Raw genomic sequence first — 72,089 nt, 5'->3', positions numbered from 1 at the left:
TTGTTAAGATTAAATACACATTGCCGTTTGATATTTTCATAATCTGAAACGAAATAGAAAATCACCACCGATTGGGTAATATTTCTGATTGTGTACGCATTAAAACGTTGTTTAAAATCTATACAAGACTTTTTAACAGCTTAAACAACCATGCTTAATTTATAACATTAAACGTTGTTTAAGATTTTCAACACTTCTTTAAACTGGTAAACAACTAACGTAAATAACGTAAGAGAATAAAAGAGAATCCAAGATTAATACCCATCCTCCAATTATCCGCCTAAGAGTAATGCGGATAATTCAATAAAAATTGCGTTCACAAACTCCGAAAATAATCCGCACTATTTTTTACGAGCGCCCGTCTTGAAAAAAAGGTGGATAATCGTCATGGCAACTGCACACACCCCCTCCGATGGGGTTGTGTTGGAAAAGGGTGACCATGTGACCGCACCATGGCAATTATCCGCATTACTTTGGAAATGCGTTCATAACGTCAAAATATGGTCCCGATGCCGCTATTATGCGGATAATTGCAGCATCAAAATAATGCGGATAACTCTGGTCCCGCTCCGATTTTACGACCAAATTATGCGTTTGGCTACTGCACGCAGTAATTCCTTTAGGCTTTGTACAAAGCCAACAATTTCCAATAGGTACGGGTTAATAAAATTTGTTGAGGAAATTCCCAGTGCTATAGCGATCAGAAAGCATCTGCATCACCGGAAATGTTTCTTCGGGGTCATACTCTTCAATACTGTCTTCATGAAGTCCAGCTAGTTCTCGAGCTATCGTATGGAATGAACTTTGGTTTGATGTCATGTTGGTGTCTGGAACATTTACTCTAGGACTCGTCGCATGCGGTGAAACATCACAATTGTCCATGACGGGTTTCGTGGAATCCCTTGCGTTAATTCGCCGGTTTTCCGCACCGCCGCCGGCATGTCCGCGACGACTCCTTCGCGAATCCGAATTGACGTTTATTTTCGAGTCTGAAGCAGTCAAGTGATTGTTCATAGGGGCAGCTAAGTGCAAAGAGCTGTACCTGTGGTCCGTCTCGCCCCCTTCCTCTTGTTCGCTCTTCTCCAAGTTCTCGTACAGGGGTTGTTCAAAAAGCGGTTGCTCGTACAAAGGCTGCGAGCTGAGTATGTCATCACGAGGGAGTGAAGAAGGGTATTGCTTTACAGATCTCTTGCTCCTGCGAATCACAGTTTGCGCGTATATTGGATCATCCGGCTCTACGAACTGCTCATAAGTGGAGTTTTCATCTTGAGGATACTGTTCAGAGACCATTGACGTTCTTGAAAGTGTTGTGTCCGTGACGCTTGGGGGAGCGTCCCGACAAAACGCGAAAGACGTTGGTCTCCAGCTTCCACTCGCATCGCAAGTGGCGTAATCCCCACTGACAGTTCTGCATGTAGAATACATAGCGGCGATTGATTCCCGGGAAGGGGAAGCTTTGCTGTTGGTTATCGACGCAAAATTTGAAGTTGGTTTCTTCTTTCTAAAGTTTTCATAGACATTTTCAATACCACCGCTATCATCTGTCGCTCTACTCTCCACACTGAGGCTGACATCGTTGTTGTTACGTGAAGCAAGACTACGCGAATCATCTTGGTCCTTGCAGAAGTCGAAAGATATAGGTCGAATGTGTCTCCCGTGACGCTTGCCAGCGAAATCAACAACTTCGCAATAAACCTGACTATCACTATCGCCACCCGTCGTCGTGCTATCATCTTCTGGGTGTCCTAACTTAAACTTGATAGAATTATCATCATAAACTCCACTTTCAACAAGCCGCGCTGGATAGTGTTCATAGGCAAGGATACTGCATTGCTCTTCCGATTTCCTTGACGGTAAAGTGGAGGCTTTCTTTTTAGTATCAGACGAGATAGCAGCATGAACCGGCGAGGCATCGGGGCTGCTTTCGCCGCTGAAAGAAGCGTAGAAAGAGCCACTGGATTTCCTGGCGATGTGGTTCTGACCTGCTCGGACTACTGTGGAAGCATACTGTTTCAGGACTTCCTGAACACGACGCTGAGGCTTGGCAGAGTGAATGTTGTCTTTGGTCATAACTGGTTGGTGAAGGGTTGCATAGCCTTCGGATTCTGTTGAATATCGGCGAAAAGGTAGAGGAGACTTTCCCAATGCCTTGTATCTGTAAAAGAGAAAATCAATACAGTCATCGAAGTAATAAACACAAGTTTGAATGGATCTGTCTTTTGGCTATTGAGCAAGAATATCATAATAAAAATTGGAAGTTATAATCAATGTACGAAATTATTTTGTCCATCGAGCAAGTAATTGATGGCATGCCCTCATCGATGCAGGATAAACATCTGCCCATGCATGTACATCGATACTGTTTTTGAAATAATCACCGTTGGTGTCTAAAGAAAGTGTACAGCATTTCATTTCGTTACTTTTTAAAATGCCGATCAATACACATGTAAAAGTAAACATCGCTGTACCTTTTTTTTTCAAACTGCTTGGAGAATGATAAAGTTGCATTATAATAGGAACCGCAATGAGTCAAATTCTATTCAATTTTTTTTTTAATTTCACTTTGCATATCAACAATGAAAAATACAGTTAACAGTTAATATGACTTAAATCACATTACAAAAGGCATTTGAAAGCAGAGTGCAATAAATGATCCTTGATCATGTCGAATGAATAAGATGTCGCTCATTAAAATTATACATACTGCCCCCCCCCCCCCTTCATCCTCGGAAGTGTCGATTTAGGTCGCCAGATTTCGGATTGATCATGACTGCCTTTATTCAATGTATTCTTAGTGGGCAATGGTCAGTTGATATCATTGACGTGCTTATGACAAAGTTCGAATAAATTCAAATTAGGAAATACTCTTATCGAGACATCTCCACATGCTTTGATGAATCACATACAATTTATTAATATTAACCCCACCCCCGCGACGAATTATCGGAAGAACACTATCGTGAAGGGCGTACATTTTGTTCCCCTCCCCCTTTCATCACACCTCCTATTTCCTCCGTCAACAGTTGCACATCTAGGAGGAAGGGGGCGCGTACCACGGGTGTTAGGGGCGCAAAAAAGGAAAATGAAGGGGCAAACGGGGAGAGAAATATAGACTAAAAATGCGATCAGGAGAACGTTTCATTAAAGGACTTTCATGAAAGATGGTTAATTCCATCATTTAGGAACGAGCTTCTAAACCGACCACCTATAATGCCCTTGACCAAGGCTTTTAATCGACAGTGCTCTTCTATCTTGCATTCAAACATGTGGAAATGCTATATGCATTATTGGTAACTAGGTGTGTACTTGTTTTTTTATTTAAAAAAAAATCAACATCAAGGAAAGATGTCAGATCCAACAACTTATCAGAAGACAAAATTATGTCGATGAAACCATCTCCTGGGCTCCGTTGCCCCGGGGGTAATAATAATAGCAGGGCCCGTTGGGAGAACAGTTTTCGGAAGTGAAGTGGCTACCCTGGGTAAATATACCGTTATTACTATTATTATTTGCATAAAAGTGAATACCATGGTAACTTTGCCATCCAATTGTAACTACCATGGCAACGCTGATCAACAACCAATAAAAATCAAGGATTCAATGCAACCATTGCATGGCAAGTTACCGTAATGGTATTTTTTTTATGGAACGTGGCCCTGATATAAACATCCCAAGAAGTCACAGCCGTCGACACTTTAAAGGGGTGGGGGATTTCTACACTTGCCCCCGGTGTCAGATATTTAAAGGGCCGGTGAAATTGAGTGCTTGCCCTGTGCGTTGAGTGTTTCCTAGATACGCCACTCTCCCTGAATCACTCTCGTTTAATGTTAAAACCAGCCAAAGCATCGCCCATGATCTCCTAGCATTTCCGGAAAGGAAACTCATTTTTCATCCAAGAGGACCCTAGCTAGGACTTGGGATCTCGAGATTCACTCGCTTATGACACCGCCTTCATCTGTTTAATCTCCACTCTTGACAACTCATTTTTAAAAGGGTGGTTTGAGAAGGGTGCGGCAGCCGTTTCGGCGAGGATTATCCCGCTTTTCCTGTCATGTCCTGAGGGGAATTACCGTCTGCGAAATACAAGTTGATTGCAAACTGACCTGCACAGTTTAAACGATTGATATTTGTGTTATGATCTGTATGTATATTCATGATAGTGTGTTACCTTTAAACATAGCTAGGAATTAATGTAAACGGAAATATCCAAAAAATGATAATACATCAATCAGAATATAGCATTTACTACTCGGTATGTCACGTACTTTCAATTCAATTCACGTATATCCCCCAAATCCCAATATATATATATATATATATATATATAATCGGTTCATCTTGAATGACAAGATTTGTTTTCACATTCAAGTCGATTTGATAAAGATAAGTGCAATCAATTCGCAAAGAATGAAATCAAATGACAAAATATATAACATAAACCGATACTTATATCTTGCATAATCACTTAAAACTGCTCTGTAAGGAAGGATTTCTGAAAAAATAATGGCATTTTACGGGATTTGCAATGCAAGACATTCAGGGAAGCAACTCCTTTGTGAGGTTTCAAAAATGAATAAAGGATTATACGATATTACGATATGGTAACTCTGTTATCGTGGATATTTTTTGCAGGGTATTCATCCACTTTTTTATCTGTATATGCTTCTGTCACGTGTTCTGTGATTTAGAAACAACTTGATTTATGGGGCCGGTAACACGGACAAAGCTTAGAAAATGGTCGTATTTTAGATTTCTATACGTTAGTTTGCACGTCATGACTATAGTGTTATCAATCGTAAAAATCAGACCTACGTACAATTGCTAAGCTTTGCTTAACGGGGTCTAGAGTGGATTTCTCAATTCGGTCCAGTGTTACCCCCAATTATTATCATGTATTATTATATTAGCGTTGCAAAGTCTTGAATCATTAATGTATTTAACGTCACAAGTGTCCCTGAAAAGCTAAAAATGTCTGTCTGTTTTAATTATTTCTTAGAAACACAATGCCCTTGGGGTTATAATATGGGATAGGATGGGATCAAAGATAAACATGATAAAGGAAGGATGTTAGGTTGCATCAGACGCATGTTTAAATTAGTCATCAGATACATGAATACAGATGTATTGTGGTGCACAAATACACGTAATTAAGTTTCAGATCACCGTATTATAGGATATCTGTGTATAGATCTACGACTGTACAGTTTCATATTTAATAACCCGGGTTTAAAGTTACCAAGTATTGCAGGCCTTTAGATGAATATCATGATACTGTTGATGTACTCTCTGAAAACTGAAACGAAATTCCATTATTTACGGACAGTTCGATCCTTTTTTATTGCTGTCATCTTCAGAATCAGATTTGAAACACACACCGGAGCATTCATTGCTCCATTTTATCTCGCCATTGGAAGGTATTATCTGGGTAGACATTGGTTGACGACCAATTTGATGACAACATAAAAACAATTACACATTATAAACTATGGTCTGTTTATATGTCATATGGTCCAGTCTTGTGGCTGGTCGAAAGTGGGGGCCTGTATATATTATTTTAATCATACCAGCTAAATAAGGAATTTAAGTGGTGAACAAGGGCAGCGACCATGACCAGAGTTATGAAAACTTTTCGCAAAGTTGCCTCAACATTGGCAGGCAACGCATTCATCGTCAGACCAATATGACTACGTTTGTCTAACGTTGCCGGCAACAATGTTCCAACGTTGTCTAACAACATTGATTGATTGTCGATAACGACGTTACTGCAACGTTGGTGCTGGGCAACGTTGCAGCATCGGAAGAAATGCACTCGCATATATCGTCAGTCCAACAATGTTTTCAACGTTTGTCCACTAATGTGGTAATTAAGAGCAACGGCCACAGGCAGCAACGATTACAATTCTCCTCAACTATCAATCATATATTAAGTCCTCTTATTCAGTTAACATTTTACCCCCCCCCCCCCGCAATTACATTTTATTTCTGACTGGTTGGTCACAAATTCGACATATTTATTTTGATTAGGGAGCCGCTTTCGAAAAAAACGATGGAAGTTATAAAAAAACGCTTGATCTGGATTTTCTTTGGGTAAATGTTCATTCTCAGTCACTGAGAATAAAATATATGCAATCAAATACAAATTTCTGATGTCAATTCGCAATCAAGTGCAAATTTTCAATTCAATCGCAATATTTATGACTTTTTTCTACCCCGACTTGTCTTCTAATCGAATGCATTTTTAGGCTCTGTTTCAACACCTCTCATCGTCACCAGACTGTTCAATACCGCGGTTCTTGTATTCGTAATCAGGTATACCGCAAGGAAGTGTCTTGGGTCCGAGATTGTTTAATACATCTATCAGTGATAAGTTAGTGGTTGCCTATTATATACCTACCTCCAAAATAGAAAAAGTGATATGTTGATGATGATGAGAGAGAAGACGGCTAAGGTGATGCAGATGTCTTCCATGGCTTTGTGATGTTGGACCGGAGCCATGGTAGTAGAAGGTGGGGGTGGAGAAGGGACATCTGAAAAAAGATGAAATAGTAAAAAGTGATCATTAAATGTCTTATTCGGCAAATACCGGGGTGTTAACGAAAATAGTCCCACCTTAATACCTGAACTACTCATATCTGTCTAGGTTCTTTAGCCATAATGCAACTTTCTCAGCAAAGTAGTGTTGTAATATAGGCCCAATTGAATGATAATACGAATTAGAAAATGGTTATAAGCGATTGCTTTGAACGGAGTTGGTGATATAAAGAATCGAATAAAAAAAGGTAAATTGCCAAGTCGTCTACAGCCAACTCGTCCACTCACCACATGGTCTAGTTTCATTTAGTCTAATGTCATTACGTCCATCAAAATTTCGTCTAACAACCATTTGGTCCATTAACCATTTGGTTCAATCATCACTTCGTCTAATCACCATTTCGTCTATGACCGTTTCGTTCTCATAACCAGTTGTTCTAATATCCATTTCATTTTCATTCATTTTGCACAATTTAACACTTAGTCCAATTAGATCAAATGGTATATGGACTAAATTGCTATTGGACCAGCTGGTCATTAGACGGAATGGCATTAGACTAAATGAAAGTAGACCATGTGGTGAGTGGACGAACTGATGATAGTACACAAGTTGGCAATTGAACGAATTGGCATTAGAACGAATTGGAAGTAAACGGTAGGGTTCTTTGCACCATCAAGCAATCATAGGATAATGACCTAGAACCCTTTTCTGCTTCTTTGAAGAAGGCTAAAAGGTTGCAAATGGGGGCCAAAGAAAGATTCTAATCAGAATCCTTTCAGTACCTTTTCTTCTACACTTCTTGTATGATATGACTGGACATTAGACATTAATAAACTACTAGAATTAGAACATTTACAACAAAAGTCGCTTCTGTTTATTCAATTTTAGAGTGTAGCATTTGCAGCAACATATTATTGCCAACCACAACTGTGTGCCAGTTGTTAGGAAATCGTCACCTGTTCATTTATTATCAAACTTTTCTTGGACGAAGGTATACCTGTCGTTTTCTGACTTTCCATGTAGTACTACATAGTTTCACATAGACAGATTATTGGGAAAGCCCTTTGTCACTCATGATCCACTAAGGGCATGTGAACTCCGGTTGAAAGCGGCAAATTTCCGTTTAAAACGGAAGGTTATTGACAAAATAAAATCCACAATTGAAAGGACAATGTCAAACAAGGGGAATGGTTTGTTTCCAAAAGACCTTATTGTTCATCCTGAGTGTCCAACTGTGTGCTTTGATTATTATACTAGATAATACAAACAACAGAGGCATAATGAGCTAACATTTTTTATTTAGTCAGACATGGCAGTATGGGGCAAAATTTCAACTAGAAGCTGCAAGAGAGCTACGCGAACGAGCAGGAAATTTGACCTTGCAACAAAATCTAATTTTGTAATTGATTGTGCTATAATATGCAGAAAATAATATCGTGTTTCACCTTTTGCCTTTACTTTGCTTTTCTCTCCCTTTTTTTTTCTTGTGAACCCTTTTGGGGTCAATGGCCTCCACGCTCCCCCCCCCCCCCACACACCGCCCTGTATTCCCTGCGTTTTTCCATGCAGGGCTGCATCAAATTTCTTCATTTATAAGATGATTTGCCAAGTTTTCTGCGGGAGGCCCTGCTCAGGTAGCACAGCAGGTTTTTAGAACACAATCTAATCCAAAGTTCGTCAAAACGATTAACACCAATGAGAGTGCAAATCTAATTAGCAGATTTTATCTCGTGTTTCATTAGGGATTGCTCATTTCAAAACGTTATATCAATCAATGGATGTATATATAATCAGCGGGGTAACAATTGTGATTAAGTGTCTCGGGGGAAGTGGATGATTAGATAATGAATTGAGTTCACTTTGCCCTCTTCCCATACAAAGTGTATTCCCCTTATCATGAACATGGTAAAGATTCCTGACAGCTAAAAGCATGGGTTTTACGATGGGGAGGGGGTATTATGATACTTTGTATTATGTTTAAATGGAAATGAAATAAATAATCGAATTACAATTGAATATGACGCACAACTAAGCTTTTCAAAATCAATATTTTTTTCTAAATTCGTTTTGACCATCTAATCACATCTTCAAGCTTACAACAACCTATAGATATATAATTTTCAGACAGTGTTAAGGCTTGTTAAGTATGTTACATTAACTCTATGCATATTTTTATCCTTTAAAAAATGGCAAAATGGAGCTGTAAAGATAACAGAGCAAACCATCATTTGCAATTTGGATTGTAGAACGTTCTTCAATTATTAGCTGAGTACAGCATCAATGCTTGCCAACTATTTAATCACGATGTTCATCGATAACATCCGAATTTTACTGAGTCAGGCCTTTATTGTTTTATGTCGGACTTTCGTTATGATACCATACGGTCACTACAAAATGCAACATCAAACGTATAATATGCAAATTCCAACTATAGCTGTACAACGCATTTTTGTTTTAATTACTGATTGCAAAACTCACTTTCAAAACAATGCACAACCCTGATACTATATAGGTTTATTTTAAAACGGTACAACTATAAATATTCAATATTGAAAACGGAGGTAATAACTGACGAGATTATAAAGTGTGCATTGTTGCATGACAAAGTACAATCAAGGCTATGAAGTGCATTGCCCTGCTGGAAAGAACAATATCACACAGTGTGTTCACAGTGTGGACCATGTGAAAATATTATTCATACTGTTGAAATTTTCAAATTCAACACATTGTGAATATATTTTCACACTGAGGACACTTCGACAGTGTGACTGCTCACAGCGTGTTCATATATGTGAATATGTGATTCACATTGTTGAAATGCTCCAGTTTAACAGCGTGAATGTGATATCACATTGTGTTCCACACTGTGAACACACTGTGGCACACACTGTGCTCTTTCCAGTATGGATGACGATGCTTTTTTATCACTATAAGTCAAGTCTACCCCAACAAATAGTGAGTTTGATTTTTTTAAGTATCAGATAAGCTTAAAGAGGAAGTACACAATAGCAATAACTTGGATTAACATGATTAATAAGGCTTGCTAATAACAAAAACGGGAGGCCTAGTAAAAAAATCGGTGATATTATGCACACGAGATGTGATATATGAGAGATGATGACATGCACAATCATTTTTCTTTCATATAATATATAAAATTTCGATATTGTCGAACTACCAGACGGAAACATTAATGTGGTTGCCTAACCCAGGGCGGATCCAGGATTTTCCAAAGGGGGGGGGGGGGGCGCCGGGGGGCACATTTTCCCGATGAAAATTTGACAAGCAAAAAAAAAGGTATTACCGACGGGTAATACCGTACCCCTTTTCTTTTCGGTTAATGGATCGTCCTGTCGGCAAGACTGGGGTAGAAGTTAAATTAATCCGAGTACAGAACAATTTATTTAGGGTATTTTTTATGTACTTAATCAGTTTGTATCAATGTTCTGTTTCATTGAAGTGCAACGATATGTTTTGTATATTTTGATTGTTTTTATGACGAATGAAAACTGCAAAGATAAAAAAAAGGTCCTCACTTGTATTTGAACGACATGTTCCCATATGCTGTGAGTTTCAAAAGGGGGCATACTTGTGTAAAACGGCATATTTACATTAAAAACTTTGATAATGGCTCTCAAAAGGGCGGCACGGGCCGGATTTGCCCTCACCCCCCTGAATCCGCCACTTGCCTGACCACTGCCTGCGAGCGTTTCATTAAACTTACGATTAATTAAAGTTGATTGTTATTGATCGCTCTTAATCTATCACATCGAAACTTTTCCATACTAGCAATACCGTAGTCCTACAACATCCATTATGCAACTGACAATTAATATTGCTAAAAGGGTCCTAGTTGAGCTATTCTAGATTTGATATTCTTAGAATTTATGTAAAACAAACAAACATCTAGTAGCGTACAATATGAAATCTTACCTGTAATATTCAGTGACATGTTCCTAATATATCCTCACATCTAAGCTGGCTAAATCCAAAACGAAAACGAAAGTGGTCGATGTGAAAGTAAAATGCGATAAAACGATTCTGAGATGATACAAAATAAAAAGAAATTTGTAATTTCTCGAAACGATTAAAGTTTATAGAATTGGGTCCAGTGAGTTAACTCTTCCTCTGCTTGAATACCTGTGTTAGTGTGTTGTTTGGACGAATGACTGAAATAATCCTTTCTCGATGTTTGAAACAATGCAGTTCAGAGATCAATGATCATTGTTTTGATTTGGAGCTAGAAGTTTCCACGAGTAGGAAACTAGATTACAATCTGTGCGCAGACGCCAACAAGCAGAGTGGTTTCTTGGTGGTAGTCTATAAAGTGAAAGTTCTTTCGATCTATAAATTGAGACTAAAATTCAAATTAGGGAAAAGGTGACAGCGAACGACTATGATTACAAGTTAATCAGAACTCCTCAGGAAGTTTAAGATCATGTGTGGTTGAGGTACGGTTTTGTATAGCGGTTGCACTCAGGTTTACGATCTCATGAACATGATGAATAAATTTACCCGCTAGACGAAATGATCTGACCTTTATCGGAGGGCGTAGCAAGGCACTACAAACTTGCCAATTAAACATAGGCAATTAAGAAGTTGGTTATATTCCAAGAAGCAAGGCGGTGTAGTAATGACGTCTTATTTCACGATTTGTTTATTATCCACCTGTTCTAAGCTATGTTTTCCCGTTGCTATTGTTTTTCTTGTGCACGGATAACTGGTGATGTCACTGTAGGATGTACAGAAGAATGACTTTTTTTGTAGGTCGCGGAGTTATCTGACGAAACGTCCAAGGGTGAGGTACTGGGGAATTGCCAAGAAACAAAGGCGATCGTGACGTAGAATTTAAGTGAGTAATTTCAGCATGTAGATGACAAGAAGGTTTTTAACCACTGCAATAATTAAGTCTAGCTAGAAATTTGACCGTTAACTTCAAATGTCAGGTGTCAGACCGGCGTCACAATCCGAAGAGTGACAATGTATAAGTAGCTCTTCGGTAACTTCTCATCCAAAAGAAAAAAGATTAAATGGTGGGAGGGGATAGAATGTAGAAAAGCAATTTGTTACCCCCTTATGTATTCGGTATACTCGCTATATCTTCTTGTCTTCCTCTTCCTCCTTACATATGACAAAGATTGTAAATCAACACTCGTGACAACTCACTTAAAACTCCTTTGAAAGTTTGCTTTCTTCCGAAATAATCACGTTCCACTTTCATTTCGATGTGACGAGATCGGAATTCCCATTAATGATGTGCTCACAATAATTACAAACAATCTCCAAAGTTTGATGAAACGCGCCAAAAGGACGCACCAAAACCGCTTAACAAGCAAAGTTTCCCGCTCTTTCATCGACTTGCATCGCGGTTTCAAGGGAGAGAGAGAGAAAGTTCCTACCCCCTGCGATGATAATGTTCGACCAATCCGAGTGCTGGCACGGCTCACGAATGGGCGCGTGATAATGTATCCTACTCAAAGACCGGAAGTAGAGGTCAAACCAATGTGACATAGAATAGACATGGTCGTCGAAGTCGGGTGGAAATGCATTTCTAATTATCCATCATCCGACAGGGCTTATAAAGGAATGACTACGAAAAGAATGAGACTGGGGAGTGGGGGTACGGTAGCACTTTTGGAGAATCAGTACTTTGTTCATTGTTCGTAAAATCGTTTTGTTTTTGGCATGCATGTACTGCATAAAGGGATATCTTTCTTTACCTTAAAGGAGAATGAAACTCTCGGAGCAAGTTAGCTTTTGTGAAAGCAGAAAAATCAAAGAATAAAATCAACAAAAGTTTGAGTAAAATAGGACTAGCAATAGAAGAGTTATGAGCATTTGAATGTCGAGATCACTAATGCTATGGAGATCCTCCCATTGGCAATGCGACCAAGATCTATGATGTCACAGATGAACAACTCTAGCCTTGTGGACACTGAAAATATACCCCAAAACATCTCTTTTTGCTCATTCTAATCACATGACAAACGATTCATCAATGATATAATGTTGTGAAACCTCTGTACTTGTCCTCTCATAAAGAGAACACCTCACCTTGTGAGAGACTCTATAAAAGTGAGAATATATGTGAAATAAGTACTAAAGTAATGAGGGAGTTGTACGTGTGTGACATCACAGATCTTGGTCGCATTGCCAATGGGAGGATCTACATGGCATTAGTGATCTCAATATTCAAATGCTCATAACTTTCTTATTATTCATTCAATCTTCCTCAAACTTTCAACAATATGTTTCTTTGATTTTTCTCTTTGATATGGATTCAGCTGGTTTCAAGGGTTTCATTCTCCTTTAAAGTTTTATTTTTATTTGGCTAGCTTACGTGTTGTTTCATTCTTAAAAAAAATATATTTTGTCGGGGTAGGGGAGTGGGAGTAAACCATTAACCATTTCGTAAAATAAAAACAATATTTTCAACTCGCTGCTGTATATCTCTCATAATTCTTTACGAATTCGAATTGGGTACTGTCAACCAACAGCTAATTAAAACAAAATTTATAAACCCCTTGTTTAAAGGTCAAGTCCACCTCAGAAAAACGTTGATTTGAATCAACATAAAAAAAAATCAGACAAGCATAATGCTGAAAATATCAAAATCGGATGTAAATTAAGCAAGTTTTGATATTTTAAAGTTTCGCTTATTTTTCACAAAAAAGATATGCACAATTTAGTCACATGCAAATGAGAGGGTCGATGGTGTCCCTCACTCACCTTTTTTTATTTTGTGTATTGAAGTAATGGCTCATAAATTACGAAAAGATAATCTGATTGAAGGAATGGAGATAAAGAAATTAAATTAGCACTTTATGCAGATGATATGACAGTTTTTGCTCGTAATGTAAAATCTGTTGATAGACTAAAAGTTTTATTTGCAGATTTTGAAAAACTTTCTGGATTAAAAATCAATAATGACAAAACTAAAGTATTAAAATTAGGTTCATGTCAGCATTTGGATTATGACTTCTCCTTCGGCGAAATCGTTGATTTTCTTAAAGTTTTAGGAGTATTTTTCACCCTAGATGAACATAAGAAAGAAGATTTAAATTACAAAGAATTCTTAAGCAAAATTAAAACACTCTTGAACTTTTGGAAGCTAAGGGATATAACGCTTATGGGGAAGATTCAACTATCTGACTATTGAAGGTGCATATCTATTCTAAAGTCCTCTAGGCGAGCGTCTTTTATACCCCTGTTCCTAAGTGGGTTTATGAATCATTGGATGAATTAACTTTTGATTTCTTATGGAAAGTTAAGAAAGACAAAATTAATAGGAATACAATGTTTTTAGACTATAAGCAAGGGGGATTAAAGATGTTAAACTTCAATGTGCAGGTGAAGGCACAGCGAATAATGTGGATTAAAAAACTTTTAAATAAAGATGAAGATATAAAATGGAAACAGTACTTTAATTTTGCCACTAAACATTTGGGTGGAGATTTTATATTTTCATGTGACTATATACCAGGTTAATTGAAAGTAACAGCTTCCAAATTTTACATGGACTTATTAGAAGAGTGGGTAAATATAAGACATACTAGAAGTACAGAGTTTGGGAAAGTGGTGATTTTTAATAATAAGCTTATTCGATATAAAGGGAGTTGTATATTTGATAAGATTCTATACGATAAAGGGGTTTATAAATTGCATCATATTTTGGAAAATAATGGTAAACTAAAATGTGATAGACATTTTCTTAATTTGAATTTAGATGCAAATGATATTGAAAAGATCAAGCATATTCATGCCTGTTTACCCGTTAGTTGGAAGAACAATATCGAAATAAATGCAAAGCATAACTCTGGAATCGATTTCAATTTGGGTAAGAAAACAACTAATTTAATGTTTTTAAAATCGAAAGAAATATACGAACAGCTGTTGAATAAAAATGAAATTATACCTTCTATTTTTGACAGAATGAGAACGAATTATGATCTTACCAATAAGGAAATAGAAAGTATATTTTAAAGACTAAGATATTGCACACTGAATAGTCGATTAAGGGAGTTTCAGTATAAACTCTTGCATAATATTATATACACTAACCACCAACTTTTCCGTTTTGGTCTTGTTTCGACCAATTTATGCTCATTTTGTGAAAAGGAAGAAGATACGTATGAACATCTATCTTATACTTGTGAATTTTCAAAATCACCTTGGGATCTGTGTGCAAGAAGTTTAAATTTTGAAATACATGTAAATAAAATTAGTTGGCAGGGAATTTTTTTCGGGAAGCAGGAGAGAAGTAAAGGTATATATCAATTGATTAATCATGTCTTGATTTTAGTAAAATATCTTATTTACAAAAACCGAGAATTAAAAAAACCTTCGTTGAATGAAAAAAAAAATAGTATTAGGGGGATCAAAGAGAAGAAAAGAATTTAGCAACAAAGGGGGGACTCCTACAATCTATTTCTCTAAATGGGAAAACTTAAACATTAGACCATTAATTGGAGCCCAGAGCCAGTTCTCCACCGGATAGGGAATGGGGGGTTTTAGTGAGGGTCGGGGGGGGGGGGTAGGGTCCAGGGCTGAGTTTGTTGTTGAGTTTGAATTTATTTGAGTGAAGAGGCCGAGGCGATGTTTTTTTTTTTAAAATATATGCTGATGGCTTCAATTCGTTTAGGTTTTATTAATGATTTATTTTTGTGTATTTGGAAAATCTCTTTTTTATGTTTATATTTGAAACTGGAAAAAAAATTCAATATGTTGAATTTATTGTAGAAGTTTATTCTTAATGCATATATTATTATCAATGTTATTTATAATTATGTATTGGAAGATGTCTGATATTGTGTTTTATTGTAACACTCAAGAAAAAAAATGGTATAAAATTTATGAGTTGTCAAGGTATTTATCAATTTGTAAAGACATCAAACTTCTATTTGTTATATATATTTTATTTTGTATATGAATTGAAGTTGTCAATAAAAACTAATTAATAAAAAAAAACTCACTATTTCTTTTGTTTTTGTCATATGAATTATGCAATATTTCATTTACAGATTTGACAATTAGGACTGAAACATTAAATGTTGAACAATGCTGGTAATACCATATGTTCAGGGAGAAATAAAACTTTGTTTCACAGGATAATGAGGAGAAAATTAGAATATTTCATATTTCATAAAATAAAATACAAAAGAAATAGTGAGTGAGTGATGTCATCAGTTACCTCATTTGCATACTGACCGAGATGTGCATAGAACTATTTTTTTTTTATTAAGTGAAACTTAAAAATGATATAACTTTCTTATTTTACATCCGATTTTGATGAAATTTTCAGTGTTATAATCGTTGGATTTTTCTCTTTTTATTCAAATAAACTTTTTGTTGGGGTGGACTTGTCCTTTAAAGAGGGCCCTTACGTAATGATTGAGGCCGGACGGGCTCAGTGGTGAAGACTCCTTATTACTATAAATAGCCTTTATTTTTTTTCATGAAGCATTATATCGTATGAAATTTTAAAAAATCATGATTTTCATATTTGTTTTCGTTTACATCTGGTCGGTTCAAAATATTTATATCCACAATCTCATATTTTAAAGGTGATCATTATAGTGCTTAGGCTACCCTAAAATTGTAACAAAAGTTTTATTTCAAAGAAAGCCATCGCATTTGACTTATCAAGTGGTCTAAGGCCCCTGGCTATACATGGAAAGTCATGGGTTCTATCCCCGGCCGCAGCACCTATGCCCGTGAGCAAGGCATTAAATCGACAATGCTCTTTTATCCTGCTTTCAAATAAATGGAAATGCTATACGTATTCTTGTTAAAGCGGTGTGTGACTTGTTTAAAAAAAAACGACAAAAAAAAACATAACTTCCATATAATTTAGATAACAAATTGTCAATAAAATTGTCATATGAAACACCGTTGAAAACATTCAATTTTTTACGTCAACCACTTCGCTTCCTCTATAATCCTTTCAGAAATATTGGTGGCATGCAGTTCCAGCCTCTTCATTTCGTTAAACCACATTATGCTACTTTATACTAAAAAGTGGTGATTATTTGCATTTTCACCGCCCTTTACCAATATCAGCCTCACATCAGGACGTGTTGCCTAAGTTCTAATGAAAAGATAAATAATTCAATTCCAGTGACCGAATTGAATTCCTTGGGAGGTTTTATGATCTTCATAATTTTGTTTTTACTCAGTCACTTGCAACACTAACCTGAAATCAACTTAAGCATGTTAAGATGTGACTTTAAAGAACGCGATCACCATAAGCGATAGTTAAGCATGTCACATTTCACTAGGTTCAAGTTTATATCCACTTTTCCTCCCGATTACGTTTCCATGGCAACCAACAAGCAGCCGAATTACCCAGGCTGGATACTTCTTATAGTAGATCAGATTATGAAGGTACTTGTTTTCTCCAAAGAATTCATTTATCGTTGCACCTCATCGTGCAGGGGGTAGTGCCTAAATGGATACACACACACACACCCTCGCACACATACACACATATTCATTTCATTTCTATTCGAAAAATTGTACAAACTAATATTATCAAATAAATAACATTGAATGGAATGGGTAATATAATAACCGTTCTAGAACTCTCTTGATCATGATTATATTGATTATTATTATTCTATTTTAATATTTGACAAATCAAAGGGGCGCCCCCTGCCCCAGAGCCAGTAGCTCCACCAAAGCCTACAGCTCCGCATGTATCAGAACTTTTCCCCATCGATGGATTTGGGGTATGATTTCTTTTTAAGTAGCCAAATATCGTTTTCTAAGTATATCCGTCAAAAACTTCTCGTTAATCAGAGGTATATTATAGGAACAGGTTTTAAAAATTAGTGTCAGCTTATGAACTTTGAGATTTGGAACTCTGTAATACTTGCTGCGATTTAAGAGGAGTACCGTTGATTCGAAACCCTGGGCTGGGGTATCCCTGGATCATCACATCCGATAAATGCAGAAATGTGAGCGTACCTTTTTAGCAGTTCAGTAAAAGTTCAATTTTCCTTTCTCTCGAATAAAATAAATCGCACAATATTTGTTATAAAATAAAAAGACACTAATTTTATTATAATAGTTGGTGAGTTTGTTTAAATAAAAGCCCCCCCCAAAAAAAAAAAAAGAAGATAAAATAACAATAGAGCGAGAGAGAGATGTTTGATAAGAATAGGCGAATTAATCATAAAACAGAATAACTATACGAGTACTACTACTGCTACTATTACTACTAGTAACATACTACTCCTACTAATACTTCTACTACTACTACTACTACTGCTACTACTACTACTACTTCTACTACTGCTTCTGCTGCTACTGCTACTCACTGCTAGTACTACTACTACTTCTCCTACCACTACCACCACCACCACCACCACCACCACTACTACTACTACTACTACTACTACTACTACTACTACTACTACTACTACTACTACTACTACTACTACTACTATACTACTACTACTACTACTACTACTACTACTACTACTACTACTACTACTGCTACTACTACTGCTGCTGCTGCTGCTGCTGCTACGTACTACTACTATTATTACTACTATACTATAACTACTACTACTACTACTACTACTACTACTACTACTACTACTACTACTACTACTTCTACTACTACTACTAATAATAATAATTCTACTACCACCACCACACCACCACAAACTCCGATACTAGTTCTTCAGTCACTTATTATAGTAATGATAATAACAATAATGACATTTTTTGTTTTGTAGTAGTATGCATTAAAATCATTCAGTTCAAAATCATAGTAATGGTATATTGTAAAATGTTACGATATCAACAAAAACACGGTTCACAAAATACAAATAATTATCCATAATACAGATAAGTGTACAAAATATCAAAGTATTTTGACATGTTTATACAGGCGGATAATTTTCGTAACAAAAAAGTAATAACAACGATACTAATACAACAAAATTGACAGTACTATTTCATTTGAGACAGGTTAAAAAGCGATGCGCATAAAGCAACAGACAGACTCTCTAATCCCGAGTCATTCAATCATAATTACCTTATAGAGATGTGGAAATCATAGATCATCTCATAATTGGTTAAAGGCGGTCGCCTAATTCCCCCTTATTTCTAAGGAGACTGTATTTTCCTTGTCTGTGATATAGGAGAAAAGCTATCTCTAATTATTCCCAGATGAAGTCCTCATCCAATTCCCCTCTCTTAAAATGAAGCCATTAAATAATGATTACAAAAGCGATGATAATCGCGATTGCCACAATTTGAATTGAAATCAAAAGTATTCTTTCGCGGGCTTAATGTTGTTGTCAATACCATCATTATTATTTATTATTTCAAAAGGCATTTTATCGGAAAGTTTGGGATCAGTTTGTTAGTGTTGCTGTAGCGTTACAGTAATTATGATACAGGGATCCCTCTCATAAATACTTGTGATAATGAAAAATGCGAAATTTCTGTAACAAATATACTACCAGCCAATCAGATTGAAGGATTTCAGTAGCTTTTATTTAGAGTGTTATTGCAAATTTGTTATTAGGACTCGTTTTATGAAACCGGATCCAGGTATTATGTTGCTAAGTGAATCACTAGATGTCTAGCACGTTTCATCAATGCAGTGCTTTTTTGAAGAAACGTCATGGAGGCCTAGCTCACTGCTGCCCCCCCCCCCCCAAAAAAAAAAAAACAATTCTACACCTCCTTGTTTCCCCTCTACCCCAACATTGGTTTGATCATGGGCCTATAGTAGGTCCATGGTTATATATAATTATGTCGCGATGAGATCTGGTTTAGTTTGGTTTGGGTTATTTCCACATTTTCATATCAACTCTCTTAAAGGGGAAGTTAACCGAGACGAAAGGATTTGTGGTGAAAATACCATGAAAAGCAATGAAAAAATACTGGTGAAGGTTTTAGGAAAGTTAATATCAAAGTTGTTTTTAGAATTTTCACGTTTTATTTGTGACGCCATATACCGTCCCATACCTTATATACAGATAAAATGCATAAATTTCATTTTCTAATGTTTCATGGTCATGACTAAAAAAAAATTCAGGTCTGATTCTGGAGCGGATGTGAATTTTTGTTTGTTGATATACAATAAAAACCATGTTTTTTTTGCTGAGAAAATGGCATTGAATTTTTTTTACTAGACGATATATCGGGGAAATACTCGAATATGACGTCACGAATCAGAAAATCAACATTCTAATAACTTTTTTAAATCTTTGATGGATTTCCCTCAAACCTTCACCAATATATATTCTTTTTTCAGCCCCCATGCCCATCCTAATGATCGTAACCCAGGTACGCATGGAGTCGGACAATAGTGTTCATATATGTCAATCAACCCCTGGTATCACCATCGGAAACCCTTTCATAAGAAATCGGACACGTTACCTAGGTTACAGAATCTGTGTGTCAGGAAGGCGGGAAAAGGAAACGATACCTGTCGGAAATTGGTTAACAGCTCTCTATCGTTGTATGATTCTTTAAATTGAATACCAATTCGGCACATAGGTTGATGGCATGCGTGGAATCTAATTAGTAGAACTAGATTTGTCATCGATTGAACGATTTCCTCTTATTCGATGAGTAATAGCTAAACTTTAAATAAACTAGATAGCCTGTGATTAAACTTCGACAGTGCAATCGCTGTTTGCACTTGACGTCGCTCTTAAATCGATTGAATGATTATGGCAATACCGTTTTGTATTTATGATCATGAATATAATAGTTTACTTTGTTCAAATTTGTTCGAGAGAAGAGAATAAGAGATTATTGAAAAAAATACCGAAGACTTGGTTATCTAGGGCTTATAGCATGATGCTCGTTTGTTAGCTTCATTTGCCAAATACTATGTTACAATTTAATGATATTAAAGAAATTATTGTATATCAGTGGGATTCGAGAATTGATTCAATTTCAATATCAATGTATTCCTTTTTGCAGTGTTTCCAGGTTTTGCCCGTATAAGTTGGAAAAACATTGCTCATTTGCGATACACATACACTTACGTGTTCTGGAACATTTTTCCCCTCTCTCTCATATTTTGTAATGATTAGACTTCAGTTACTTGTTTGCCACTTTCCCCCTCTTCATATTCATTCTACTCCTCTTCCCCTTCCCATCCCCATCTTTCTCCATGTCCTCTTCTTATTGTTTTCCTTTATAATGCCATATATATCCTCTCTTGTTATTTCATATTTTGAACTCTTGGTATTTCCATCGTAATAGCAATAGGTAGTATGGAGTGGTGGTATGGTAGTAGTAGTAGTAGAATAGTAGTAGTATTAGTAGTAGTAGTAGTAGTAGTAGTAGTAGTAGTAGTAGAAGTAGTAGTTGTAGTAGTAGTAGTATAATTAGTAGTAGTAGTAGTAGTAGTAGTAGTAGTAGTAGTAGTAGAAGTAGTAGTAGTAGTAGTAGTAGTAAAAGTACTAGTACTAGTAGTAGTAGTAGTAGTAGTAGTAGTAGTAGTAGTAGTAGTAGTAGTATAATTAGTAGTAGCAGTAGTAGTAGTAGTAGTAGAAGTAGTAGTAGTAGTAGTAGTAGTAGTATAATTAGTAGTAGTAGTAGTAGTAGTGTTAGTAGAAGTAGTAGTAGTAGTAGTAGTAGTAGTAGTAGTAGAAGTAGTAGTAGTAGTAGTAGTAGTAGTAGTAGTAGTAGTAGTAGTAGTAGTAGTAGTAGTAGTAGTAGTAGTAGTAGTATAATTAGTAGTAGCAGTAGTAGTAATAGTAGTAGTAGTAGTAGTAGTACTTATCATCATTATTTATCCTTCTTGATATTATAACCATCACATTCAGTATGCCATTTACAAGCTTTTTAAAAAAAGCTTTCTACAGGTGTTCCATTTTCCATTTATTTCTATCACTTACAATATTAATTTACTATGCTTATGTACTTGATCTATTTTTTGTATATACATGTGTATTTTAAATGTACATATTTTGTTGTTTTTAATGAAAAAAAATAAATGAATTGAATTGAATTGAATATTTTGAGGGAGAGGCAGAAAAAAAAATTAATGTGATTATCATAACTTTGAATGACAGCTTACGGAAAACATAATCCCCCATGTCGTAGGAAGGAGGTCTTGATCTCATAATACCCACACGTCAGCGACACCCATATCGTATACTGAAAGTTTGAAATATGAATCTGTCTTCAATAAAATTCAGAGAATTAAAAGGTCTGATTATTATGCTCTAGTCTACGGTGAATCTGAAAATAATTGAGACTCTGATATGCTTTTCACACTACATTTCCTTAACATCATACTATCCTTAACCCCGGACTTTCCTTAACTATCTTTACTATCTTTTTTTATAACGCCTTAAGGACGTTCCACAGTTATGTTTGTGCGCATTATGATCTGCACATATTTTACACTCTGCGCGCTGACGTCACAATGGATGAACAGGTGATTAATTAGCTGTGGGTATGAACTGATTTTTCTCATCATCTGCACTCTAACTGCAGATCCGATGCGTTAGTTTATGAAGCTAAAAAACTTTAATTATTCCATGGACCATTTTAAAAAACATCTCTGCAGTGCTGCCAAAAATCACGAATATGACCCCGATTTTTAATAAATGGTAGAGTGGTTTTGATTTTTTCTTCTCATAGATACAAAGCATTTGGTGCATTTTTGGTGTTTTAAAAAGCACATTTGCTCTAATGAAAATGCTGATAGTTTGAAAACAAGCACATGAAGCCCTATTTTTTAATGTTTGCACCTCTTAGGCATACCTTCCTCTACAATTTTGCAAATTTTGGTGAAAATGACATGGATTTTGAATAAAGTGCAACATTTATTGTACTTTTGTAGTTTGTTATTAAAATATCACTTTTTTGAGATTGGGTTTTTGTTATGTTTTACGCCATTTTTAAGAACTGACAGTGCTGTTAGACTTAAAATTGCAAACAAATAGCACTATAAATAGATTCTCCATTCTAACGATACACTTATTAACTCTCTTGCGAAATTTGATGACTTTTTCATGTATTTTGACTGAGTAATAGAGGTTTAAACTCATTGTAGTGATCTTGCGAGGTCTAAAAATGCCAAATTCTTTTGAATGCGCAATCCGTAAGAACATTCATTCGGGTGAACTTTGAAGCTCCATTGCAAAAAATCAAGCACATGGACCTATGTTAATTTTTGCATATTTCGAATATTCAGGTTCTAAAGTATATATGTGCAAAGTTTGGTGCAAATGACATGGATTTCATTTTAACTGTGGAACGTCCTTAACCCCGGGCAATCACACAGCTCATAAATATTGATGATTTTACCATACAGAGCGCGATTAACGTGCAATTTCGACTTCTGTGATTGGCTAATGCTTAGCCCCACTTTTGCTTAGCCATGTTTCGTTTCACACTGCATCTCTTAGCACCGCAATAATTGGTGCTAGCAGCACTATAAGCCGGCTAACCCTGCTTTTTTGCAGGGCCGGATAGTACCGTACTATTTACCGTGCTAGCCCACTTTGCTAACACGTAGTGTGAAAACGAATTGGGCTAAACTTAACCCCGGGAAATTGGCGGGGCTAAGACCCCCCTTAGCCCTACCAATTTCCTGGGGTTAAGGGAAAAAAGTGCAGTGTGAAAAGCATAAGAGGGAACTGAAAAGACCAACATAATAGGCATAATGTGAGCGCGAATCGCGATTTGTTTTTATTATTCAGACCCGAAAACGGAACATTCTAAGCACTTTTTGTAATCACGAAAAAGATGCGTATATGCCTATTTAACAATAAATGTGAGTGCGAAGCTCGAGCCATAGCCAATAATATAAAGACATTAAAAAGATAAGGGGCATTTAATTATAAATCTGTTTGTAAGAATTCATTGAGAGGAGAGACATTTCCCAAAATAAAATAATACGAGCGCGCAGAGCGAACTGAAAATGTTTTATATTCACACCTGAACTCGGGACATTTTACCGAGCATAAAAAATCAAAATACCATAACAGGATGTATAAATCAAACAAAATAATAAGAGTTCGATGTGCGAGCTTTTTTTTTAAATCATTGTATATTGACTTCAAAACATGTATTTTAAAGCAGCAACGAACCAATAGCGCCATCTGGAGTTCTCAATACTCATCCTGGGCACATTTCCTGACCCATAATGCTCGTGTAGTTTAGTAATATAGACCCACTTCAATGATAACGTGCTAATTAACTACTCAATACATTTATACCGCAATAATTATGTTACCAAGTTACAAAACAATTACCTTTCCTCTCAAAACACTTTAGTTTCTCTATACAAATACAATTATGGGTCAATTTATTCTCCGTAGTATTAGTAGATATCTGAAAACGTATATTTTAAGAAAATGTATTTATAACACACAGTCAATGAGGGACCACACACAGTTCACTCTCCCTTTAAGTGCTAGATAATTCTATTGAACAAGATAAGAGTCTCATTAAGCACATGATGACGTGACAGATTTCTATTTTCCACTTATTCCCCTCTCTTTATCGTATTCACGTATCTTCCTATCAATTTTTATTATTTCATTTTAGTTTTATAGCTTTATTTTTCTTTTGCGCCGCCAGTTGGGAGCGGTCGCTCCATGCACCCCCCCCCCCATGGATCCGCTTATGTCCAGAACGTGCAATCGAATATTATTAACCGACTGTTACCTTTGTCCTGGCATAAGAGTATTTTTAGCCTGAGAAAGATGAGGAAAAAGTGACCGGGATCGGGGAGCAGAACAAAAAAAAGACAAGAAAAGTGGAGTAATTCTAAAATAATCATATGAGAGCTTTAAAGCCATCCATCTCGGACCCCTACTCTCACAATCTGGACCCTGTCTTAAAAAGAGTTACGATTGATCCGATCGACCTTACCTGTATGGAAATCCATAATTGTCGTATGTTAGATGTTGCATCCTGGCTTTCCATAGTTGTGATTGATCGGATCAATCGCAACTCTTTGTAAGACGGGGTCCTGTGATAGTTCGAGCGATGCCTCAACCATGCATGATATGGGGAGGGGAGTATAATTATGTCTACGACTGCACCAAGGGAATTAAAAAGGGGACAAAAGATAATCATAAACTGTCAGGAAAGTTAAAGGGATGGTCCAGGCTGAAAGTATTTATAGCTTAATAAATAGAGTAGAATTCACTGAGCAAAATGCCGAAAATTTCATCAAAATCGGATAAAAAATAACAAATTTATTGAATTTTAAAGTTTAGCAATATGTTGTGAAAACAGTCTTCATGAATATTCATTAGGTGGGCTGATGATGTCACATCCCCACTTGTTCTTTTGTATTTTATTATATGAAATTAGGTTTATTCAAATGTTTTCCTCCAAGAACTAGAAAAATTGGATTGACAACTGATTAAGTGCATTAGATATATATTGCTGCAACTTATTTCATTATAAGGGAGACATAGTATTCACACAAGTATGAAATAATGAAAAAAATTATGATTTTATGTAGTAACATAAGAAAACGGAAAGTGGAGATGTGACATCATCAGCCCACCTAATGAATATTCATGACGACTTTTTTCATAAAATATTGCTTAACTTTAAACTTCAATAACTTTATTATTTGTTTTCCGATTTTGATGAGATTTTCGGCATTTTGCTCAGTGAATTCTACTCTACGTATTAAGATATAAATATTTTCAGCCCAGACCATCCCTTTAAGAGCAACTCTCCCAATAAAGAATAATACATGTATAATGTACAAACCTTCACTAAGATTTCTTATGGACTTTAGTACTATGGCTTGACCCTGAGCATACCCACGTTCTATTTTATTGGCAAGCCCGAAAAAATTGAGGTTTTCCCTGAAGAAAATGTGTCTATTTTGGGTGAAATGAATGTCTGGTTGGGTTTTACTCGTAGGAGTGGGAGATTATATCAAAAGTGAGTCATAAAGATGTGATATATCACCATGATGGCAATGGAAGTTTAAAAAAAAGTTGTTTTGCGAGGAGTCAGCGTGATCATTGATCAAGGAGAAGTCTAGAAAAAGTAATTTGAATAAAAAGAGCTGGATTTTCGCCCGCAGAACTGAGTGTTGTTCGTTATTCCAAATAGATAGAAGCATATAATCATTTGTACAATCATTTTTTTTTCCACTATACAATAATTCAATGCAAAACAGTCAGTAACTTTAAACTACTGCATGATGGAAGAAGTCTTTTACTGTTGTTTATCCTGCCTAAAAAGCAGTTATTTTTTGGTTTCGACTCCTCTTGTTGATTTACTTTTTAAAGCATTATTTGGTAGGTAGGTAGGTAGGTAGATAGATAGACAGGTAGGTAGATAGATAGATAGATAGATAAATATATAGATAGATATAGATAGAAAAGTAGATAGATAGATAGATAGACAGGTAGATAGATAGATATATAGATAGATAGAAAGGTATAGGTAGGTAGGCAGATAGATGGATGGATAGATTTTATGAAGGAAGAAAAAATAATAATAATAACAAAAATAAATAAATAAATAAGTGATTGAATAAGCGTACGATCAACAAAAAGTGATGAAAACTTATTATAACTGTTTGCGTGCTAACTTCCAGTTGCGTTTTCATTCAGCTCCCCCTCAAGCCTCAGTGAATATTATATCGTTTAAATTTGAGGCATTGTGTAAAAAGGGTCTGGAATGCATACAATTGAATATTGTTAGTCTGATCAAAAATTTTGATGAGTTGAAATCAATAATCTTGAAAAATGACGTTCATGTGTGTGCACTCAACGAAACCAGGTTAGACGAAGGAATTCAAGATGGTGAAGTACAAATCCCTGGTTATTCCATTGTAAGAAAAGACCGAAACCGAAATGGAGGCGGAGTGGCCGTTTATGTTCATAATAGTATCTGTTTCAAAGTTTTGGAAAATAGGTCCTTACTTGAGTTAGAAGCTATTCTCATTTCGATTGAATTAAAAAACTCACAACCCATTTTTTTTCCTAAATTGGTACAGGCCACCTAGTTCTGGACGTGAAGTCTTAGATACATACGAAGATTTGCTGTTATTTATGGCAAACTTCAATCATCATTCAATTATTATGGGTGATACAAATTTTGATATCTACCGAAAACCCTTCCTTCTGCATACAAATAAATATGATCAAATAAATAACATTTATGGATTCCAGTATCTAAGTACTACAAAATGCACCAGAGTTACAAATGAGACAGCCACTCTTATTGATCACATGCTGACAAATAATTGTTTGTATGTAAAAACCTCAGGTGTTCTTAAAGTGTGTATGGGTGATCATTTTATGAATTACTTAATTTGGAAAACAAACCATCCCCCCAACCATGATCATAATTATGTAACTTTTAGAAAGTCTAAGGATGTTGATTGGGATTCGCTTCATAAAGATCTCATTGAGCAAAACTGGAAAGAAATTGAGGCTATTGTTAATTTGGGTGATGCCGTTAAGAAATGGTAAGAAAAGGTGTTACTGGATATTAACAAACACATGCCGATAAAGACAAAGCGCATGCGCAAAAAATACTCCCCCTGGCTGAACGAGTCAATCTATAGATTAATGAGAAAAAGAGATAAAGCAAAAAAAGAAAGCGGTTTCTCAAAATGATGAACAGTTGTGGAAGGAGTATAGGCGGCTGAGAAATAAAGTCACTTATGTTATCAGGAAAACTAAGAAACAATATTATATTAATAAACTATCTGAGTGCTCTGGTAGAAACCAAACGTGGAATGTTCTTAAATCTTTTTTGCCAAGTAATAGTGCAACATCCAATCTATCATGCGATGATTCCTTCAGTAAAGCTTCTGAATTTAATGAACACTTTGCTAATGTCACCACAAATTTGTTAAGTAAACATAAGTTAGGGAGAATGAAGTGAATATTACTAGTTCAGAGTCAGTACCATGTCATAACATTATGTCCTCATTTACGGTTGTCTCTGAGGCTCAGGTAATGGATGTAATTAATAAATTGAAAAATAAAAAATCGGTCGGGGTCGATGGAATATCGGTTCAGGTTCTGAAAGCATGTGCTGATATATTGATTAAGTCTATAACTCATTTGATTAATAAATCTATTACATAGGGCAATGTTCCAGAACAGTGGAAAATTGCCAAGATAATACCGCTACATAAAAAAGGAGATAAGTTAAACCCCGATAATTATAGGCCAATATCTTTACTGCCTTGTATCTCGAAAGTACTTGAACGTATAGTTTTGTTACAGTTATCACATCATCTTGACGCCAACAATGTATTAGTGCCAGTTCAATCGGGATTCAGGGCAAAACACTCTACTGTGACTGCCCTTGTTACGGTAACAGATGAATGGTTTTTGGCCATGGATAAAGGTGAATACACTGGGGCAATCTTCGTGGACTTACGAAAAGCCTTCGACACAGTCGATCACTATGTTATGTTGAACAAATTGTCTAATATTGGGATAAAAGGTGTAGTACTTCAGTGGTTCGGGAGTTATTTAACTGGGAGGAGGATAGTGACTAAGGTCAACGATGCTTTGTCCAATGAACAATATTTAACCCATGGCGTGCCTCAGGGCTCACTTCTTGGCCCCTTGCTATTTTGTATTTTCATTAATGACTTACCTAACGTTTTTCAATCATGTCGTGTTCATCTTTATGCAGATGATACGGTTATATATTATTCCGACAAAGGTGTTAAAGTTGTGGAATCCACTTTAAACACAGATATGCAAGTTTTAGATAAGTGGATGTCTCAAAACAAGTTATTGGTTAACTATACGAAGACTGTCAGTATGCTCTTTGGTACGAGATATATGTTGTCCAAGTGTAATGCACTAGATGTAAAAATAAACAATACCAACATCCAAAAAGTTAATACTACGAAATATCTCGGAATTCACATTGACGCTGAATTGAAATGGGATATTCATATACATAACATGTGTCAGAAAATCAGTAAACTGGTTAGTTTTCTTGGACGGTTAAGACATGTTGTTAACGAATCAAGCTTAAATTTGATATGCAAATCCGCCATTTTGCTACATTTTGATTACGCTAACGTCATTTGGTATTCCGCTCCACAAGGTTCTCTGTCAGCACTTCAAAAACTCCAGAATAGAGCTGGCCGTATAATTATGAAAATAAATCCCTACTCTTTTGTCTCCAATCAACATATTCATGAGACTTTGAATTGGGAATTTCTTGAATGCCGCTATAAAAAGCATATATGTACAATGATTTATAAAATATTGCACAATCTTTTTCCAAACTATATGTCTGATAACATTTCTAGAAGAACTTTAAATTATACGCTTCGTTCGAACCAAAACCTTAATTTACCCTAACCAAATTCTAACAATTGTAAAAAGACATTTTTCTATAGGGGCATATCAATTTATAATCAATTGCCCAATGAAATTCGTAATGCACCAACTTTAAGTTCCTTTCATACTCTATTATATGATTATTTAGATTGAGCATTTGTATTTCTTTTTTTCTTTTTGTCTTAGTAATTTTATTTATTTTTTTTTCTGTCAATGTATTTTACTCTGAAATGTGTTTTTTTTTTTTTTTTTTTTTTTTATGGTGTATATTACTTTGTATGGTAAATGTAGGACCCGAAGGAAGAACAGCAGTATTTTGAAAATACAGCTGAATTGGGTGATCCTCCGTTATTGTATGTATCTCTCTTGTATATTGTATATTTTTTTATCTGATTCGGAAATAAAAACAAACAAACAAACAATATCGTCACAAGGAAACAGTAATGAATAAACGATGGAAACAAAAATTGGCATATCTGCCCCTCCCTGACGCCTTTGTGATGATGCACATCTGTCTTGATATTTATCAATTTCAGGAAGTGATAACTCCTTCGGGGAGCCCCCAGCAAACTTTTACCAAAATAATATAAAACGTCACATCCGCAACTGTCTGCAATATAGAATCGGACATGAGATAAATTAGATTATCGTCACTGCCATCCCACGCGTTTTCCAATGTCATCATTACAAATGTATTCATAATGAAGCTGAATTATTTTTTTTAAAGAGGGAAGGCGGTGGGGGGGGGAGCCGGGGGGGGGGGGGGGGTTAGGTCGATCGCGAAAGTTAATGATCCAGAATTACTTGTACATTTTACCAGAGATAATTTTTTTTTTCACAATCATCATCAACATCATCGTTTTTTTTATTCATGCAATTAAAGCAAGTGGTTGGGCTTTTTCCTTTTCTTTCTAAGTTGCAATATTTTATCTAATTTTAGCCATCAAATCTGCTCTTTCAATATGATAACATACTTAATATACGATTCGGCTTGTCTTATTTTCAAGCATTTTGCTTACAACGACAATCCATCTTCCGCAAGTGGTTTTATGTTCAGTGATATATAATTTTGATTTATTGTCAAAATATCTTTTTTTTATTATGATACTGTTATGCGGAAAAATAGAAATAAAAAAATAGGATGCAGGTAACAGCTATTATAGAAAACAGATAGTTTTGTCTAGTCTAGAAAAAAAGGGGGAAAACATCTGTCGATTTATTATAGATGTTATCTTAAGCGCGATAAATGTATTATGGTTATCAAAATTCTGCCTGCCATTTATCATGTTTATAATAATCTTTCAAGAGACGTATACCTGAAGTCTTTATACCGTAGATGTTTAACGTTGGCATTTTTTTTTTCATTTTACTCTCTTCGACAAAAATGGGATTGTGATTTCTCGTTTCACCCCCATCCTGATTTTGTTTATTTACTCCTACATGTTTTGTTTTTATATATTTTGATTTGTTTCTGTCGTTTTTAAAGGGGGTATGTGGAGCTTGACGTTTTTTTAACGTTTTTTATAGTTTTACTCTCTTCCACATAAATGGGTTTTGTATGGGATTTTTCTTTTCACCCCTTCCTTATTGTGTTTGTTTCTGGTTGTAAGGCAGAGGTATTTGGTACTTGACAAGTTGACAGATAGTTATGCTGAATGTTTGTTGACTCCTCTTCGAGAGCAATTAAATCTCAGTATTACATTTGAAGTATAACCCAGAGGGCAGTATAGTAGTTTGCAGGTTGAAAATAATTAGGTGTTCCTGGGAGGGAATGATAATAATTTCTATGCCAAGGTGGAAGCATGCCCCCCCCCTAACAAAAAAATCATTGGGGGTGCTGCGTGTGTTGTTTACCATTGGCAGCACCCCCTGGAAATGTGGTAGGTATGACAAATGGCAGAAATGTATTGAAAATGAACATTTTTGTTTTAAAAAAATGTGTTGCTTTGTCAAATTCACTTCAGCACCCCACTTATAAAATCGTTCCCAGTGCCCTGCGGGAATTGTCCATGAAGCGCGATCTCTATATAATGGGAATTATCCTTTCATTCTATCCTTTCCTTAATATACTCTGTGTTTATCTCTTTATAACTGAAGGGTGAAAGGGGTAAGCACCAAGAGAGCAAGACCGTTTCGGCAACAGATTCAATTTTTATAACCCCCGCCCTCGCAGTTTTTTTTGTGGGGGCAGGGCAGTTTCAGTTCGGCTTTTATCCCCCCCCCCCTCACCTTCACTTCCCTTTCCCTTCCAATACTTTCCTTCACTCTTTTTTTTTGGGGGGATGGGTAGGTAAGACCCCCTTGCCCCTGGTAAGCGAAAGGGAGCCCTGCTCTTTGTATCAATCTAGGACACTAGTTATGGCTAAAAGCTGTCCCCCTTTAACTTTCCTTTCCCTTTTCCATTCTTCTGCTTCTCTTAATTTCTCTCCTTTCCATCAATTTACCCCACCACTCTCTCTCTCTTTCTCATTTGCTTCCCTTTCTCTATTTGTTCCCTTACTTTTTCCTTTCTCCCTTACCCCATTCTTAACACCTTGCTCTCTTTCACCTTTAACCCTAAAATGGCCGGGGGGGTTGAATCAACCCCCCCCCCTCAACATTTTCTGCGATCATTCCGCCGCGCGAAATTTTTTGACCGCGCCACTCGCAGAGTTTATACTTTAAAGTCTCGCGCATCTTTTGAGACCAAATTTACGACGCCCGGGTACGCGGTTCCGAAATTACGCAACATTTTGTAAGTGCATGTCAGACCAAAAATTGTTCCAAAACGTGATTTTGTGTACAAAGTCAATGCAAATTGAGTTTTCTCATCTTATTCATAAAGATATGATTATTTTTACTTTAAACAGCTGAAAGCAATTGAATTTAGCATAATTATGCTTCAAAAAGGTTGTGCAATAAATCTGGTGAAAAAAACATAGAAAAACAAAAGGTTGAAAAACAAAGAAATACATAAGAAATTCATAAAACAATAAAATACATAAGAAATTGATTTCCAAACCGAATTTTTTTTCAATTGCCATTGTTAAGAACGCTACAAAAAATATTTTTACCAAAAAATTAGCATTCTAGGAGCTTTATTTAGTGAATTAGAGCAAAAAGTATGATTTATGCATAAATTAGCATAATTAATTCATAAAAAATAAAATCTCATTATTTTGGAAAATTTCACCATACTGCCTTGTAGATTACATCACACACTACCAACGTGCAAATTTTTGCGGCGCTCGCGCGATCTGCGGCCGAGATCTCAGGGGGGGGGGGGGGTTGAATCAGAGAAAAATCAAGCATAACACTGAAAATTTCATCAAAATCGGATGTAAAATAAGAAAATAAGAGAGTTATGACATTTTAAAGTTTCGCCTAATTTCACAAACAGTTATATTCACATCCTTGTCGGTATGCAAATGGGGAGACTGATGACATCACTCACTCACTATTTCTTTTGTATTTTATTATATTAAATATGAAATATTCCAATTTTCTCCCTGTTGTCCTGTGAAACAATGATTAATTCCTCACTGAACATGTGGGATTAGCATTGATTAATACTATATGGTTCAATCAAGTTGGTCCTTATTGTCAAATCTGTAAAAAAATGAAATATTGTGAAATTCAAACAATAAAAGACACAAGAAAAAAGTGAGTGAGGGACATCATCGACAGTCTCATTTGCTTGTCACTGAGTTGTGCATATCACTGTTTTGTGAAAAAAAAATAAGCAAAACTTTAAAATGTCATAACTTTCTTATATTACATCCGATTTTGATGAAATTTTCAGCGTTATGCTAGTTTGATTTTTCTCTGTTAATTCAAATCAAGATTTTTTTGGGGTGGACTTGACCTTTAAAGAATCCTTTTCAGTAGAATTTCGCCTATTAAGTCAAACCGATTTCTGTGTCCCAAGAGATTCAACTAAGAAAGAGTCACTTGTACATTAATAAATTTTAGCTACAACCAGAATATGCATTGCATTTCTACATAAAAGCATAGAGGTAAAAAAGATGGAGCGACAACGAAATGCAAATTATTTCATTCTTTGGTAGCGACCTGTATTGCCGCCAGTTTCATGGGAAAACTGAAAAGTGATTTGTGTTGAAAATTGATTATTGCAAATTTTTCATTTGATCACAAAATGTGGATATTAAACAAACGATGAAATATATCTCAAAGTCTTATTATCTCCTGAAATCGGGCAAAATATTGTATGATACTGGTTTCAAAATGTGAAAAACCTTCATAATTTGACTTTTTTAAATCAACATTTTACCACATTCTTTCACATTACAAAAACAATTACCACATACTTTCACATTACAAAAAAAATTAAGAGTAGTTTCAGGGAACGTATTTATTTGTGACATTATGTGTTAAAGTTGTGGCCACGTGCCGCCAGTTGAGTATTTTAAAATCATATTTCAGTAAATAATCCCCACAAAAGTTAGCAATGTGTCTGCTAAAAGTATCCGACCATTGGCAGCGAAGAGTAATTATCGTTACAAAAGCTAATTTCCTCCTATATCTGGCCAGTAAGTCTGTAGTTAGGTATGAATCTTTTGTCTACAAATCTACAAGACCAATGGAGAACATGTCGAACATATGTTATCCTTGCGCCATCTAAAAGTGTCTTTAAAAAAAATGTGTTGGATGGTTCTCCATCTCTTAAAAATCCTTGATAAAATCATGTTTTTGAGCAATTTTGAGTTTGACAAGCACTTGCAAAATTGCCAGGAAGCGATACAGCAAAATCTTTATATGATATGAACTTTTCACGCCAAGCATGGAGGGGGGAGGGGGTGAGGCTGAAGGCCTGGCCTAGTTAGGATTGAACTTGTAATCAATTCTACTTGAGTCATCAAAAAAAAATCCCACACACTCACGATCGTGATTTTTTTCTGCATAATTTTATGTTCAAAGAAAGAAATGCATAGAATGCATACAAAAAGACAAAAGTATATTCACTTCCAAGAACTCAGAGGTCACTACCCTGTTGAATTCAATCAGGCTTCTGGATGAGATTCTCTATTCTTTTTGTGTTTTTTTTCTACAGAGGAACACATACTTGTACTTCAAATCAATAGGCAAAACACAAAACACACATTACCTACAAGATTATGAATTACACTTGAAGGCATGTGTAACAGTTAGGGCAATTTCACAAAAGAAATGTTTGACAGAATCTAAGATTTGACTAATTTGATGCAGAAGTTAAAACAATTCATTATTCGAAAATACATTTGACTATTAAAGTTTGGAAAATGAAACAATTTTGTATATTAAGTTGTGGATCAAGCGGATGGTGAATATGCAGTTGGCACGAAGCCTCTTAAGTATATCCTTAACAATTTCACAACATGCTATGTACCACAAGCAACTAGGAACTCAAATGCGATTTCAAGTTACCTATTTTATGTAGGGTTAAACATCCAAAAACTTTATCATTGGAAATGAAAATAATCATATACGTACAAATTTTGACTGTTAACATAATTTTAATTGCTTTTGTGCATGAGATGACGTTGCTGGGCAACATCTACTCCAATGAGCAAGTAAAAACTCACACAAAAAAAATCAATTATCTGGGTGTCGACATTCTCGTTTCAAAATATGTGTGAGACTGGGAAGAAAATTGCCATGAAACATCTTTTGATTTCTTTGCAAATTTCATACAAATAGAATGAAACACTATGTCCTAGCCCCCCCCCCCCTCCCTCAACACCCACTTCTCCCTGAAAGTAAGGTTCTATGCTGAAACACCCCTTGGCATACCCTGAACCAAATATTGCTCAAAAACATATTTTGAGTAAAAGTCCATTGCAAATGTAGTTTTCTCACCTAATTCATACACTTTACAAATATAATCACATTTTGCTGTCATCAGATAAAATCAATTTATTTTAGCATAATAATTATTTATTTATTGTGATGGCATAGTAAAAAAAAAATTATACATAAAATCAAATAAATTCAATACCTACATGAAAAGTTTATAGATCAATCAAATAAATAAGAAATCAATGATGAAACTAGTTTTCATCTGACCAAGATCTGATTGTGCTGATGCTTGGCATACTGCAGTAGACTGGGAATACAAGCATGACTTGTAGTCACATTGGATCCTCCTAGTATAGATTTTCCTTTAAAAAGACAAAATTGCATAATAAGCCAGTTCGTAGTTCCTTTCTGCGCATGATCAGAGGAAGGTCATTTGTACTGAAGTGACATGGTGGTTTAAAATCTAATGAGATAAGCACCAACTTTGATGTCTTGATTATTCATATATTCTTTTGAATTGTGCTTTTCATTTACATCCACAAAAAACAACAATGCGTCCACGAACGACTGGTATTTCACAGATTGCCAAGTACATTGTGCAACATGCTATGATATGTATTCAAAGCAGGAATGCAACAAATACCTTCATAAAGTGTTCATTGGTGTGCTATTCTAGTCACCTGGTCTATTCAATTTCTTCATCCTGCTATGTAAGGCAAGCTTACGTAATATCTTGCTTTGAAATCTGCCTATCATAATGAAAGAAATGAAAGGTCATTTGACCATAATTGTCCAGAAGTAACTACGAACTGGTCTATTCAATAGCAATCTAAGAGATTTTCATCTTTTCTATCTGCTGCAGCAAGAATGTCCATCATGAGAGACACAGGTCCCTCCACGTTCTCTGATTCCCTATGTTGCAATAGTGCATTCCAATCACTTTCAAACAACTGTCCAAGCAAGTCACACAGAGATCGTCTGTCAAAGTCACTACAGCTGCCATCTGTTGGGATGTCCGGAGCTCCCGTTGTACTGATTTCTTCTTGTGTGTCAATGTTGTCATGCTTCCGTGTGCTACTAGTCTCCGGTTGCTTACTAATAGAGGGTTTGGCATTCTCATCACTTGAAATACTATTCCCAGTCCTGTCTCTTTGAGCAGAAGAATCCCTTTCTTTGAAAAGATTGCCAAGAGACACTTTCAAGCTCTGCAGCATCTTGCAGGCTTTACGCGCAACGCTAACGTCCTCATCGCGACTTCCCTGCGCTAACCTAGCCAAGCATCCAGTCCTGGTGAAAAAAGTCACCAACAATCTCAAGTCCTGCCCTGCGAGAAGTTCTTCAAGTTTTGTCCTTTGAATTGTGAAATGGGGGTCTATCGAAGAGGAGGTGACTGCAGAGTCGTAACCAGGAATATACAGAGTCACGAGGTGGAGGTAGAACTCAAGAGCATGTAGTTTTATCTCCCAATCAAAGTCACATGTTGCCATGGAGACTGCATCTAGAACCAACTCACCTAACGTCATAGTAGCATCCTCAACCTTTGCCTCAGGACCATCCTTCTCCTTCAAATTATCCATGTCATTCAACTCACTGGTTGTAGTAATACTGTTACCATCTGCTGTACTTTGGCCTTGCATACTTGCACTTGGGTCATCCTTGACCACACTAACTGCATCATCCGGAAGTGGTGGTGCCGCTTTGTCCTTGCTCTCGGTCAAGGTGTCCTTGATTCCTTGGCCTTGCATACTTGCACCATGGTCATCCTTGACTATACTAACTCCGTCATTCTGAATGGATGGTGCTGATTCCTTCTTGCTTTCAGTCATGACGTCCTTTATACCTTGGCCCTGCAAACTTGAAACCAAGCCGTCCTTGACCGTACTACCTCTGCCTTGCTGACGCGGCTTTGACAATTTCTCCTTGCTCTCTGTGAGGACATCCTTAATACCATCCTGCATCCAAGGTTCATCTTTGAGCCAAGTGAGGAGACATGCAATGGCAGCTCTCCTTGGGAAAGCTTCGCTGTCAGTCTTGATGATTTCTCTAAGCTTGGCAACGACATCCAACTGTGAAAATCATACATTTATTCAATCAGAAACAGTCTTCCATAGAAATCATCTTACAAGATGATGTAGGAGCATGCAAATGTCAAAGTAAATCCTTTATCCTAAAAATGATTGGAGGTGGAATCCACCCCCTCAATGTTTTTCATGATAAATTTAAAACATGCAAAGCTGGTGTTGCATCAGGACATGACATTTTTCTTTCAAGTCTCAGACCAAATTTGTGACCCCCAGATATCCCGTTCTGAAATTATGCATTATTTTGTAAATGTACGTCACCCCAAAATTACTCAAAAAACCTGAATTCATGTACAAATCAAGAGTTAATTGTGTTTTTGGCAAAAATTAATAAATGTATCATTATTTCTACTTTTACTGATTACACACAACTAATTTTGTCAGGTTTATCGGAATAAACTCGCCAACAATTTCCATTAAGAAAATATATCTTCTAAAAAGTAAAAAAAACTCTGAAAGTAAAAAGAAACTTTTTGGAAATATTAAAATACAGGAGAAAAAATGGCGAAACTTATATTTTTTCCTTTCAGTGACCATGATACTTCAATCAACATTTTTTCCTTGTTCTAATATCAAAATGAAATCACCCTGACTTCTTCTTAAATCAAGAAGATAGAGCTTTCATTTCACCAATTTCGACAAGTTATTCCATCATTATGAAAGCTTAAAATCTATTTTCAGTTTTCCATGCTTCTAGAAGTCTAAAATCCTTTTTTCGGACTTAAGCTGGCTTTGAGATGGGAGCTAATGATAAATTCTCACTCTTGGCCTCAAAGATGACGACCTGTGATCGGTCTTCAACTTGAAGTACTAACCTGTGTAATACGACTGCAGGACAAAACGTGTTCCCACAATCCTTTGCAGCTTTGGAGGGCAGGAAGTGCTTGAAGGGTGCTTGACCTAACATAGCTTTCGCTGTCTTCTAGACTCTCCCATAGTCTGACATGCAGATCGTTACGCTTCAGCCATTTCTTCACAACATCTACAAACATGATAAAATTGATATTTAAAAAAAGTCTCCATGTTTTCATCAAAATTCTAGGAAATTTGGGGAAGAATTGAATTCACAAAAGTTCATGGAATGTGCAGTTTCATAGGCCTAAAAAATCCAAGCAAAACCAAATGATATAAAACTGCAGTGTACATCAGAAGAGAATCTGGAGCTTAAACCTCTAAATATTGCAGTGCGGTATTAAAGGTAAATGCTAGTTTTGGTAACGATATCAAAATGAGTTCGTACAGAATCCAATGAAATGACCACCAAAGTGTCTGTTCGTATAAATAAAACGCATGTGCCAAAGGATTCTGGAAGAAACTGTGTAATTGCTGAGAAATCAGCAAATAAGCACAGGATTCGGGTAGAGCGTCGGGCCCGACGCTCAAAGCAATAATTATACACTGTCCCACGTGCGCTTTTCTGTGTTGGGGAAGTTCAGTCTGAACATTTTTCAGCGTAGATTTCAAGATTTCACAAAGTTCAGTTTATGTAACTGTACCAGATCTAGATCCTCGATGATATACTGACAATTAAGCCTGGTTTTACAGACTTTCTCATGAAATCAGTGTTTACTGCAACCACTGGAATTTCTCTTTAAATGGAAACTATTTACAATACTCTCAGTCTGTACATGTCAACAGAGAGCACACAGAAGAATCCGTACATGTAATACATTAAAAAAAAAAACTGGGGACTTAATTTATATTACTTATTAAATAACACAAGGTGTTAAAGCTGCAAAATGAAGGTCCTTCTTTTTCTTTACCCAAAATCAAAATCTCGGGAGCAAGAAAACTTTCCCACGTTCCCCTCTTTCAAGTCTTCCCTATCAACCACTGTATAAAGGTAAGGGCAAAATACAAAGTTACCCAATATACAGTGCGTCCCAAAAAAAACTATACACTTTTGAAATGGCTGCCAAATAAAAAGTATATCACTTTGGGGGGAAAGACTTATACATATGGAAAGCCGATAAAGTCATCTTTCAAATTACACCAAAATGTTGGAAAACTATTCATGCTTGAGTGAGCACTACCCGCTTAAACAAAGGGTATGAAAATTAGGGTGGGCAGGAATTAGCCTTTCGGTTTCTTTCAGTTTTTGAGAGGCGAGTCTCTTGGAACTTGCAAACTTGAGGGTGTTCTGATGAATTGATGGTCATTCATTATCAATTTAAATTGTTAGAGCAAATTTCATGAATTATCAAATTGAAATTCCATGCATGAGTAAGCATGAATTGCAATCTTTAGTGAAGCATTTTAACTTACAATGTGGGTCTCAGCAGTGTGTTCATTGGAGTCAGGAGAAAAGGAGTAAGAAATGACTTCAGTGTGTGAAGTAAGCTGATGGGAAAAGGGTCAACAGAACGTTTAGCCTCCCTCCTACAGGTCCGTCCCTCCCCCCTCCTGTTGAGATTGAGACTGATTGCTATTACATGTACGCATTAAGTGCAAAGCGGACTGTCAATTTGATAATAAATTCTGAAAATTAGATCATCAACTTTTATCTATCAATCATTCAATCAACAATCTGTTAGTAAATAAACTCAATCAATGTCATCAATCAAATATTCACCTTTTTCAATACATTATCAATCAAACATTCAGCTTTTTCAATAAATGATTTCATAAATTATCATAATTAGTCAAGTTCTTAATAAATCATTCAATGGAAAAGAAAGACCCATCAACCATCAGTCACTTGGCATTTTAAGTTTTAAATACCAACCAAGAGAAAGAAAGGGGTGGAGGGCGGGGTGAGTACATGACATGTAATTTGTAAGAGAACACAAAGAAGAATGCCCCTTTAACCCAGTCTTACCCTATCTCATCCCCTTGCATGTAACAGGTACCATCACATTACTCTGACTCTCACAAGCACACTTGCTAAGATCCACATAATAAACGAAAAATGCTACACTAAAATTACAATTCCTGTTTACTCATGCATTACATTTCAATTTAGTAACTCGTGAAATTTGCTTAAGAAACCAAAACGGATCTCCATTTATCAGTAATTTAGCATAACACCCTTAACTTTGCAAGTTCCAAAGGACTCACCTAAAAAAAAAATGGAATTAAGGCTAATTCCTGCTCACCCTAGCAAAGGCTAGTCTCTCAGGAGGGGTGAAAGGGGTAGAGAGAGAGAGGGGGGGGGGGTTAAGTGTTCTGTTGACCCATATCCCGTCAACCTACTTCCCCCACCTAAGTCCTATCCATATTCTGACTTCCATGAACACATTGCTGAGATCCACTTAAAAAGTGAAAAATTGTATTTCATGTTCACTCATACATTAAATTTCAATTTAATAATTCTTACAATTTGCTCTAAAAACCTAAATTGATAATGCTTGATCATTGATTTATCAAAACATCCTCAACTTTGCAAGTTCCAAGGGACTCGCATCTCAAAAACTGAAAGAAATTGGAAGGCTAATTCCTGCCCACCCTAATTTCCATACCCTTTGTTTTAGTGGGCAGTGCTCGCTCAAGCATGAAAAGTTTTCCAACTTTTTGGTGTCATTTTAAAGTTGACTTTATAAGCTTCCATGTATGTAAGTCTTTCCCCCCAAAGTGATATACTTTTTATTTGGCAGCCATTTCAAAAGTGTATAGTTTTTTTTGGGACGCACTGTAGAAAAGCCAAGAAAAGCGAAATCATGGAATTTCAAAGAACACCCAATCTTTTGGGCAAAAAGGAGGAATTATGAAAGATACAGTGAAAATGATGCAATTGAAGCAAAGTCCGATCAAAACAAACCGTGAATAAGGACAAAATCTGCTAATGAACCTGTTTCCAGTGTTTGGATTAGATTTGTATAATGAAATCATTTTTCTTTCTTTTTCTAAGGTTTTCATTATAGAAAATTACAATCTCATGTTTTCTATATGTCACACTGGGGAGCACAAAATTTCATGTTTAAAACACCAAAAATCACAGAATTTGAATTTGACAAAAAATATTGAAAACTGGCAACTTTGATTTACAGTTACCTACCAGTGTTTTTCTGCAGCAGCTTTCCCACACATGCTATTGTTGAGTCTCTGACCTCCCATTCGATGTTACACATTCGTTTCTGAAGACCATAGCCAACCTCCATCAAAAGGGCCTCTCTCTTTGTGTTCTCGATGGAGACAGGATGTTCCTCTGTTTCCATGGAAACTGATACCAGGTCAGGGACAACTGTCAAGATTTTCAGGACAACCTGCATGCAAACACGACATAATGTTAGAAACATGCAACTTATCTGTCCAATGACGTGGTAATTCTTGGTCAATGTAATTTCTAAATTATATTTTAGGTGGTATAGTAATGTTGATGTTTTTAAACTTTGCCTTCCTTTTCACTATGTGATCCATGCTAGGAATATATGCATGCTGTTTTTATCTCCTAAACCCTTCCATTCCACACATTGTTTACTGACATCCATGTTTGTCATATAGCTACATGTAAGTGCAGTGGAGTCAGATTCATGCACAGAAAACATGTATTATAAGAGAGCATTGTTGGCTCAGTCGGTAACGCGTCTGCCCGTCGAACCAAAGATCATGGGTTCGAGTCCACCCCGGGCGAATGACTGAAGCCAGTGCATTGTGTGTAAACGTCTCTCCCATGTTTCACAGATGCAGGCTATATTACACTGGAAAACACTCCGTCCCTCGGGTAGGACGTTAAATGGAGGCCCCGTGTAGAGGAGAGTCACCACCTTTGCATGTTAAGAACCCACTGCACTATTCGTATAAGAGTAGGGGGAAACCCTGGTGTAGTGGTCCACCTGCACTCCCCCCAATCAGTTATATCGCGAGAGACCTGCGGGTCATAGTGATTCAGTTCGCTTTTCGCCTCCCAGGCACAGGTGACGCCAAACAAATAATAATAATAATATCAACAATGGTATCAAGCAGTTCTTGTTCATCTGCTTCTTCGCCCTGTCCTTTTCCACCAGAGTTAATTACCAATCAATTGCCAGTCATCGTACCTGCAACCAGTTATATCATCCATCGCTTGCCATTCATCACATTGTTTATCATCTAGTTTCTACGTGTCTGTTTGAGCATTGGTTTGGCTCGTCAGCCAACCTGTACAGAAGTTTTAAAGGTGACTAAAATTCCCAACCCCTTTCCTCTTGTGGTTTCACACCTCTTGGATTCCATTGGTCTAAAGAAGTCTGTCAGCAACATTTCAACTATTTATTTGTAAAATCAACATTAAAGTCAAACCTGGTCTGCCCAAATTAGACAAGAAACAATTGCTGTAGCACAGCAATGTGCCTATCATTTACACAGAAGCCAATGTACAAGCAGAAGGTTTACTTAGCCTGACAGCAACCTCGAGGGAGCTGTTCATCAACACTTTTAGTTTGACAAGTTGTCACATCAGGGGGGTGTTTCACAAAGATTTAATTATGACTAAGTCGCACTAAAATGCCGACGCGCACATGATATGCAACGCGCAATCTGATTGATGGATACGCGGTAGTTCGCGTCCCATGCCTGATCTGACCAATGTGGTGATGTTTTCTATACCGTACGCAACTTGGTGATTCTAAGTCACACTTAAATCTTTGTGAAACACCCCCCTGACATCTTTCCTTGAGTTTGAATGGCTGAGAAGCACTGTTCATATGGAAACTTTGGGATAAATTTTCACGAAATGCTCCAAAGTGTCTCAAAGTAGTCACAGTCAAAAGAGGGGGTGGGGGTTGTTTTTAAATGAGGGGGCTTGCCAGGGGTTTCATGACACTTGCTCTGGCGACAATTGCTACGCTCTGAATTCCACATACTAAATCGAATGACCAACTTCAACCCAGGGTTTAACACTATACCCTACCCTAAACCTAACATAAAACACTATTGCAGCCCTAACCCTAACCCTACATCTTAGACGAGATTAAGCCCGGAGCAATTGTCGTAGGAGAAAATGCCGTGTCAGTCACTCCGTCAGGATTAGGAAAGATGAACCATACCTGGTAGTCTGCATCAGGGTTCTTGAGAATGGTGTTGATGGTATCAACAAGCAACCAAATGTCCTGAGTCCAACAAGCTCCTGAATCGACTGGGGATTGAAAACAAAAATCAGAATGAAGCTCTTCACGTATTTCATTAAGAAGTAATATATGACACCTAGATAGATCCTTGTCATTTGATTGGTTGTTCGAGGATATCAATCATTCAGCCCATTTTACAATGACGTCATCAACCGTGCAATTTTGGATCCATACGATTTTTTGTCCATTGCACGCGTGCACCGAGACTGCAGGCACCTCATGTTTGCAGCGCGCATGTTGTATGTACGCGATAATCAACAGACCGAGCTCGCACTGCATGAGCATATTGCATTCGGTGAAAGATGAAATGAATGATCCATTCAACAATGGATCATTTCATCCTTCACCTCATGAAGTATTCTGTCTATTGCATTCATAAACATTCATTATTTGTATACTATTGTCATGTAGTAATTGTATTTTTCAAAGTAAAGGTAACAACTACAAATCAAAAGTATGAAATACATGAAGGTGACAAGTGATTTTGCCCTCATGACGGCCAAATTTGTACACTGAGTAGACTGAGTGTGACATCAATCGAATACGATTGGTCAGAGTCAAGACAGAAGGGAATGTTATTCATGTGCTTACATGATCACGAAAGTTCATCCAAGTTGGTTGAAAATAAGGAAAAGTTGCTGAGAAAGGCTGCAAATAGCAGTGGAAAATTTCAAGGTAATTCTTCAGATTTTTTTTCTTCATGCGTTGAGAACAAAAGTTCAACTTTTTCTTCATTTGCTTCATACAGGGTTCCCATAGAAATTTGAAAACAGAATTCCACGAGTTTTGCTGCTTTCCATGACTTCCTTTTCTGGCACGGTTTCCAAAATCAGACACGATATGATGGCCTCCACCTGAGAGTTGCGAGACACAACAAACTGGAAAGCTGCCATAACCAAGAGGTAAATGCAATTCCATGACTTTTCCATGACCAATATCCCCTTTCCATGACTTTTCACAATTTTTCCCTGACCACAAATTTTTCCAAGATTTTCCATGACTTTGGTAACCCTGTTCATAGTTTCCTATTAAATCAAAACAATTTCAAGGAAGTATAAGAAAATATATGGATATTACATAGATGTAGATGTAGAGATGTGATATTTCAGTCACTTTTGGGGAAGTTCCCCCCCCCCCACCAGCCAGCTATAATCGCCCATTTATTAATAGCATTTTTAAAAAAAATCAAAATAAACATAACGACTCAGGCTTATGAATATAACCTCTTACCTGATATACTGGTCTGAGCAAGATCTAGCAATGATATCATAATCTTTCTTGATCCAACCAGAGATTTGTAATCGGGAAGCAAGGCTTTTGAGTAGAAGGTTTTCTTTGCATTGGGAGTGACGGCGTGAAGCAGTACCACCGCTGAATGGAAGACTGAGCAGGGTGGTAGGCATGGAAAGCCTTGTCCCTGTAAATTGTTCAAATGTCATAGAACAAAGATAGTTTGACTTTTAAAGGGATGGTCCGGGCTTAAATATTTATATCTAAATAAATAGAGTAAAATTCACAGAGCAAAATGCTGAAACTTTCATCAAAATCGGATAACAAATAATGAAGTTATTGAATTTTAAAGTTTATTAATATTTTGTGAAAACAGTTATACATGTATGCACATCGTCATGCATATTCATTAGGTGGGCTGATGATGTCACCTCTCCACTTTCCTTTTTCTAATGTTATTACATGAAATTATAAATGTTTCATTTTTTCATACATGTGTAAATGACGCGTTTCCATTATGATGAAATAAGTTGCGGCAATAAATCACAAATGCACTTAATCAGTTGTCAATCCAATTGTTTTAGTTCTTGGCATAAAAATTTTGAATAGACCTAATTTCCTATAATAAAATACAAAAGAACAAGTGGAGATATGACATCAACAGCCCACTTAATGAATATTCATAAAGACATGCCTAGAACTGTTTCACCGGAATAATGCAAATCTTTAAAATTCCATAACTTTGTTATTTGTTATCCGATTTTGATCAAATTTTCAGCATTTTGCTCTGTGAATTTTACTCTATTTATTGAGACATAGATATTTCCAGCCTCGACCATCCCTTTAAAGTCATGCTTAGTGTTGGTGTGCACATGTTTAACGCACAATCTAATTGATTAACATGCAGCCGCACATATTCTCTGAACGTGATTTGACCAATGCTGTGATGCGTTTTATACAGCACACAACCAAGTGCGAATTCAAGTGCGAATCTTAGTCACACTTAAATCTTTGTGAAATACTCCCAAGGTTCAAAATATATTAGAAAATGTTCATGTTACATTTACGTTCTTCGAAAAGCATGTCTGAAGGCGATTCCAGCGGGTAAAAAGTACTTGAATGAACTTTATTTATCATTTCCATTATAACATCTAAGGAATGGAGTAAATTTGTTAAATCAAATTTTCATTTATTTTCGTCACTTTCAGCATTAACAAAAACAGTGATGAAAAATAATCTTTAGAAATGTTCTCCTCTACAGAAACTATAGTCTGTTCTGCATCTTTCACAGAAATCCCGATATAAAGACACCTTACATGTACATCATTCCAGAATGGCCTTTCTGCATCCCCATTTTTGGGGCCTTAAAACAAAATGTGAGAATTGGTTATGAAATGCTGTTTGCCCGATTCCTGTATTAAAGAAAGATGCGTTTCTGAATTTTGACAAAATGCTTAAGTATACCTCCTTGACAAGATCACCAAGAGCAGATGCTGAGGTGCATACAATGGAAGGAGACTGTCGTCCATTAGCCATCTGAACTGTAAGTTCTTGTAAGACATCTTGGTATAACGTCCCCTCAGCCTTCAGTAGTCTTCCATCCACAATGGCACAAAATGGACCAAACAAAACAGTCCAGCTGCTCTTCACAGAACAAGCATCATCAACATGAGAACTGGAAAACAAAGGCATGATATATAATTGGTATAAAGGCCTGGGCCCTGTCTTACAAAGATTTCCGATTGATCCGATCAATCACAACTATGGACGGCCAGCAACGTCAACATCTGTCATGCATGTTTGTTCTAAAATATTTTCTAACTATGATGAATAATCATGCATTCAATGTTTTCTTGAAAATTCACTGTGCTTCTCTTACTAAGGACATTGTGTAAATTATCTGTAGAAAAAATTATGACACTGATGGATTTCCATAGAGTTACAATTGATTGGATCAATCGTAACTCTTTGTAAGACGGGGCCCTGGTTTGCTCAAGTGGTGGCTAACACAGTGGTCCAGGGAATAACATATTCAGTATCACTTCACCTTTTTCACTCAAGAACTGAAACAGAGGTGTGATATACTGTAATTGGCATGATATGCTCAAATGGCAATCAACACTGAATGGCCCAAGGGAATACTTCATCCAGTATCACATCACAAATTGCATCACATATTTAGAGACTGCTACAAATGAGGCCAAAAAAAATTGTTGACTTGGCGTAACAGGCCAATGAAAATTTGGGTAGGTAGGGCAGATTTTTTTTTTCTTTGTTGCTGCTTATATTTGCATAAATGATAGTACCAATTTATACACATACATACATACAGAGGCGTAGATACATGTACAGTGTAGGTCCTCAGACCTTGGGAATGATCTGATGAGAGGGGTAGACCACAATATGTTCAAATAACTCTCCCCACATACACACACACACACACTAATATATATGGACCCAGAACAAGCCAGAAATTGTTGAAATCTTGAAAGCAAAGAACAACCGGGTTTTCCCACATTGCAATGTCGCTATTTACGCAATCAATCGCAATTGATATCGGATAAAAGAATAAAAAAGCATATGGTCAACAATATTTTTACAATGTAGGGTCGGGCGGATTACGCCAAGTAAAAAAATTTGTTGGGGGGCCGAAGTCTTTTGTGTAGCATGATTTAACATAGGACTGTACATGTACAGGGGCCCGTAACACAAAGCTTAGCAATGATCGTAGAACATTTTTCTACGATTGATCCCATTGACTACAATGTACTATCAATCGTGAAAATCAAGCGCATGATTCATCGCTAACCTTTGTGTTAATTACAGGACCCAGAACTTTATAGTTGAGAGTTTTCCTCTTAATGACCATAATTGCAAATCATATTTGGTATGAAGAAAAGTTATTTCCTGTCTCATTAAAAGTACAACACGCAGGGAAGCCAGTCAATTTTACTAAGGCCTAAGCTAAAAAGAAGCCAGAAGACATTAACTCTTACTCTGCCAGGCCCAATACCCCTCTACTGCCAGGGATATTCGAGGGAATCCTAAATTGACCGAAATGTGAGCAGCGACTGATTTTAAAACGGTCATAATTCTTTACCCGTACGTTGTATAAGAAAACCTTCTACACATGAAATGATGCATGGTTCATGGGCTTTATGGTCGTGTTATTATCTTTCATATTCGCATTTGGAAAAATGGAGAAAAGATGTAATATTTTACATAATTTTTTTTTTCAATAAGTAAAACCTAGAAAATTATGATTTCATGAACATTTCAAAGAGTAAATAACCTGAGGAATTGTAGAGTTACCAAGAAATTAAGAAGATAAAATGAAAGTTCAATGTTTACCCTTTCAAATGACGTATCTATTGATGAAATTGAACAAACAAAAATAACGGAAAATAATGCTCTTTAGAATGAAATACTTTTTTGCTATTCAAGTTATTTCCTCTGAAGTACGAGAAAGCGACCTGTTCCAAAAAAGGGCATTGTCGCCGATCAAGTGACCAATCACAGCAGAGCTGCGATCCCCAAGCAAACACACACAATAATATACTAGAGCCATGTATCTTCAAAGTGCGGCCAACCGTACCCTTTCATTCGTGTAGTCTTCAAAATAAGACTCTGTAATTTTTTTTATTCGTAGTGTAACAAACAAAGTTATTGCCAGTCAGGAGACAAAATATAAAAGAACTAAAGATGATATATTGAAATATAGATAAAGAGGGGTCGGACAGATTCAATACTTACAAGTTTGGGGTATGAAATCCCACAAAATAATATGGGCGTTCTTGGCAAAGTGCACAGAAGTAAGAACAAAAAGTTGATTTTTCGTGAATCAAAGAAGAGGGAATGCAAATCAGTTACAAACAAAAAATCAATACAAATTTTCTAAAAGAAAATAGGCCTATTTGTTCTGTATTACTGGTCTGACCAAAGTAGCCACCTGTTAACATTCTACGTGACTACATTCTTTTGTTCATGCCACCAAGTCATGAACAATAGATGACCAGACTCTCTTTCATGAGGAATCTCTAATCCGCGCTCCCTCCTGACCTACTATCCAGGAGAGTAATTTAGCACAGGATGTTCATAGAAATCGGGGCTCACGCGCATCTTTTGATTTGACTTTTGAATACTTTCAAAGGTTCCGGTATTGATTTCTTATGGGTGACCCAGGTAAAGAGAAAACAATTTGCCCCCCTACAGAAAAATCCTGCATCCGCACAGGGCCTTCCCAGCTCGTAGCACTATCCGTGGTAAAAGAAATAATTTGTTCAGATAACATAGTGTACAGTAATATGCGTGGTATAAAGAAATGTAATATTCAACCCATTATCATAGTTATCATTTTCATTTCTACTCTCTAAAGTCGTTTTAAAATCTCCTTGATAGTGACGTCAATGATGCAGCAACTAACAGGTCGGTCTGATCGGTTTTGTTAATGTATCCCTTTCTTTCTTTTCCTCAAAACATCTGATATTACTGTATATACTCCGTTTACTTTTTCTCTGACCAATGGTTTGATTTAGCAAAGGAAAAACATCCACCTTGAAAAAAAAATCAATCTTGAGACGAATAAAGCGGGTTTATCGGCCGTTTTAATTATCACATTTATTTGTTTTGCTTCTTCCTATTTTATTCAAGGAGAATATTGAACGATTCATATTTTTGTGAGAAGTTTGAATATGATATTGATAAGCATAACAATGTCAATCATTCTTTTTTTAATGATTTGGGCTATAAAAACACAAACGAATATGAACCGTTATTTACCTGATCTTAAGTTTATGAGAGTTTGGCTGCAGAAGGAATGCAATTGATATGATTACAACAATTATTTTTGAATAATAATCATAATGATGATGATTCTGATTCTGATGGCAATAACATTAATAATAAAAAGGTGAAGGAGAAGAATAATGATAATAATAATAACAATAACAATAATAATGATTACGATAATAGTAATACTAATAATGATAATAATCACAACAATAATAAATGAATAAATAAATAATGAGTGTGATGATTGCAGTGCGATGAGAGTTGGAAATGACAGCCTTCTTTACTCATATATTTATAACGAGAACAATTTTGTGAGAATGCTAAAAAAACAAAGTATAAGACCTTCCCCCCCACCCCCCCCCTCCCCCCAAAAAATCTCCCCCATACCGTGCACATTTGCAGGCAGAAAAAAGCCTTGACACAAGAATACTACCATACCGGCCTGCAAAAGAACCAATCGATAGCTCATGAATATTCATAAAACAATAGCGAATGGGTGAGTAGCGTTGGGTGAGAGACATCGTACCGCTCTGTCATTGGTCAATTCTGAGCTGAATGCCTTCGCACACTCGCCTTTGCTCTGCCCATAGAAGTATGTGTATTGCTACACACAACCTTTATATCACACGTGTCTATAGGAGAAATCTTGATTCAGATCGCGGCAATATCCGAAATCAACTCTTCAAAATAATGATGCAAAAAATGCCATTTTACTCAAAAAATGTCTATGTAAACCACTATTTTTTATATGACAAAATTAATTGTGAATTCCTTGCCAATATAACAACATAAAAAACACAGAATATGGTGTTGATTTTCTGGCTGTAAAATTGGTTAAACAAAAAAAAGTTACTTGGGCAACTATAGCTGCCAGTGGCACTAGAGGGCTATGGGCAACTATAGCTGCCAATGGCTCTTAAAGAGTTAAAAGAAGCGAGAACCCAAGAAGAAAAGCAATCTTATTGGAAAGAGTAAAACAAGAGGAACAATTTAAAACAAGTTTCATCAAAATCTGTTATAAAATAGACAAGTTATGGATGTTCAAAAAGTCTTGTTGTACTCTCTATGGGGATCCTCAAATTGGCAAACATGCTTCAAAATGGCTGATTCCCAGGTGCCCAACCCCAAATCAGCAAGGTTTATACCCTGTAGCCTAAATATCAGAAATCAATAGACTTTGTTGTTAGACCTGACAGCAACTAAAATTGGTTCAACCAGGCCCAAGATATGACCAAATTAATTTCATTTTATTTCATTTCATTCCTTTTATTTACATCTCCAACATTATATGATTTGTTCCATACATCTTGATACGTAACAGAAACAAGTACAACATGGTGAGAATTTGAGAATAAATCCAATTAAATGTAAAGTTAAAAAAAGTAAAGAAAGAGAAAATGAATGAAAGCAAGATTAAAAGTCTCCAGATTCCTGCCCAAATTAATACCCAATCAATCCTTATGAAATGAATGTACATGTATTAATGGCCTGGCTCTAAACACTTCTAAACAAAATATCTTTGTGATGTCATCACTTCTGCCCTCTCTATTTGAACACGATTGTAACTGAACAGCTATATGATCTCTACCCACCTTTGTTTCATGGTACTCCAAAGCTTTACGATCCTCAGAGCAAGATGAATGGCAGGTTTGACAAGACCTCTTCTAGTCAACTCGGAAGGTAGAGACTGGACATCCAACAGGAGTGATGACAATCTCTCAGAGCATGTTTTGCTGCTAACAATAAACAAATAACAGGTATTGAGGAGGAGCATTTCTTATTTTACGCTTATGACAAACAACTTCTACAGTGTTCACTTATACTCTATTGAATGCATCGTCTAATTCATTTCTTACTTTAGGACAAACAACTCCTATGTAGTGTTCCCTCATACTTTATTGAATTTTATTAGCTAAATTATTTCTTACTTTAGGACAAACAACTCTTGTATTGTTTCCTTCATAATATATTACATACATTGGCCAAATCATTTCTTACTTTGGGACTAACAACACCTGCTGTGTTCTATCAGGCTACTTGCAATCTTGAATCTTAAGGCCTGAATTCACAACGGTGGTTTTTAAAACCATCGGTTGAATCCAAGGTTTTTGCAGATTTCCTGTATAAATTACGCTTATTTACTGTATATATAAAAAAATGTCCAATTTAACCACGGCAACAGGAGTCAATTTGGGGCACTGTGACAAAAACGCGCATCAGAATTATAAATTTTTCAATATATGTGGTAAGAAAGCGTAATGCACTTGTCAATTATATTCCCGGCCCTGGGGGTCCCGGGACATAGCGGGGAGTGTACGTTTTGCCGGCGTGACATCCCCGCCTACGTCCCCGCTACAGTAACTCGAAGTCCCGGCCCTGCCGGGCACTCATTTTCTGTACATCCCCCGCTATGTCCCCGACCCCGCTAGCAGGGTACGATGTGACAATCCCCGCATACGCCCGGCCCACCTACGCCGGGACTCACTGTACATCCCCGACCTCTGCCCGGCTACCGTATTTTCATTGCGATTTTTAATCTCGTACGCGGTATGTGGCAACTTGCATACCCTATCTATTGCATTTCATATCGATCGACAAAGAGTAGAAAATCTTTTTAAAATGTTTACAAAAAAAAAATCAATCACAAAGCCAGTAAATCAAAACATATATTCATAGTAAAACTGATAATGTTTTGTAGTACTTATATGGCAAAAAAATGAAAGTTTATAGATCTAGATCCAGATAAAGAAAAGTTGTAAAAACGTGTCGTTGGTCTCGGAGCAATAACAACATCGCTTGTTTTGTTGTTCATCAATGTTGTTTTCAGGCTAGCCCGCGAAGATCAGCTGCAATAAAACATTGTATTTTTGTTGCAATCAGTTACAGTTTATCTGTGTTTTCTGACAACAAGATCACAAAATCTTTTGAAATGGAGCTGAAAAACTCGGACTATATAAAGTACAGCTGGTGCGCCCGTCGAACGTGGCGTTGGCGTGGCCAGGAATTCGTGAGCGAGCCTGCCTATACTAGCCCATCGGTTTTGGGAAGAGTGTCCTCTTCCAAGCCGCACCGTCTGTACTGTAGCTGTAAGGACTACCTTCGAAGGATTGCATGGATGGATTTCTTGGCCTGAATTTTCCGATCCTTTGAAGGCAATTGATTTTATTTGAAGTCCCTGATTTCGCAGGCTTGAGTGCTTTGGGTCGATTTCTGTGGACATTTCTGGTGGGGCAAGATGCACATATTTGAATTCCAGAGGATATGTGATCATGGTCAGATGGTGATGTCTTCTTACATGTAGTAGATCTAGATTTTTCAGAGCGAAATCGCTCGTTGGTCGTCCGATCCCGTGTATTTTCCCCCTGTACTATGGTGTGACATCTTTGAGACAGTCCCCGCTATGTCCCGGCAGTGCCGAGAAAAAAAACGTCCCCGCTAACTTCAATGATTGTCCCCGCGGGCCGGGGACAGTCTTTTGTACATTCCCCACCATGTCCCGGCTACACAACCTGGCATGCGGGGCAACAATTTTTTGTACATTCCCGGCTATGTCCCCGCTATGTCCCGGGACCGCCAGGGCCGGGAATATAATTGATAAGTGCATAATTTATACAGGAAATCTGCATATACCATGGGTTCAACCGATAGTTTTCAAAACCACCTTTGTGAATTTGGGCCTAAAAGTTTATTAATGGTTCCTTCTATCAGTTATGCCAGGGGAACTCAAGGATGAACCCCCCCCCCCCTCTCTGGAATTGTAAATGTTGTAAAGCAATCTATTGACCTAAGTGCTTTTGAGCATCCAACAAAAATACCCTTCATAAACAACAGATTTTTTTTATCTGATGATCTTTTCTATGAACAGAACAAAAAATAATAATCCTCAATGAAAGTGATGGGGGGAGGGGATTTATATTACTTGGCTAACTTATCATAGCTCAAGGTAGGCAATATCCTTTAGAGATAATTCTGAAATTACTCAACACATGTAAGGATATGACCTGACTCTCCCACTTTGAACTTTTTTATGAAATCAGCATTGCTCCACAAAATAACTAAATTGAGAGAAAATTCACATTCAAAATATTCTACCTTACCTTTCAAGTTTAAAAAGACATCCAAAGATCTCCACAACATCTTCACACAAGTTATTGGAGAGCTTCCTCTCAGCAATGAGAAGTTGTTTGCATCTCGTTGCCATGGCAATGACCCTTAGCAAGTGCACTGTCCTAGAGGAGGCTTCTCCCCGAGGAACGTCGGTGAGTATACACCTGAACACACCCAGACTGAGGATGGTATTCACGTCACTGTCCGAAGGCTTGGAGACCTGAAGCAAGGTCTGCTGCTGGCTGTCAGAGGGCTCTAAATCTAGCAAGAGACTTGCAAGGATGGAGGCTGCCTCCTTGGACTCCATCAGCCTCTCGCAAAGTTCAATGATCTCCATGTCGCGGGTATTTTCAGCATCACCATGGCAGGTGGATACTCTCAATTTTTTGCTTGGGGTATCCGTTGATTCCTGCCCTTCATCGGCTTCATCCAGTTTGCGCTTCACGCTTTCACAATCATCTCCTGGAGCATCTCCACCATTGAGCTTTACATCAACCTGGATAGGTTCCGTAATCACAGTACACGCTTCATCTTTACACTCCTGAGCTGTTGCTTGTGAGCTGCCAGCTACTTCATCATGAGTGGATTCGGTGGTTTGTGGCGCTTGAGGCGGATCAAGGCAAGTTCCCTGGGCATTGTGTTTGTATTGTAGGAGCAATACCCTAGCAAGGAACTTCTGAGATGACTTGACCACAAACATGCTGGTGTCTTTCAGTAGCTCCATTGCTATCCGTAAGGCATCTTTGAATAATACAAGGGGAAAAACAGAAGTAAAGAAGGTCACATACTACATTTGAGCAACTAGGAGCATTCGATCATTCCATGAACACATGTATGAGATTTTTGGTTGGGAAAATTGTATGTCAAGATTTTTTAGCCAAATAGGTCATTTTTAAGTATATGATGCAATGCTTTAAGTCATCATGAAATGCTGACACACGCAACTTTCGTGTACTGTGAAACATCATCCAAGGTCGTACATTATGAATCATGACCATAATTTTCCGTTTCAATAGTAAACAATGAATGTGTCCACAGGAACACAAACTGGGCCTTTCTAAGAAAAATAGCTATCAAAGCCATTAACAGACCTGCCAACCTCTGGGAATGAAAAATTGTATTCTGTGATAAAAAAGTGTAGTTTTCCCCCAAAAAAGTGTATTTCATAATAAAATGCGCACTGCTCTTGCAGATGAAAAAAAAAATTTTAAACATGTGTATATCTCACCCTGGTTTTAACAAAATGATTGAAAAAAAAACAAGTTACCTGAAATTACATTGATCTAATAACCATATTTGTGTAAGTTTTATGAAAGAGACATATAGAGATGATTTTTCTCTATAAATTACGATTTTGTAAAAAAAATAAAAAAAACATATTTTTAAAGAAAAAACGTACTGCCTTATTTGGTTGCAAAAATGTACTAAATACGCCAAAAAACGTACTGGTTGGCAGGTCTGCATTAAGCTCTGAACATGAAATACAGACAAATATGGACAAAATACTTGTTCAGTGTTCTCTGAGATAGAAGGATGGGCCCACTTCGAAAGTCCATGTAAAAGCACAATGTCGACCTTGTAATGTAAGTGATGAAAGTGCTCCCCCCCCCCTTCCGTCTGAGTATAAACCAACCTGTTTGAATGCATATTGTCCAGAATAGATTGATAATGCTGAGGTTCAGTAGAGTGGTAAGCCATGCTTCCTTCATGCATGGATCTGAGAAAAAGTCTCCATTACTTGCTCTCTTCAACAGCTTCACCAATAGGCATCCTTGTGCTCCTCCTAGACAAATATGAAACGGAAATCATAATAATAATAATATTCCACTTTTATATAGAGCTTAATACAGCAGAACAATGTCTCTACATGTAATTACTACAGATATGTTATTAACCCTGGTCGTCATACCATGGCATGCCACATACAATGTACGCACTTTCTCCACTCCAGGGGGAGCATTCCAAAGTGCTAGGAACACTACATAGGTTTACACTTCCTACCCGGTACCCATTCAACACATGGGTGGAGAGTGGCAAAGTGTGGATTGATTTCTTGCCAAAGGATGCTAAGCCATGGTGGGATTCATACACGCCGACCCTCTGTTTACAATACACCAGTCAGAATCGCTTCACCACTAATGCCTGATACTGATTCAATTCATTTCGAAGTTTATTGATATATAAAATCCCGACATTGAATGACCATCATCGAAAGAAAACACTGGCTTAATTACAGTACTGAAGTCACTGTTTCAGAACAGGCCTGTTCATCAACAAACAGTGACTTCAGTAGCTAACATAGTGAGCAGTTGCTGACAAACTTAAGTTTAAACCATTCTTTACTACATAACCTGCAGTATGATCCAACGCATTGCATGCGCTTGGTAATGCAGGTGCAATACGCGTAGTAGAGCAGGGCTTACTGGTTGAAACGCGCACTGCTGCTGCAGATCAGATGCACATTTAAAAGGATTTTTCTTTCGCCTTCAAAAATTTCTTTATTTTCATAGATTTACGAAGGAAAAAAAAAAGATTATTGTTCATATTTTCACTAACTTCGGAGGCATTGTGCAACACAAATATCAAATATATTCATTTATGCAATGTTGCGACATTTCGCATTTGGTGGAAGAAAGAGACATTCTATTCAACTCGGCTAACGCCTCTTTGAATACAATCTCTTTCTTTCACCTTATGCGAAATCTTGCACCATCGCACTCATGCCTATTCGCTATTCGTATAATATTTAACGTGGGAATGCTGATAAAAAGTCAATTTGCTGATCCATGGACCTTGACAGTAAGTGCATTCAAGTTGCACCGTTTTGATCAAGGTGATTCACCATAAATGACCCCCCTCTTCTATAGTACACATACGTTTACCTTGTATTCGTGACTGTACATCAAAGTTCGCCATCAATCGGTCCATGAGCTCCGGATTGGGTGTCAAACTTCGAACGAGCTGAAGTGCAAAGGTCAGAGCACAAGGGTCGAATTCACTAGGATCTCTCACACAGCAAGCCTCCAAGAAGTCAAAGACATGCTTCAAGCCTTCCTCCTCTTGGCATATCTCTGTGTAGAAATCAGAATAAAACAATCATACTCAGCAACATTAAAGTGTTCCTCTATTTTCATTGACTTTGAAGCAATCTCCACTAAACTCTGTCTATTATTAAAGATGTACAGTACAATCGTTGTTTATTTCTTACAATGCAAGTTGCTGGCAGCAAACATGCAAATAGACAGCTTCCAATGGCATACATGTACATGTACATGTATTTTCAAATGAAACATGGAATGCTATGTAAAGTTCTTGACAACCTGAACCATTAACCAATGTTTGTTTGATTTTAAAATAATCAATAAAAAGTTTTCTTACACCGTGGGATATTAGAGTTATTAACTGTACAGACTTCGTATGTAGTCTTCTTCACTACTTCTGTACCTTTTCACCTTTTTCAACTTGAAAATTCATAGGGGGGCTGTCATTCCTCCCTCAAAGCTATCACTGGTACTGCCCATTCTATTCTAGACAAACTAAACCCCACCAACCAAGAAGACACAACGCACTATTCCTTATTATATCTCAAGGACCCAGTTGCATTGATAGATAAACTTTACATTGGAACACAACTGCTGAAACTCGAGCACAAGTCCTTGGCACTCTGCATGGCAATTCTTTCACTTTGATTAATAGTACACATGGATTTTAGATGTCGTTCATAATTTGAACCTGCCAACCTTCTACAACAAAAACAAGTATTCTTAGAAGGAAAAAAGAGTACTTTTGACAAAAAAAGAGCATTTAAAAAAATTTGTCTCAATGTAACAATCACCAGCGGCAGCCTATTGTAGTGAGATCGGTGAAAACTTGATAATTCACCCTTTTTAATTAAAAATGTGCTCGTAGGCAAGAATTTACTTGTTCTTTTCATGCAACAAGTTACTGGCCCGACAGTGATTTTTACCGGTCTGGGACTGTCGGACCGGCGCTGGTGTCACGCGCTGTGTCTTATACATATGTCATGATCGGAAATTTAAAAAAAGTAACAAATCATACAAAAAAAGTATTGGTGTATTCATAGCAAAAAGGAGGAACAAATACTCTAAAAAGGGAACAGTTGGCATGTCTGATAATTGAATAGTTGACTTTGACAGAATCATACAATTTTATTGCCAATGAACATATTCAGCAGCATTGGCAAATAAAAGGAAAACATACCTTTGCAACTGAAGGTTTTCTTGCAGTACTCCAGCAGTCTTTGAAGACTGGTATCATCCACGATTTTCTTATTGGGATCAAGCAAGACATCAAGTACTTGTCCTAAATACCTAAGCGTGAGGGCGCCAGACTCATCTTGCTTTGAATCAGCCATCATGTGCAAGCTGTAATGGTAATGAATAAACTATGATTAGCGTGCTTCATTTCCCCTTTTTGTGACAAAACTCCTTCGTGTACATAAAGTGGTAATGTTTGCGTACCTGATATTTTTGTTTAGATTACCAAGAGTACTAATCTTTATTTGTAATACATACACTTGTTCAACCTCATCTCGAATATACGGGAACATCTTATGGCATGTGAGACTCAAAATGGATGCGAAGAAGAGAAGTGCAAACGAGAGCTACTCCCATGATTTGTGTTCTCCAGAGTTTACCTAACGAGCAAACATCTTGTGAGATACTCAATCTTTATTCAATTGAAGACAAAGTAGAGATACCATTTCTGTTTACAAACTGTTAGATGGAAAATTGGGGATCTCTGGTCACATATTCTTCACACCAGCAATTCATTCAGCAATAAGAGGTTATAATTTCAAGCTTTTCACTTTAAACAATCTTGGTTGGGACTTTGAAAGAAGCAATATTTTTAGCCAAAGAGTAATTTCTGAAGTTAAATTTATCACTGAAAAAGATTTTTGTCTACCAAAGTATTGGAGAATTCATATGAAAAATATGAATTAATTTAAACAACAACTTACAAGTATATAATCTCCAATGACTCAAAAGTGTGAACAATGATGCAAACTTATATTCCGCAGTGTTGTCTAGGATTGTGCAGTTTTTTAATGTTTCCTTATGTTCTTTTCATATTTTTAGTTTATTTGGGAATTAGTTTTTTGCTGTTTTTTATGCCATCAAACTATTGTGATGTCTAATTCCTTCGCAATTATTCCTTTCTTATACTAATGTTGTAGTGGCTGTCAAGACAAACCCTCTAGGGTTTTATACAGCAGCCATTTTTTTTTCATTTTTTGATGATGTAATTTTATCTATATCATTGAATTATTGTATTTTGATTACCATACAGGTATCTGTTGATGCAATTTGTTTATAGAATGGGATAAATAAAGATTGAATTGAATTGAAGATTTTTTGATACTTTTATCTCATACACAGTACAAGGATTTGGGTAAGAACCCGGGGGGCCACTTACGTTGACGAGTGGATACCATGCGCGACCAAAAAAACATGTAAAAAGGATGTCTTTTTCAAGATAGGGCATGTTACGTACGTAACGTAATAAGGGTATCAAAAATACTAAAATAATGAAAAAAGGGTATCTATTTTCGCTAGGAAAGCTACGTGTTTAGGGTCAAATTTGTGAGGGTGTAAAAAAATGTTTTATAAAGGATGTATTTTTTGCCCCAAGAGTCAACACTACGTGTTTAGAGTAGATGGTTTGCGCGAAATGTGGGAGGTGGAGCTGTACTAAACCCAATGATGTAGATAAAGGTAAAACCGACGACCGACGTCAGTGACAAATAAAAATATCGCTGCACTTGTTTAGGGTTCAATTCAGGGAATACTTGCCCAGATTATCGTTTTGTTTCCAATACTTAAGGGTTAAGGGTAGGATTTCACACGCCAATACTTGTTAAGGGGTGCATTTTCAGAATATGGAAAATACGTGTTTAGGGTGCTTTTCAAGACCCCATGGTCCTGCATGGTATCCACTCGACAATGGAAGTGCCCCCCCCCCCCCCCAGGGTAAGAATTAGGTTTTTGCAAAATTGTAGGATGGAAACCACTGATTATTTTGGATGGTGAACTACATGTACATGTAGTGTAACCTGCCCAAGAATCGACGACTTTAAGTTATGTTTCTCTGTGGCCATGCGTCTTAAACTCGCCCCACAAAAAGGTGGTGTTGTTACACTTTTTCAATTTTCATGCGAATATTCCTATCGAACAGTCTAGATTCAAGTCGTCGGCGCATAATAGGAAATTGTACCAAAAAAATCAACAGGTTGCATCTCACGTATAATCGCTGATGGCGCTACATCATAAAATAACGCTGAACAGCGAAAAAAATGTGGAGCGCCTAGAACGCAACCAGCAAGCTGATCTGACGTAAACGACGTAAACAAGCAAGTTTATTATTAAATAATATCGCGCGCCCTCTCAGTGCGTATAGAGAAAACCAGCGAATTAGCTCCATGCCTGCTTCGACATCAAGAAAAATCATCGATATAAAGTACCAGAAAGACAGAGAGGAAATGAAATTGGCTTCATATCGTTTGGTAAGTTTCATATCCAAAGCTTATCTCATTTTAAATGTAGATATATTTCTAATTTTTAGAAAAGACGAATAAACTTATTGCAAGTGCCGTGCCAAGTGGTTATCCACTCTAGGCGACACCCCAATACTTACCCGTGCTAATAAACTGGGACTCCACTCACGCGCATTTGGGCCGCCCTAGCTTAGAACTAAGCTTTGTTTTACTAAAAAATAAATCTTGTAATGATTCAATAAATGTTACTTAATAAATTAGTACTGTTAAATCGTTACTCACCGGTTCTTTTCTTGAATTTTCTGGCAATTTCCCACGCTTCTGGCTTCAATTCTGCGGCTGTTCCTGTCGCGGTAGACAGCTACATATTTTTTTTTTTTTGCATTATGACTGTTCGCTTCCTCCCTCGGAGGATATTTTTTTTTTTGTTTTGAATAATATTTTATTTTCTTCCTCTTTCAAATCAAGTTTACAATCACAATTCATAGATTCTTTGCATGTATACAATGTACAATCAATAAACAATCAAACAAATAAATATATCAATATCAATGAGATTACAAATATTTTGAAATGATTACAAATTACAAATAAATTAAAACTGCCAAGTTTTTCTTCTATAACATTGTGAAAGCAGAGAAAAAAAAAAAAAAAAAAAAAAAACCCATCTCAATCGACAAAAAAAAAAATACTTTGCAAAAGATGACTTTTTCCCTGAATAGAAAATAAATCTCTTTTGAACATATTAATTGTACAAGAAATAGATAAAAAAAAAGGGATAAAATATTTCAAAGGTTAATTAGAGGAAGATTATTATCCTAAAAAAAACGTCACTACACACTCACCTTACCCCCATATCCCCTCCTCCCCCTCATCTCTCTCCCCAGACACTCACACAAGCTCACTTCAAACGCACAACCACCCACAGCTCCCCCCCCCCCCCTCTTCCCCATCACAGAACTCACACATCCATCTACACACGTACACCCACACACGATGCATCCTGCTCTGGTGTAACTATTTGTATTTGAACAAATAAACAAAACAAAACAGAAACAAAATGAAGCAACCAAAACATCCATTAGTATTAAGAAAGGTGTGCATTGATTTGTTCCCATTTTCTTAAGTGCACCCCCAGCTTCCCCTTTTTAAACGCTATTTGATATTCCGTATCTCTATACTCTTTAACCAAATGTGCCACTTTCTGTACGGTTGGCAATATTCCCTGTTTTCTTGAACTAAAAATAATATACTTGATTAAGAATACAATGCAGTTTATTAAAGTTACTCTTGTAGTATTTCCAGATATCCCCATGAAAATTGTTTTCCAATTGTCACTGCCAAGTTCATTCAGTTGAAATATTTTACTCATCTCTTCCCATAATCGCTTAACTTCAGGACAATAAAAAAATAAATGTTGGTAAGACTCAACTTCTTTTTTACAAAAGGAGCACAAATTATCTGTCTCAAAACCAAATTTAAAAAGTTCCCTTTTCGTGTACACAGCCCCTTGTAATTGTTTGTACTGAAATTCTCTGTGTTTATTGCATAGCATTGCACATTTCAGTCTCAGAAATACTTCTTTCAGTTCCCCCATTCCCAAATCATATTCGGATTGCCCATCTGTAACGTGAAATACATAATCAATTTGAAAATTTTCAATGAAGTAGTCATATATTCGTCTAGATTTTATATCACATAGTTTCTGAACATGCCCACGTATCATCAATTGAATTTCAAAGTTATCTGTATCCATTTCCATAAAATCACCTTGTATCCACTCTTCTGTTATTACTGAAAATATCTTTTGAATTTTGAGCAAGTTTTCAGATGAAAATGTTTGATTATACCAGTATGAAACTGGTCTTAATTGACCTCCAACTATTATATCCGAGACCTTAACTATACCTTTCTGAAATAATTCAATATCAAAAAAGGTCTTATTATTGAGGCATATACGCTTGTTATTAAAAATAATGGGATTACTTTTCCCTCCAAAATGTCTACACTTATCCAATTCGTGCCATGCCTTCAGCATATCTATGTAAAATAATGGTATACCTTTCAAATTCATTCTAATAGTATCATAATCACACAAAAATATGATTCGACCGCCTAAGGAGCTAAAAAAATATTCGAAGGTTGCTTTCCAACCCGAACTTTTCCCTCCATCTAGTAAACGTTTAATCCACATTATTCGTTGGGTCTTAACAAATACCTCAAAATTTGGAGCTCTCAGTCCTCCAACAGAATAGTCTTGATATAGAACCTTGCGTTTTATTCTATCTCTTCCTCCCCAAATAAAATTGAAAGAAATTTTTTCTATTTCCTTAAAAACGTCTTTTGGGACTGTCATGAGGGAAGAAACATAATTTAATTTTGAAAAAGCATACATTTTCAAAAGTTTTATTTTACCATACATTGTAAGATCTCTTTGTTTCCACCAACCAATAAGTCTTTTAATTTTACTCAAGATTTCCTTATAGTTCAAATCATCTTTGACTTTACAATCTCGTGCGAAATATACCCCTAAGATTTTAATATGTTGTAACCAATGTCCAAGAAGTGGTAAACCAGGTCTATCTCTTTCTTCTCCCAACCATAAAAAGTTTGTTTTATCCATATTAATCTTCAATCCACTTAAATTTTCAAAATCTGAGAATATTTTCTTTACTCTATGGATCGAATTCATATCTTTTAAAAACAAAGTAATGTCATCTGCATACAGCACTTGTTTTATTTCCCGTTTCCCAAATTCTATCCCTTTAATATTAACATCTCTCCTAATATAATGAGCTAATAATTCAATCGCTATAATAAATAAATATGGAGAGAGTGGATCCCCCTGCCTTACTCCTCTATTAACTTCAAAATATCCCGTAGAATGCCCCCCGTTCAACACGCAACTACTAACATTATTATAAAGAATTTTGACCCAAGAACACAGATTTTTCCCAAACCCAAAATGTTCCAAAGTTTTGAATAAAAGTTTATGAGAGATACAATCGAATGCCTTTTCAAAATCCACTGCAATTAAAAAACCTAAGGGTTGATACAAAGACTGAAAAAACATATCATCAATTAACCGAACTGCTTCCCCAATATTACGATCTTTGACATAACCCACTTGATCACAATGAATAATATCTCCTAAGACCTCTTTCACCCTTGTCGCTAATACTTTTGACAAAATTTTATAATCTACATTCAAAAGAGTTATCGGCCTGTAGTTTTTCATGTGCAAAGGATTTTTGCCTTCTTTTTCAATTAGAGTAATTACCCCCTGTCTCTGAGAATTTGACAACATTTTAACTTCAAAACTCTCATTGAAAGCTTCAACTATGATTTTTCCTAAAAGTGGCCAAAATGTAAAGTAGAACTCTGCGGTGAAACCATCATTGCCAGGAGATTTATTCCATTTCATTTCCTTTAAAGCCTGAAAACATTCTTCATGTGTTATTGGATATTCACAAAACTCTATATTTTCTTTACTCAATTTGGGTAAATCATTAAAAAACATATTTTCAATATCATCACTAGTTTCAAGATTTTTACATGCATATAAATTTTTATAAAACTCCCGAATGATTTTTATAATACCTTTGCAATCTCGCACCGTTTCCTGATTTTCATTATAAATCTCCTTAATCGCGCTTCTCCTTTTATTGGATTTAAGTAATTGTTCAAAGAATTGTGAATTTCTTTCTCCTTCTTCAGACCATTGGGCTCTTGAACGGACCTTTAGACCTTGACGAGAATAGTCGAAAAGTTTATCTAGTTCCTCTTTTTTTAATTCAATTTCGTTTTGGATGTCAATATGAAAAGTGATCGTCAAGCGATATTCTAAATCTTTAATTTCTTTTTGTAATTTTTCAATGTGATTTTTTCTGAGTTTTGCTCTTTCACGGGAAAATGCCATTATATATTCTCTTAACTTCATTTTCATAAAATCCCAAAATTTAATTTTGCTTGTTATTTGGTCCCGCCATATTCTTTCTATTTCAGAAATCTTCATCTTTACCCCGTCTACAAAATCTTTATCAGCGCATAAACTGCTGTTAAACTTCCAGTACGATCTCCCATATGCAAAGCTTTCGACTAAATTATCAAACTCTACCTGAACTCCAGCATGGTCAGGAGTGATAGAGGGTAAAATGTCTGAACTTTTCACGTCTTTTTCTAAATTCGAGGATATAAAAATATAATCTAATCTGCTCTGAACAAAAGGATGATTTTGTTTGAAGGTAAATTCTTTTTTGTTAGGGTGCCGCTTCCGCCACACATCAATTAGATTTAGCCTATCAAGAAAATCCACCAATGAATCTTTATATCTATTTTTCGAAATATTACTTCCACCCATGTAATCTAAGTTTCGATTCATAGCAATATTAAAATCTCCTCCAACAATAAGAGAATATTCTTGACTAACAACAGAAGATAAAATTTTGTCCAAATCAGACAGAAAATTGCATTGTAAGTTTTCTTTATTCCCTGTGGGGAAATATACACTACCCAATATAATCTTTTCACCTTGACACTTCCCTTTAATTATAACATATCGTCCTTCTTTATCAATGATAATTTTTTCTTTGAGAAAATCAACCTTTGATTTAAACATAATGATAACTCCCCTACTGTGGTTACTCCCATGACTGAAAAACATTTCCCCCTTCCAATCAGCCTTCCATCTACCTTCAGTGTCTTTTGTGCTAAAAGTTTCCTGCAGAAAAATTATATCCCCCATCATCTGACACCACTGAAATATTTTATTCCTTTTGATTTGATCTCTCAGCCCTCTGACATTGACCGAAAGTAGTTTTAAATTACCCGACATCAATTAACACAAAAAGTCTAAACCTCTGACAAAAACTTTGGAATAAGAATATGAATGATAATGATATTACTGCAAATTGGTAGCTTGATTTTTTTAACATGACAAAATAACCTGTTAAACTAAAATGGGGATAAGATAAATACAGATAGACACCAGAACTGGAAAACACAACACACAACATATCATTCCACTTCACCCCAACAAACACAGCACATACACTTCTGCAAACATACTCAAACACATGCCCATAGACTGTCCCTACCATGAAACCCAAAGAAGAAAGACTTTTCTTCATATCCTAAAAAAAAAAAAATGCAAATTACGAATAGGCCTATTTTGAGGCCTCTCCCATCACTTCTGTGATTTTAAAACTAAAATTAAAGAAGATTCAAAATTATTTTCACAAAATTTATCACTCCCTCCTAAAAAAAAACCTAGATTACCTCACTCATCCCAGTATTTATATTAAATATAACAGTTTTTTTTCCTATCTTAAAAATTGGTTTTAACATTTCATTGATAGATATACAAACTTGAATATTTTTCAGTTAATTTAAAGAAAAAAAAAAAATATTTGTGACTCTTATTCCTCTTCATATAATATCTAAAAACTCAAAATCTTTATGCAATATCTTAATGTTTTCTTTAAAAAAAAAAAAAAAAAAAAAAAAACTTTACTATCCTTTCTTTTTTCTTTTCTTTTGAACAGAAATAAAAATAAAATTATTATTCCCATTCATGCGAAAAAAAGATTAAAAGGAAGAGAGAAAAAAAGGGGGAAAATGCATCCTTTGCAAGATTTAGCCTACATTTTATCTGCTTTCGAACCTCTTAAAGATGGCTGAAGACCTGCTAGGGACGAAACCTCTTTCAAAGTACAATTCGTTCCCTTGCCGTATCCACCCCTTATTGATAAACTACATTTGGGCCCCGTCCTACAAAGAACCGCGACAGACCTGACTAACCACAATATGGAAGGCCAGCAACGCCAAATTCTACAGATGCACGCTTGTTCCAAAATTTCCCTATAGTTATATGTATATTCACGCAGTCATCATTGTCTTGACAAACAAGCATGCCCCTCCCTATTTATAAAAAGACATTGTAAAAAATTTTCCGCAGATCAATCGCAACTCCCTGCAAGATGGGGCCCAGCTGGATGACCACATACACAGGAAGGTGGTGACGAGGTCTCAAAGATATACGTTCGCCTTCCAGCCTCCCGGGCCAATCAGAGCCGAGAGGACGTGACACGCCATGAATTTAAGATATTCATACTAGTATTCAGTTCATAATTGCAAAAAAACCATGCCCTGTCAGCTCCGATGGTTCCGAGAAACCAGAGACAACTCGGGTTACTAAACAAAAAAAAAAAAACTCTCGGCACCAACCTTCGCGGAACAGTCACGTCATAAACAACCTCACCTAAACCAGGACTCTACCACATTGTACTTGTTCGACAAAAACTGATATATTTCTACTATTATTTCGCTAACTAGCAACTTCCCTTCTTGCATCCTAACAAATGGCATTATAAATATGCCAGCCTTTCTGAAAGTTGTTTTATTCAATAGCACCTAGAGTACAAAAACCAGCTATTGTGTGAGAAAAAAAAACCATTCTTCCGAAATTTGTAAACTCAAGCACAATATCTTTGTGGATTTCTTCCTCTTCAAAAAAAATAGTTCCTTAAGTCTCAAAATCTTTATGCAATCTACTTATATATTCAAACTTACTGTATTATCAATTCATTTATTTATACATAAAAAAACAAGGAAATTTCCTGATCCCTCTTTCACGTGAAAAGAGGGAAGGAGCATCAGTTAATACACGATATAAATATCATTTCTGTCTGTTGGCGAACCTCGCCCTGCTCATGTGGATGGCCGAAGACCAGCTAGTGACGAGCCCTATTAAATATACATATTATTTATTAAAAAAAAAAAAAAAAAAAAAAGATCGTTCCATATATAGCCGTCAGCCTATTCACCAACCCCGTGCTGACTAGCCTATAATCCAGGCGGAGGCCGCAGCAACAGTCCCCGCCGCTACGCCGAACGCAAGCGACGCGACCGACCCAGCTAAGGCCACGCACTGTGCCTGCGTAGCCAGCCACAATGCGTAGCCCCGCCAGATCAGACGCATCGCCCGCGACCAGCACAGCAACAAAGACACAAACGCAGCCCCCGCCCAGATCACAGACGACCAGCTAAATCCATCCGCTGACCAACAAGAAGCTGGTGACAGGTCTCAAAAAGATATACTCTCGCCTTCCGGCCTCCCGGGCCAATCAGAGCCAGGCAGACGCACCGCGTCATTGATTGATGAAATAACCGGGTACATTATCCAAATCATTCAGTTGACTAAAGTGCGAATGATGCCCAGTCAGCCCCGATTGTCCCGAGAAACCAGAGACGAGGTCAATAAACATGAACTCTCGCCACCAGCCTCCGCGGACCAATCATAACTGAGAAAAAAAAATGCACGTCATAATTACCTCGCCTAAACCAGGGTACTACAACATTTCAAGTATTCGACAGAATTGAATAATAGCTGTTTTCCTTTTGAATTGAATAATAGCTGTTTTATCTTAACTATTGGCATTTTTTTTATTCTATGCCATTCTTCCATAATGTCTAAAATCAAGCATACCTTTATAATTATGGCTTTATTCCTCGTCATGTACATGTAAATCCTAAGATCTCAAAATCTTTATGCAATCTATCGGTACCTACATTAAAGATACTTTACTGTCAATTTATAAAAAGGAGTAAATTTCCTTATATCCCTTTTGGGAAAAACATCAGTTACAAAAGTTAATTATAATTTTTGCCGTTTGCGAACCTCATCATGCTCATGAAGATAACTAGAGACCAGCTAGTGACGAGCCCTGTTTAAAAAGTACAGCTCGTTCCCTAGCCGTCGGACCAAACATCCACCCCAACCAGCTATATCTGACTCTCGCCTTCCAGCCTTCCCGGGCCAATCAGAGAGAGAAAGCGTACCGCGTCATTGATGATAAAAGAAATTGATAATTACCCATTCATTATCCAAATCATTCAGTTGACCACTCAAATACCACGCCCAGTCAGCTCCGATTGTCCCGAGAAACCCAGAGACGAGGTCAATTAAAAATCATGAACTCTCGCCACCAGCCTCCGCGGACCAATGTAAGTTGATGAAAAACAGTCACGTCATAGCTAGTGGATAGCACATTACCTCGCCTGAACCAGGGTTCTACATTTTACGAATTCGACTTAATTGTTTCATTCTCCTATTTTTGAATTACTCAACACCTCACACGTTCCAGCGTCTACATCAAATGTATTTGGCAAAGCCATTTTCTATTCTTATCTTAACGAACTGTATAGCATGATTCAGTTACGTAATACAATCAGGATAACCATTCTGAACATTACAGTGATTTATGCCTGCATTGTTATCTATCTTTACTAATTCGTGGAAATGCATTCTTTCTCTTAAAACATTCCATATACAAATAAGCTTTTAAGCATCATTACCTTCAATCAATCATGAAAAGAAATGGTCCTTTTACCCTTACAAAAGCTTTGAATTCCCAAACATCTCAATCTTCCTTCGTATTGTAGAAACCAAAAAGAACATACTGAAATATTCCCCAATATCATGAAGCTATTATAATTTCAACTACAATTTGAACAGCAGTTTTATGAAGAATCAACTTTTCCCCAAACCAGCTTAAATATACACCCCATTGGGATGTATTCCATTGAGCTTTTTTTTTACAAAATGACCACACACAAAAAAAAATATCTTCAGAACTGATCATAACTGACTCCAGAAAAAAGATTCACAGCAACAAGTATCTCTTATAAACTTAAATCATGGAGCTATAGCTCTATGCTTAAATCTAGCTTATTTTTGTTTCCCTTATGAATACAAAAAAAGGAGAAAAGCATAAGCCTCATGTTGTTACTATGAAATCTTGTTTCCATTCATCAAGTCAAGGTGTGTTATGACTCGGTACTCTAATCAATTTCTTGCAATATCATAATCAATTTTTCGTATTTCTTGCATCTTTGAAGATATTGATCTTTTCCAGTTGTAAAGTTTTTCTTTTATCAAAATAAATAGCAAATAGAAAAGAAAGGAAATATACCTCATCTACTCCTGTTCATTCAGTTATGTTATGATTTATCATTCCTCATTCAGCAGTTGCTTGCCAAGTCTCGTTCTTGTGATGAGTTGACAGTAAAATCTGCAGTTCTCGAGTGTTCAGTTACACTCCCTTTTTTTGAGCTTGATTGTAGAGTTGGTACCTCGCAGGCTCGTACATGGTAAAAGATACATATCCTCCACTCGGTAAACATTAATCAGTTGAGAGAGAAAATCATTCACCTCCATAATAATAAAGCACACTGAATCGTTATTTCACTTGAATAATCGACGAAATGAACAACCCGACCCGACCAGAGGGAACGAGTTTCACAAAATAAATACATGTCACCTCCATGATCGCTGGTAACTTGTGACAAATTTCAGATACTTTCTCCAAAGCAAATTTCCTTCAATCTATGCATTAGAAAAAAAAACAAGATGACAGATGAAATCACAATACCATCAAATTATGATCTGCAGCTACATTTGCACCTTCCATCATCTCCCCATCAGTGGCAGCCGCTGCAGCCCCCTCGTTGAAATCTGTTGTCGGCTTTGCTATCCCTGTGGTCATGTTGGTGGTCGATGCAGCTCCCGCCATCGTTGTCGGAATCCTCATGTTAGGCAAATTCTTCCTCACTCTTTCGTCTACATCTTTCCCTCGTTGGTTTTCGAAGTCTCGCACAAAAGCTTCCTGTTGATTTCGAGGCATATGTACGTTGTCGATAAATAGCTTGACTGGATCTGTTCTTGAAAAGTATGCCAATTTCCCCATTCTTCTGGCGACTTTCAACGCCACAATTTGGGGGTGTCTAGCCTCCCTAATCCTCTTCGGTAGATCTTCTGCAATATATATGTTGGTCCCTTTCAAATTTTTGGCATGCCTTTGTACCAAAACTCTGTCGGAGTATCTTAGGAAGCGAGCCTTAATGGCTCTTGGCCTCCCTCCGGCTGGCTTTCCTGAAAGTCGATGTAACCGTTGATATTCGAAGTTGTCTGCCAGTGCAGGTGGGATTTTAAGAAAATTCACGTGGAGGTCCCGAAGAACTTTCTTAACATCCTCATTGGGCTTCTCTTCAATCCCGCTGTATATTAGATTTTCTCTTGCCACGTAGGTACTAAGCTTATCTATCTCATCCTGGAGCATTTTTTCCTTTGACTTAACGTCCTCTTCAATTACTTCCATCTTTGCCTTCATATCCTGAGCTTCGTGACTCTGAAATTCGATACTCTCCTTGAGATTGATTATCGTTTCCTCAAGTTTCTTCAAACGTTGGCCAAAAGTCTCTTGCAACGTATTCAATCTCACATCAATTTTTTCCCATTGACTGTCAAGGAGTATCCGAATCGATGGCAACAAGTTTGTCTCCGGGCTTGGCGGCGTGCCCGACCTTGCACGTTTCGCTGAGCTTGTCTTCCCTCCCTTACTCGTATACTGAGCCATGCTTATGTGTATTATGTAATGAGGATGAGAGAGGCCTAACAAAACACGTCTTAATCCTTCGAGCACATCGTAGAGTACATATGCAACTTTATTTATAAATAGAGCGCCCCTTATGATAGTTGTTAAGAACACGGCCAAATTGTTAGGTTTTTTGCACTGTGTCCAAGGCGTTTTTATTTTGTTTGATTTTTTATTTTTAATAAATATTTTGTTAAATAGCGATTTTTACGTCAAATATTAAATTCATATCACAAAATATTTTTAATTGTAGAAATATATATAATATCATGCAATTATTCATTCTATATATATTTTATAATAAAATGTATAATTGTTGCGGTCTTTAAAAAAGGATAGTCGATTGATCAGGTGATGACCACACGTATCACGTGATCTGAAAATCAGCTTCATACCGCTTTGATCGCACTCGACGGTGACCGGACTGACTGCCAAAAAAAGATCGAAAAATGACTCAAATGTAAGTTTCCCTTTATTTTATTAAATTCAAATTAGGAATAGGAATATATTTAAATTTTTAATGGGCAATCTTTTAATAAATGATAAACAAACGAGGACAAAACTCATAATAACATATTTTGGGAGTAATATCATACTTGGGTGCAGGAAACAGTACGTTTAGAAGTTCTAACCTGTTTTTAACGCATTGTCGCCTATGAGGTCCATACATGTTAATGTTTGGATCTCATTGGTACTAGGAGTGTGGTTATCCTGTGCACGGCGGCCGCGGCGGTAATTGTACCCGTGGGTGGCTCTCGGCAATGGCTGGATGACGTCATGTAATAAGCAAAATGTACACGACCGCTAGCGTTGAACGCTCCGCTATCCGTTGTACACAACTGTCACAATTTGTCGCTGTGGTAAACTAAAAGTAAAAGTGCATAATTAATTTTTCACCTTTTGTTTTAATTTTATTTGGAGTGCTATTTGGCTTGCGACCCCATATGTTATGCATTCAAAAATTCAATTCCCGCTGCCGCAATTCCCCTGCCAGTTCAGGTCCCTGTAGTTGTGGGGAGTAGGTAAAATCATTTTCGTCCTATATTTGGAACCGTCCGATGACTTTGGGGAGTTTTACTCAAGACTGATTTTTCAGTCTGCACGCAGTTGACCCACGGTCATGACGGTACATTGAATGATAGGTGTGGGACTACAGCCAGGAGTACAGCGTACTTTTTGCAAATGTAATACTAACAATATACAATTAAATCAAAGACCTATGTTAACATTTCCAGTCAATATTTCTCTTTAAACTTACTTGGACTCTTGGAGGTGTCAAAAGTCACAAAAACAATCTGTAAAATTGTATTATTGTCCGATTTGCTGAACGGAATCTCGACTTACTCAGTCTCAGGCCAAGGGGAGCTCAGAGGCTCAGTTATCGACCAACGAACGTAGAGGGCAGCAACACTAGCAGTTCAGAGAATAACTCTGCAGCAGGCGCTGCTGGCAAATCGGTTTTGTTGTTGATTCTTGTTCATTTTATTACTGAATTGAATTGAATTGAACTGAATTCAATTTATTTGGTTGCCACCTTGATAACCTGACCCTGAGAAAAAGACAATCAGCATAATCACCTAATTAGCACCAATGCAATTACTGTATGCTACAAATAAGCCTGAAAACATTAATAGGCCCCCGCAATTTTTCTCTGGGATTCTATCACGATCGAGGAATTTATTCGTGACCCCATGATTTTTATTTCAAGTAATGCAATACTAATAGTTGTAAACATAATTACATAATTACGATAATGATGTAGTTATAAAAAAAATCCATTTGAAATTCAGCTGATTTCACTCCCCCCCCCCCCCCCCCCCCCGGATTATATCGCCACGGTGGACTCAGAATGAGGCACAGCATGTGTATAGCGCCATATATCTATCAAAGACATTCAAAGGCGCATTTTTGGAGGAGCTGGGTCGCCTGCTAGGGCGCGCACACCCACAGGTCTCTCCTCCCATATGACGATATATAGGCATATCTTGCTATTGTTGTATGAAGGCATATAGCTGTACGTCACCATGGCAAGTAATACCAATTACCATGTTCAAGGGGCCATATTGTTGACACATAACTTTTGGGGGCCGACTTGGCAAGATCATGGATGTCGACAATGACGACATAAATTTTTTTATATGAATCTACATGGCAAGATATTACGTATCTCACCATGCATGTTCCGGACTTGGGGGATTGGCAAGATCATGTATCTCAACATGTTGGTATATGCAACTTTGTATAAGTCGACTCGGCAAGATAACGATTTCGCCATGTCAACATAATTAGGATC

At 36.7% G+C, this 72,089-nt stretch overlaps 2 protein-coding genes across 3 annotated transcripts in view; both read right to left on the bottom strand.

The window, feature by feature from the left end:
- LOC129280985 (uncharacterized) overlaps positions 1 to 11,983 on the bottom strand; it is a 12,236-nt gene extending 253 nt beyond the window's left edge. The window contains exons 1-3 of the mRNA XM_054916978.2: positions 10,466 to 11,983; positions 6,395 to 6,527; positions 1 to 2,155 (exon numbers count right to left, since the gene is read on the bottom strand). The exon at positions 1 to 2,155 is cut by the window's left edge and continues 253 nt beyond it. Coding sequence (XP_054772953.2) covers positions 661 to 2,155; positions 6,395 to 6,527; positions 10,466 to 10,484 — 1,647 coding nt within the window. The 5' untranslated portion in view covers positions 10,485 to 11,983 and the 3' untranslated portion in view covers positions 1 to 660. The remainder of the gene's footprint in view (positions 2,156 to 6,394; positions 6,528 to 10,465) is intronic.
- A 21,171-nt stretch (positions 11,984 to 33,154) lies between these two features.
- On the bottom strand, positions 33,155 to 71,199 carry LOC129280790 (uncharacterized). 2 transcript variants are annotated; one of them, XM_064112030.1, is made up of 12 exons: positions 71,055 to 71,199; positions 57,071 to 57,234; positions 55,732 to 55,920; positions 54,483 to 54,632; positions 52,840 to 53,590; positions 50,335 to 50,478; positions 45,416 to 45,626; positions 43,952 to 44,138; positions 42,641 to 42,729; positions 40,672 to 40,879; positions 37,493 to 37,659; positions 33,155 to 36,662 (listed from the first exon to the last, which is right to left on the bottom strand). In XM_064112030.1, the coding sequence occupies exons 2-12, from the start codon at positions 57,225 to 57,227 to the stop codon at positions 35,415 to 35,417; spliced, it is 3,501 nt and encodes a 1,166-aa protein (XP_063968100.1). In that variant the 5' UTR covers positions 57,228 to 57,234; positions 71,055 to 71,199; the 3' UTR covers positions 33,155 to 35,414. The 2 variants fall into 2 exon arrangements, with proteins under 2 accessions (XP_063968100.1, XP_063968101.1); XM_064112031.1 differs by having other exon boundaries at positions 50,335 to 50,475; positions 71,055 to 71,183.
- Between the last annotated feature and the right edge of the window lie 890 nt (positions 71,200 to 72,089).

The sequence above is a fragment of the Lytechinus pictus genome, chromosome 17 (assembly GCF_037042905.1).
Source record: "Lytechinus pictus isolate F3 Inbred chromosome 17, Lp3.0, whole genome shotgun sequence".
In the NCBI taxonomy this organism is placed as follows: Eukaryota; Metazoa; Echinodermata; class Echinoidea; order Temnopleuroida; family Toxopneustidae; genus Lytechinus; species Lytechinus pictus.
Note: the sequence above shows the minus strand (reverse complement) of the source record. Positions and strands in the feature narration are given on the sequence as shown.

Bases quoted from the DNA above. Each gene is read 5' to 3' on its own strand.
- LOC129280790 (XM_064112030.1), bottom strand. From the start codon at position 57,227: ATGATGGCTGATTCAAAGCAAGATGAGTCTGGCGCCCTCACGCTTAGG. The intron at 55,921-57,070 runs GTATGTTTTCCT...ATTTCTACACAG, and splicing joins GAAAACCTTCAGTTGCAAAG to AGATATGCCAAGAGGAGGAA. The intron at 45,627-50,334 runs GTGGGTAGAGAT...TTTGTTTTCCAG, and splicing joins TGGAGTACCATGAAACAAAG to TTCTCATGTTGATGATGCTT.